The sequence below is a fragment of the Bactrocera neohumeralis genome, chromosome 5 (assembly GCF_024586455.1).
Source record: "Bactrocera neohumeralis isolate Rockhampton chromosome 5, APGP_CSIRO_Bneo_wtdbg2-racon-allhic-juicebox.fasta_v2, whole genome shotgun sequence".
NCBI classification, from domain to species: domain Eukaryota; kingdom Metazoa; phylum Arthropoda; class Insecta; order Diptera; family Tephritidae; genus Bactrocera; species Bactrocera neohumeralis.
In genome coordinates this window covers 57,144,738-57,198,263 of record NC_065922.1, presented here as the reverse complement: position 1 = coordinate 57,198,263, position 53,526 = coordinate 57,144,738, and the positions used below count along the sequence as shown (strand labels likewise).

Here is a 53,526-nt window from a genome sequence, read left to right as displayed (position 1 = left end):
GTGTTTAATGGTACTGGGTTTCAATATGATCCTTCAATTGAATATCGTAATCATCCATTGATTGTTATTGGCTCAATGAATAAAAAATGCTAGTACTGCGATGCTTTTAAATGGAAAGATGAAACTGCTGGAATGTGCTGTTCCGGTGGTAAAGTTTCACTTCCAATACTTGATGAACCAAAAGAGCCTTTGAAAACTTTATTATTAAATGTTACAGATGAGTCAAAGTAATTTCTAAGCAAAATAAGAAAGTATAACTCTTGCTTTCAAGTGACATCCTTTGTAGTTGAAAAAGTGATAAGAATGCCCGGGTTTTCACCAACTTGTACTGTACAAGGACATATATATCATCAAATTGGATCACTATTTCCAGAAGATGATGATCAGCAAAAATTTCTGCAGGTATACTTTATAGGTGATGAACAAAATGAAGGAAATCGTCGTTGCCAATATATTGAAGGAGTAGAAAGAGAAACGGTATTGAAAAATCAACGAATATTACAGTCACAATGTCTTGGTAAAAATCTTTAAAAGTGCGATAGACAACTGGCCTTCAGACAACTACAAAGTTATCATTCATGCTGATCGAACTCCACGTGGCGAACATGAAAGGCGTTATAATGCGCCGATGGTCAATGAAGTTGCTGTTTTGGTTACTGGTGACCCGAGACCCCGTCCACGAGACATAGAACTACGGGCACATGACAATACCGTAAAGCGTGTGGCCGATAATCATAGATTCTATGATGCTTTGCAGTACCCATTAATTTTCAGTAAAGGAGAATCTGGATATCATTTTAATATTCCAGTCATTAATCCAACAACGGGACAACCAATTCTAAATAAAAAGTTTCCTGCTTGGACTTTTATGCGTATTACTTGATGCTTTGAGAGCATGACTTCAACCTTCTTCTGCATACAAGTCAACTTTTTCATCAATTCTTGATAGATATGTATATTAAAGTAGAGAGCGAACGTCTTCGTTACATTTCTCTAAACCAGAAAAAATTACGAGCTGAAAATTACATAAATTTACAAGATGCGATTAGTGCAGACAATAATATCAGACCTAACGACATTGGCAAAATGGTTATTTTGCCGTCCACTTTTGTGAACAGTCCCCGTTATCTCCATGAGTACACGCAAGACGCATTTTCTTATGTACGAACTTACGGAAGGCCTGATCTCTTCGTAACTTTTAAATGTAATCCTTCGTGGCAGGATATAACTCAAGAGCTTATGTCTGGGCAAAATGCCACTGATCGACATGACATAGTTGCCCGCATGATTCGATTAAAGGTCTAAAAGTTAATGAACGTTGTAACAAAAGGAAAAATATTTGGAGACGTCCAGTGCCATATGTACTCTATTGAATGGCAGAAACGAGTACACCTCGTTCTACTTCCTAATCAAATTGACAACACAATTTGCGCTGAAATTCCAGATCCAGAAGAAGATAAAAATCTGTATGACACGGTTATTAAAAATATGATACACTGTCTCTGTGGAGCTCGCAATCCAGCATCACCTTGCATGCAAAATGGCAAGTGTACAAAAAAGTATCTTCTAGAAATGATTAAAGAAACAGTTCACAGTGATAAGGGTTACCCGTTATACAGTCGTAGGGCGCCTGCTGATGGTGGTAAATAAGTTAACATTCGTACTCGCAGTGGGGAAATAAAGAGCTTTGATAATAGCTGGGTAGTGCCCTATTCCCCGATTTTGTGTAAATTACTCAACGCCCACATTAATGTTGAAGCTTCTAATTCTGTGTGTGCAATTAAATATATTTGCAAGTATATCAGTAAAGGAAGCGATCAGGCGATCTTCAATCTGCGTAATGAAGGTGCTGTACAGGCCCTCAATGAAATACAAACTTATCAAGCAGGAAGATATGTCAGTAGCAATGAAGCAGCATGGCGGCTTCTTGGCTTTCCATTACATGAAAGATATCACACTGTTACACATCTTGCAGTACACTTCGAAAACGGACAGCGTGTATTTTTTGATGAAAATACCTTTCAAGACAGGATTTTATCTCCTCCTAAGACCACGCTGACTGCCTTTTTTCACCTTTGTCAGAATGATAATTTTGCAAAGATATTATTGTAGTCTGAGGTTCCCCGTTATTATACATGGAACAGTTCAAAAAAAGAATGGCGTCGTCGTATTCATGGTACACCTGTTCAAAACCAACCTGGGGTTAAAGCATCGGATGCTCTTGGTCGTGTCTATACCGTACATGTTACGAATTTTGAAAAGCATTCAACATTCTGCGCATGTTGTTGCATCAAGTTAGAGGTGCAATTAGCTTTACAGAACTTAAAATTGTCAATGGTCAGGAATGTCAAACATACCGAGAAGCATGTGAAGCTCGGCGAATGTTAGAAAATGACAATCATTTTGACGAAACTATGGAGGAAGCTGTACAATGCCGATCGCCAGATAAAATCAGGGAACTTTACGCTACGCAGTCTTCCTAACCCTCAAACTCTTTGGAATAAGGACAAAGAATACATGGCTGAAGATATTTTACATAAACTGCAGCAAGTACACACAGATATTACTTTCAATGAACAGGTCTACAATAAAACGCTAATTATAATCAAAAACAAGAAAACCCGTTAACTTCGGCTGCACGGAAGCTAATATACCCTTCACAGATTATATTGGTGCCTTAGAAAATAATTTATACCAAATTTCGTAAATATATCTTGTCAAATGCAAAAGTTTTCCATACAAGCATTTGATTCCGATCATTCAGTTTGTATGGCAGCTATATGCTATAGTTAACCGATCTGACCAATTTCTTCGGAGATTACATTGTTGCCTTAGAAAATAATCTATACCAAATTTGGTGAAGATACATTGGCAAATGTGAATGTTTTCCATACAAGAACTTGATTCCGATCGTTCAGTTTATATGGCAGCTATATGTTATAGTGGTCCGATATCGGCCGTTCCGACAAATGCGCAGCTTCTTGAAGAGAAAATGACGTTTGCAAAATTTCAAAAGGATATCTTAAAAACTGAGCGACTAGTTCGTATATATACAGGCAGACGGACGGACAGACGGACAGACAGACAGACGGACATGGCTAAATCGACTTAGCTCAACATACTGATCATTTATATATATACTTTATAGGGTCTCCGACGCTTCCTTCTGGGTGTTACAAACTTGTTGACAAACTTAATATACCCTGTTCAGGGTATAACAAGGTTTTTACGATGGTTGGAAAAAAATTAGATGATTTTGGAATGTCGAGCCCTCGACGAGACAATATGGATGATTTTTATAATGAAATTGCACGAGAGCTAGATTATGATTTCATAGCACTGCAACATCAAGTGACAGAATTAGTCCCTCAATTACTTGCAGAGCAAAATCATGTTTTCCATTAAATTTTACGTAAAATAGACTCCGGAAGTGGTGGACTCTTTTATCTCGACGCACCAGGAGGAACTGGAAAAAAATTTTTGCTTTACTTATTATTAATGTCCGTCAGAAAAGACCCAAAAATAGCAGTTGCTGTAGCTTCGTCAGGTATTGCCGCGATGCTATTAAACGGCGGTCGTACGGCACATTCCGTTTTAAAATTACCATTGAATTTGGCACAGGAAAATTCGCCCATTTGCAATTTTAGTAAAAATAGTTCACGAGGTAGGATGCTGCGAGAATGCAAGCTTTTAGTGTGGGATGAAAGTTCAATGTCTCACAAGAAGGCTATAGAAGCTTTAAACCGGACTCTCCAGGACTTGCTAGATAGTAAAGATATAATGGGAGGCATGGTAGTTTTCTTGGCTGGTGATTTCCGTCAAACCCTCCCAGTGATTCAGAGGGGGACACCAGCAAATGAAATTCAAGCGTGCCTTAAATCATCAAGCTTATTGTCGACAGTTGAAAAACTCCACCTGAAAACAAATATGAGAGTGCATCTTCATAATGACGTGGATTCAGGACTTTACGCAGAAATGTTGTTGAAAATTGGTGATGTTTGTTTAGATGTTGACGCTGTAGGCTACATATTACTGTCAAGAGAATTTTGTTATTTAGTAGGAAGTGATGTGGATCTCATTACTAATGTTTTTCCGGAATTGCAACAAAATTTGTGTAGTGATCCGTGGTTGTGTGCAAGAGCAATATTAGCACCAAGAAATGAAATTGTTAATGGGATCAACACTGACATTTTAAACGTGGTTCAAGAAGAAATGAAGGAATATTTGTTAATGGATACAAGTACTTCATATCCTGGGGAGTTTTTAAATTCACTTGAACTATCGGGTGTACCGTCACATAAATTTCAATTGAAACTAAATGTACCAGTAATGCTTATGCGGAATCTAGGTGCTCCTCGGGTATGTAATGGAACAAAGCTTCAAATAAAAAAACTGAAACAGAACATACTTGGTGCTGCTATTTTAACAGGTGTCGGTAAGGGAAATAGTGTTATAATACCTCGAATACCAATTATTCCCACTGACCTTCCATTCCAATTTAAAAGGGTTCAGTTTCCCGTCAAGCTTAGCTTTGCTGTTACTCTAAATAAGGCATAAGGACAAACATTACAGGTAGCAGAAGTGCATTTAGAAAACCCATGCTTCCCTCATGGTCAACTTTATGTAGCCTGTTCACGTGTATCTAATGCCCGGAATTTACACTTATTTGCACCCGACGGGAAAACTTATAACATTGTCTACAAAAATATCCTAGATTAATAATACCTTGTATTTTATTTTTTCAAATTGTTAGAATTCAGAATTATTTATTTTTGTTACAGTGAAATATATTTTAACATTTGTTGTTGCATTTCAATACGCATATTTTAAGGTGTTGAAACTTCATTGTCTGTAGTAATTTTAAATTGTTGATCTCAGCCAAGCAATAAACTTTAGTTACCATATTGACTCATTTATATTATTATACCCTTACCCTATGACACGATCTCCTATGCTAAATCATTATATGTATATTAGTTACTTATGCTTCGAATGTTTTTTGTATAAATGTTGCGAGTGATTATCTTATTCCTCTTATATATGTATGTATATGAGTATGTATTCTCTCCAGTTAATAAGCGATTAGCTTGTCAACTCAATTATGATTGCGCAGACAGATTCCATTTACATCCGCCACGAAGCCGTCGGGGCAAAGAGCATTATCGTGCTCAGAAATTTCATTCTCTGCGTCATCAACTGCACTCACAGCAGCCAAAGTTTCGGTCACAACTTCAGCAACAACAGTTTTCGCGGTTGTGGTCGGTAAATCTGGCGTTTTATCGTCTGCCGTAGAGGTGAGTAGAGGGTTTGTTGTTGATGACTGTTCATGACGCGTCGGCTTTAGACCACCGCTGCCGTTACCTACACCAATCAAACGATCAACAAAACTGCCCAGACCGCGTATGACTCCTTCGCCAAACCGTTTGGCGGTCTCTTCCAGTCGCTTGGCTTCCTTTTCCAATTCGACAACCCAAGGCTTAGCCTTCTCCAGTGTATCCTGTACAGTCTGCAAAAATTGTGTGACCTGACTTTGGCCGTGGTGACTGCCATTAGTGGAATCGTTGCTGGAATCAGTTAAGTTTAGCACAGCGGCGTCCACCTCCGTGCCATCACCTGCTTTACGCTGCAGTTCGTTGACATTTCCGCCTTGTGTATTGTTTAATGATGATTCATCGATACAAATTACAGCGGCAGTTGTCAGTGCGACAACGCAACCGAATAGTGTAAGAGCGCGCAATACGGAAGTTTCAAGAAATCTCATTTCTTCTGGAACACGAAAACCACCACGTTAATATTGCAAAAGATGGTTGTGTTGATAACTACTGTATATATATATATTAGTATGAAGGTAGATGCGTTTAAGCGTTACCGTAGCGCGATACCCGTAGCGTTTGAAGTACAAATCTTTACTAAAACTTGTTTTGAAGCCAATGCAATTGGTTGCCCAAGTTTTCTTAAGATACGCGATCAACGTGTGTGCCTAGTTGAATTATGTATATATGTATATAATTAGTGCATAGGTAATGCGCCACACGACTTGCTCAGTGGGTTGCACGCTTTCTGTTCGCCGCAGACACTGCCTCTACTCTTTTGACAGAGTGACTTTTGTCGGGTGACAATTTATTTTGTTTATTTTTTATTTACCTTTGGTAAAAGCTGCACTACTTCTTTCGGTTCTTTCGTTTCTTGCGTTTCTTTCGTTTTCTAGCGCATTTCTTACAAGTCGTCACCTCTTCGTTTACACGTACAACTATGTTTCACTGGGAAGGGCATCGCTAGAGCACACCTTTGGCATTTGGTCTTATAATTGCTTCGAATCTGGCCTTTGTATATAAGTAAAGCTAATAAGGAAACCTGTTCGTCAAATAAGCGGTCGTTTTTTTTCATTAAAGTGTGTCTTGTTTATATATATTTGCTTAAGCCCTAAGTTGTTATGTGAGTTTTTGTTTTGTCTTTCTTCTTCTTAAGACTTTTTGTGCTTTCATTTTAATGTTCTTGACACATATTCGTTGCAGTTCTATTTCAGCTCTTACAATTTATGAAAATGTTGGGACAGCTACCAACCAGCTAACAGCGTGGAATAAGTATTCAATATTTTTATAATCTCGAAAAATGATAAGAAATTTCACCGATTCTTACTTTAACTTTAGTCGCATATTTTGTGGAAAAGAATTTCGAAATAAATTTGAATGAATATATCAGCACCTAAAATGCAAAGCAGCGTATCATAAAAAAAAAATCGAAAATCGCGGACAGATATGTATAATAACCAATATATAACCATTTTGTAACGAAAACTCAATTGTTGATTCAATATGGGTGTTTGATAACCACTATATAACTATTTTGTAACTAAAACTCAAATTTCGGTTCAATATAACTGGTTTCCTTCGCCTGTAATCTTATGAAAAGTGATGTTACGTTGTTTTGCATTTTAGGTGACGATATGTAAGTATATACATTTCAACTAAATCCAATAGTTCAAAATTGATATAAGAAAAATGGTTTGATGATTTATGTCAAATTTCATACATACCCGTATAAGCACTGAAAACGATGAACCCAGTGGAACGCAAAAATGAAATTTATCAAGACAGGTGAAATTCCAATGATATGAAAAGAAAGTTATGGGACATATCGTCCAGGATATTTGGAAATGCAAAAGCTTTGAAGCAAGTGTTGCCCGACGCATTCTCACTGTCACATATCAAAAACGATAGCAAAATTGCATGTACTGGAATTAAAAATATATTAAATAATTTTATAATTTCCTTATTTTTTTATTTTTTTGATCTGGACACCAAGAACTTTGATATGTCAGCTTGTGATCTGTGGCATGCTCGAAGTATAACGCTTATGAAGATATAATCACTTAGGCTGAGTCCAATTCCTTATGAAATACCTCATACAAAGAATTATATGTGCATCATGTATTTTCTGTATTAAAAAAGTACAAAAGCTGATATCGAAATTTTGGATACGTAGTTTTATTTGCAGATAAAGTTTACGAAATAAAAACATGAAGTGGTAGGTAACAAATTTCAAATATATGAAATAAGGAACCTAAATGAAAAATAATCTTCTTACTAAATGTTTATAAGTGCATATTTGATATTTCTTTTTTTTATTATTATTAATGATTATGTATATAGGGTATCAATAGACAATATTGCTACCATAATTCAGTATTATGGAATTAAGTAGGGATGGCATGAAATCCACTAAGGACTTAAGGTGGGCTAGATCAATATTAGCCAATTCTTGGCCTTTTGCCTTTTTAAGCTTCCTTGCTGTCTCAAACTGTTTACCGTTCTTAAACACTTTGGCAGAGAGGATACCCCAGAGGTTCTTAATCAGATACAGGTCCGGACCTATGGCGGACCAGTCCAATACTGATATTTTTCGCACTATACAGAAGCATCTGGTGACCTGACCAGCATGTATTGATGCATTGTCCTGCTGAAAAGTTCACTCGTCGCCATACAAATTGCCATCAAACTCTATTAACTTACTTCCCAAGAGACCCACATACAAACAGTTGAGCATTCATTCATTTGGGTAGAGATATAGCATATAGGTTTCCCCTATAGCAAAACGCAGCTCATACCATCACATTGCTGCCGCCAACCCTCGCTTTAAAGACGATCGCCGATCCTAGCGCATATATCTCTAATATCTTTTGAACCACAGGACCACCTAGATTGAATTTCTTCTCTTTTTCTTCGCACCAAATACAGTACTTATTTGAAAACTCAATCCGAGCCTTCAGTGTCATTGCGAAAGCTTGGGTTTAGGCACCATGGAGGTATACTACAGTAACGGATTTTATCGATTATTTGCACTATTCGACTGTTGGTTATTTGGAGAGCTTTAATTTGTCCGCTACTTATTAAAACAACCACAGCAAGTCGTTGTATTTGCTGTTTGCATCGCAAATCGATGTTGGTATTTCGCCGACTTATATTTACCCGAATTTTTTAGGTAATCCGTTCCGGTTCCGGTGCCGGTTTACTCGTACCGCTATCATGCATTCCTTCTTCATGGTCTGTCAAACTTGTTCCATGAGGCATAGGCTATGTTCGTAAATGCATCATGACTTGCAGCATAAGCAACAGTAGCAACACTGCAATTTTGACGTTTGATACTCCTTATACAATTTTTGACAATTTGCAGATACATTTGCTTGCATTTTTGAACGCGTATAATACTAAAATGGAAATTTTGCTGAATCTAACACTAGACGAAATTTGTGAGCAAAGAAATGACAGATTTTCTTTAAATTTAAAAAAAAGAAGGGTATTGAAGCTAAAAAGAAAAATTTTTAGGTACAAATGTTTGCCTTTTAAAAGACAAAGTATTTATAGAACAAACTTTCGGGATTTTTAAGAAACAGTTTAAAATTTTAAATTATATTGAAGCTTCGAGCAGTAAAGCCATATCTAATGTAATACTCGCTTGCGCTATCTTACACAATTTTATCATAAATAAGGGAGGTTATTCTGAACATATTAACGATACAATAACACATGACGATATGGAAACCAACAATGAAATCGAAGGAATCCAAGATGCCCCCATTCGCCGTGTTGATTCAGATGATATCAATGGAATCGATAGAAGAAACTATTTTACCACTCTGTTTTCATCATAAAAAATTTACTTTACCTCACCTTCCTTTATTTGAATAATTTTTTTATTACTTTTTCTGATGAACTTCATTTTAATTTTTATTGTTTTCATTTACACTTTTAACTTCGGTCACAACTTTCTTCCACAATACATTTTTTTCATTCTACCCGATTTAAAGTCGTCCTCCATATTCAACCGTACTCTCAGCAATAACTGTGTCTCCGCATTACTGAGATTTTCACTAAAAATTTAAAAATAATAATTTATACAATTATTATTAACATAATTTAACTAAATTTCTATACAAAAATTAAATTAAAACAGTTTTGCACTTACTTTTCGTCAGACATCGTAGTTAAATGCAGTAAACAATTTTTTGATAGAAATTATGAGTGACAGCTGATAGAAGTGTTGTCTTTTTGAACGCTTGATTATTGCAGTGCTGCAATATTGGCATTTCTGAACGTTCTGTTTGTTATGCAATCGTCATGATGCGCGCCATGATGCATTTACGAACATAGCCATATTTTGAAAGCAACGATGCAATGAATGAAATTTTGGTCAAATCACAACAACAACATATCACCAAATAATTGCTCGATTTCAGAAGCGGTTTAAGTTTTTATATATGGCGAAGAAACAACAAAACTAATTATGCACATACAATTCTTTATATGAGGTAGTATCGAAAAGTTGGATACAACTTTGTAGCTCATCCGTTATTTGCGCTTAACACTTCATTGCTGGCAGAATAACTGAAACCTTACATGTGAAATATAGATGTACACATTTGAAGAACTGAAGGATAACAACTTTTGAGCTTGATAATTTTGTAAGAAACCCTGAATAGGGGATATTAAGTTACCATGATATTTGTAACATCCAAAATGTAAAGTCGGACACTCTATAAAGTATATATTGAAATGATCGGCGTGATTATATTAAAACTGAATGATCGGAAACAAGTAAAGAAAGCTTTTTCATTTGACGAGATATCTTCAACAAATTTGGAATGGACTAATAACTAAGGCAATGCTATAATCTCCGAAGAAATTATTTAGATCGGATTACAATAGTAGATTTCTGCAAGCATAAGTTAACGTTTTTTTGTTTTTTTTTTTTTTATTATTACTTACTTACCACATTTAGTTCTTTAAAATAATTTTGCCGTTTTAATGCTCTCTGATTTTTTTTTCTTTATTTGGTTTGAGTATGTTATACACGTTGTTTACGCTGATAACATTGCCTGTTCTCAGTATACCAAAATGAAATACATACTAAACATACAGATCTTACACTAGACATATGTATATACAAACATATATTTTTAAGCAATATTAACTTCACTAACAATAATCTAACATCTGATACTAAAAATCTCCAGCATTATAGGCAAATGTTGGCAAATATTTCTGTGACTCAGAATACTTATTAAACATATGTATTTGTTGCAGTTTTATGGAACTTCTTTAAACTACATATATTTTAAACTACAAACATGTATTTTGGTAATGCTCTAAATTTTATAATTCTTTGGGATTAATCATCACTGCCTTAGAGTCAATAATATGCTTATGTTCTCACTTCTCACTTTCTCAATTTACTGCAGTTGCCCAAAGCGTCCAAAATATGCCCATGGCCGCATTGTTGCTCAGCTTTGAGTATATCCGGATTAATCAGTTCCACATTAAGTAGCTTATGGGCTGTAAGTTCCTCCGAAGAATCCTTTGAGAATTTATCCTTAATATCGCCAAGTTTATCTTTTATATCTGAACCCAGATCCTTGGCCTTCTCGCCAAACTTTTTGGCGCCCTCCTTTAGCTCGGTACCAATTTTCTTTGCCTGCTCAGAAACCTTTTCGGCGCCCTTTTTAATTTGGCAACCGACATTTTTGAAGAAATCGCGCACCTGATGCTCAGAGCTTTCCTCAGCGCTGCTCACTTTCGGTCCAATAATCGGTAAATCCGATAGCGAGGGTATGATTTTCTCATTGCAATCGAGTAAATCGCCCTGTACCGAGGTAGCGCAGAGGCATAACAATGCTGCTGCAAACACGTAAATTAGATTTCTCATTTCAGTTTTGTTTAATGTTTTGTTCTTTCAATTTTCAATTATGCACACTTTCACTATCTTTCGATTCTTTCGTGTTTTGCCCAACAATAGAAGGCGTTGCGCTCGCTTTTACGATCCACCAGCGGGTACGCAATAACTGTGACTGATTCTGCCTTCAGGCGACTACTACGGTTTTTATTTAATTGACAATTTTCGAAAGAATTTATTTAATCAAACAATTACGCGAAAACAGCGCTGCGTCATGAGTAGATCGTATGAATGTAGCTGCTTACACACACACATCTACTTACATATTTACGAACGCTTAAGTAGACACCCGTTTTTGCGGTAATTTTATATCTCTCGTCTCAGTTTATGTGCTCTTATGCTGATTATTGTTTGATTTATGTGTGTATTTCGCATGAACGCTATCAAGAAAAACAAGTAATGAGGGTATCCACAAACGGTAGAAGACGAAGGCGCGTATGTGTGTATAGATATGTATGTATGCCCTTATTTGAGATATTTATACTCCTTGTTTAGAACACAGAGCTTGACATTTGCGGAATGCGATTTGTTGCTGCTAATCAATTGGGCGCAAGTTCAGCCGTAATAGTTAATGAATGCTGTAACTTGTTTTATATTAAGTAATGGAGCTTAAACCTAGCCATTTGCACATATTTATATATGTATGTATGTATGTGGGTATGTAATTTCGTATTAAGGCTTTCATCAATTAAATTGGAGTGAGTAATGTTATTATGCGGAACATCTTATTAATAAACGTTCTGATAGTTTTGTAGATATATATGTACATATGTATGTATGTACATACAAGCATACATATATATGATAATCGTATGTATATGACATATGTACATATATGTGTACAAGTAAATATATGAGGATGGGTTGTTGATATAATGGTACTTTCGTTAGGTCTGCCTTGAATTGGAATAGCTGAAGATGTTGATGTTATAGTATACTAATAAGGGCATTATAATTTTCTTTGACTCTACAGCAAACGTGTAAAACTTCCATTCAGCGAATTTTGTCTTCAAAATACACCAACTCGACGAAACATATGTACATAAATGCACGCTCTATAATAGCATCTACGAGGATCTATTGAAAGCCCCTTTATTAATGAAACAACTAACTTGGGAAATGTTAGTTTGAGTGCACATTCCATACATACTAACACAGGCAATTAAAATAACAATAATATTTATGTATGTTTTTTTTATACTCTCGCAATGTGTCGAATAGAGCGTAGTAATGACTTATGTTAACGGTTGTTTCGTACACTTTAAAATAGCAAGCATATCAAATGAATTCGAATGAATTTGGAAGAACTTGGCGAATATTTCCCCTTGGCCATAAAAATACACTTTATGTACTTAAGAATAAATATGAAAATCAACACTTTTCCGGTTGAATATCTATTGCATATAAGTTTCCTCAAGAAAATGGAGTAATTCTTAATATATTATAGCATTCGACGAATAATGGATGAACTTGGTATAAAGCTTCTACTAAATACCACCGGAGACACACATACATATGTATGTATATGGACCGATTAATCATTTTAATAGAAATGATTAATCTTAAAAAAAATCGATGAGAATTTTTTGAATTAGATTGTTTGAACATTTTGGCTTAACAATAAAACTGACTGATAAAAGTCAATATACTTTCTTAGAGCCCGTACTCGCTATACATTGTGACAAAAAAGTACCCGGAAATTATAAATAAGAGGCAAAATATTTAATTATTCATCACTATTCAATATGCCGCCTTCAAAGTAATCCCCACCTGATGTAATTCAATGCGTTTTTACGACGGATATTCTCATGCAAACGCCTCAATACGACCAATAATTTCTTAAAGACCGTCTGTCTGAATATCAAACAAAATCAATTTGAGAGGTTTTTGCGTGGTTTTTTGGTTTCGGCTGGTTTTTTCCTTTCATTGCGGTGATTGTTGATTTGCATTTCAAACTCATTAACCCATGTTCCCTACGAAGTTACAATGCTCTCCATGAATGTGGGATCGGAATTCGCACGCTCAAGTATGTCCAAAGATACCTGTTAACGGTACTATTCGAAAAAAAATTAGCTTTATCGGGAAGAGTTGAACAAGAACCCGTTTAATATCCAAAATATTCACCAAAATCATTCGAACGAACTCGTGAGAGATGTCGAGCTCTCTTGTCACCATTCTAACACTTGCCTGACGATTTTCAAGCACCACATACTTCACTTGTTTAATATTTTCATCAGTTGAAGAGATCGAAGCAGTGGCGCAGCTACAACTTCGGGCGCCAGGGGCCAAGGATGTTCTGCCGCCCCCCTTTATCTACCTACCTACAAGCTTCATGAGGTGGTTCGAACAAAAGTGAATTTTTACAAAATATCTTCGCTATTCAGTATATAAAATTTGGGAACTAGAATTTTTTTTTGGAATTCTCACAATACGGTTTTTGAGGAAATTGATAGTAAATTTACAAGACATTTTATTAAAAACCATAGAAAAATCGCATTTTCGCCCTATATCTTGTACACTTTTGAAACAATTTGCAGAAATTTTTGCCTATTTTGCCTACTATTTTTAAGAAAGATATAAGTCAAATTCAGAGACTGAAGAGTATTCGATTACATTGTGAGTGTACAACTCTTTATCTTTAAAATTTGTTGAAGTATTTTTCTGGGGCGACGGCCCCCTTCGCACCTCCTAGCTACGCCACTGTTTCGAAGGTCGTCCAGAATGAATCAAATCTTCAACGATCTCTCGACCATCCTTGAAAGCTTTTTACCTCTTGTAGGCTTATGTTTTTGATAAAACTGAATCACCGTAAGCTTTTTCCAGTATTCACAACGCTTCCGCACACGAAATTTGGTTAGAAATACAAAATCGCAACTCTCTACTGAGGTGTACCGACTTAAGCAGCGGCTGTAAAAAAACTGGTAGACAGATCGCGCTCAGACTTGACATAGTAATTAAGAACATCCTGCCAACTTAGCAAAATAAATTTTTTTGAAATATCATTTACCCGGGAAATTTAATTACAATTTCTGGGTGCTTTTCAGTTACAATGTGTAACATATCAATTTTAATACCAAATATATCAGTCGTAACTGATTTCTGTTAATATGAATGTCGGTCAGTAAGTAAATATTTTAACAAAATTTGATATGGTAAATTTTCTTCTTTTTCAAAATAGGTTTTCGTTTTGACAAATTAGTCTTCAGTCTCCTTGTCGAAGTCTATAGTAACATATGCACGTATGTACATCTGTATATTGGACACCTTAGTTTACCTTACATACTCTTGAACACACAGAAGTAATTATTTGCTTACTATATATGTATATAGGAATTTTTAATACCAACAAAGGTTGAGCGAACAATATACATATATAATGAGGCAAGACTCCCATTGCAAGTGAGAGATGGAAACGGAGACGGATATAGTATGCAGTTGCAAGAACTCGGTGAATAGTACAATTCGTTTTTGTGTTGGATGAGTAAATTGCTGAGGTAATAAACGAATTATTAGTGATTGACATCGAGTTGGTTAAAGGGTTACATGGATCCACGGGTTTCAAAAAATCGAGTTTTTTATTGCCTTATTAAATTCTACAACACCCCTAGAATTTGTCCTACATTTCCTATCCTGGTAATAGTTTCGGAGATGAAGCCTTAAGAACTTGTACGCTCGAGGCTAAGTGTGCTGTCTTTCAATGCGTTTTTCTCGAAACTGTGTTTTTGAAGTCGGTTGGCAAGATTATTTTTCTCCAAAAATTTCACAATTTCTTTGTTAATAGTGTATGTTTGTAACAATAAAAAAAAAAAAATATTTCGAAATCGAAAATCGAATAAAATATTTAATTTTTTTAATGAGAAAAAAATTGTTGATACATGCTGTTTTTTGCCTGAGGAAACCCGGGTTACAATTGTACAATCAAAGAAAAATCTTTACTTTTATGTAACAGTCCGGCGTTCAAAGAAGAAATATTTGGTATTACATGATTTAATTTATTGAGAAAATTGAGAAAAATATAAAAGAGCATATAAACCTTTCATATACATTTTGTTTTCATTTTAGTCAGCATAGAATATATGGAGAAATAATTTATACCTTTCCTACAGGGATGCTTCGGCACAGTGCAGGCTAAAATTAGGCAACCATTCGCATTATTCTACAACAGTAAATGAAACATAGTCTACTTTTAGGATGAATTTTTGCAAATTTTATCTGTACATCAATGCTGATTTTAACTAAAATATACGAGTATAATGCAATCAAAGAAAACGAATGGTAATAAATTTTCATTTGTAAATCGATGGAGCTTTCGAATATTCGAGCCTAGGTAACTATTTTTGCTAAGAAAGCGATGATGCCACCATCAAAACAATTCACTATCGTGTATTATTAAAACATTATATAAAGTTAATGTTATATAAATAGTTTACGTAAGGGCAAGAAATTAACTTTATTATAAAAATGAGTCAGGGTCGTAAGTCAGCAATCGCGCAGCGAATATAATCTTCCAGGCGTTAACCGTTTCGGGCTTTGTTTGTTAACGTACTTATTTAACCAAAAGTGAACTCCATTGCTGAACCAATTTTTCTTTTGAAAATCTGTATATTGGACGTTTTGCTAGCATTGTTCCGGAATGAGCCAGTTCATTATATTATAAAATGGAGAACCGAACTGAATTATAAATCAAGTAACATCTGTCAAAAAGACCATTTCTTTTGAATGTTTGCGCTAAGTTAATGGTAATCAAAAATACATAACAACAACTTGTTATAATTCTGTAAACAATATGCTGAACAACTATTTCTGACATTTAAGGATTAATGGAGGAAAGCAGTATATGACTATAAAATTTTGAAAGCACCATAATTTTTGAGTTTTAGATAAGAAAAATCCATATATTATTACGACTATCTCTAACACATCATTTTTGAACTACTAGATGTTCATACATTTCTTAACCGTTGCCCTACTGATTTCGGTTTTTGTTTAGCAAAATGAATATACTCCTAGGAGCAAAAATAGTAAGACTTTTTTAATAATTGCAAAATTCTGAATTTATTCTTCAAAATCTATGTCGTCCCCTCAAAGAAAACCTCTTGGTCGCAATACATTTATGCCGACCTTTTTTCTAATTCTCGAAACAGTCGCTAAAGTCAATTTCCGGAATGGCCTTCAATGCGCCAATCGTATTTTCACTATTCTTAGTCCCAAATGATCTTTCAAAATCGTTTTTACTGATCCTTCCGATATTCCAATGATGACAGTAAGATCTCTGACCGTTAATCGTCGATTCTCAAGCACCAATTCCTCTGTATTATTGACGTGTTGATCATCAGTTGATGTTGATGGCGGTCCTGGACGTGATTCGTCGTCAATGAGATCTCGACCCTCTTTAAATAATTTGTACCAATCAAAAGCACTTGCTCGTGACCAACAATTATCACCGAAGACATTTTCCAACATTCTGAACGTTTCGGCACCAGCAATTTGATTCTGCATTCAAACATTAATGGAACTTCTTTTTTGATTAATTGCCAATAAACTTTAAATACTTTAGAAAGACAAAGGTATATTAAAGAGCAATGATTATTTTGATGTGACATTTGGCACAGATATTGCCACTGATACTGAAAATTTATTTGACGAATCGATTTTCGCGCGAAATTTAAATTAATAAGTTTTTCTATTTTTTGTCAACAATAGTAAATGAATCAGTAATACCTTTTAAAATAATAGGTAACTTAGATTAAGAGTGGGTCATAATATAAATTGGTGCAAATAGTTGGAGAATTGGTCCACAAATTGCCGCAGCTAGCAAATGTTTAAATAGAACAAATAAAGTACATAAACGTAAGGCTCTCGAGCTTCGCAATTTAACTTTTTCAATTCGAGTCGGATATCGTAAATTTCTATCGTATAAGTCAAAATGTATGAATGATTTTTGCTAAAACACCTCTATATGTATAAGAAATCGTAGAAGTGAACATATGTATGTATGTATCCCACGTAAATTTATGTTATATAAATACAAATTTATTGTTTTAGATATAGAGATAAATCAATTCCAATTTGTGGAAAAGCATCAAAATATCAATTTTAACTGAAAAGCAAATTCAAATAAATTATGTTTCGAATAATTGTTTTTATGAGTTAACTCAAAAACAAAGCAGAAACTATAATATGTACAAATAAACATTTATTTGTATTAAATGCCGCCCACCACAAAAATTCGCCGCTCGCAGAAACATGCGCCAGCAAAAAGGCGTTGTGACTTTCTGAAATCTGAATGAGTGAAAGCGGTTTTGCAGAAATCGAGAACTTGTTTTCGAAATTTGAGCGTGACGGTGCGTTAAGTTTTGCGTCCGAGTGTGTATTTACTAATTTAATATTTTGTGTTTGACTTTGTTTTTGCAAATGGAAAATTGGCAGGAAAATCGCTCACGTTAGCCGTATTCGCAGACGCTCGTGGCAGTGTGAAATTCTCCGCTGGGCACAGCTGTTCGGTAAATTTGAGTTGAAAATTGCGGAAATTCGATTATTGAAAAACGTCACATAGACCATCACGACAGCGACGGGACGTTCAATTGAATTTTGTGTTTGCTATTGTGATTGTTGGCAGACGTCAGCCTGTTGCTGTGCTTATAAAAAATATACATATTTTTTAAGTATGTGGTATATGTTAATTTGTAGAGATGTACATAATATAAAATGTAGTATACTATATATGCTTTTTGTTGACATGCATACATATATATATACTGATTGCATACGTTCTTGTATATCAAGCAGCGTCAAATTTTTTTTATTAATTTATAGCTGGTGGAGTGTATGGTAAATAGCCTGCAAATAATGTATGCGTATATTATTAAAATACTACTTTAATCACATAAAATTTGTATTTATAATGTTATACATATACATATATGGCTATATAAAAGTTCTGAAGAATCTGACTAAGCAGTAAAGTGTATATTTAAGTAAATAAAAACAAATAAATTTCAGCCGCAAAATAATATTTTAAAATGTGATCTAAATACTAAAATATTTAAATGTTTTATGAAGAGAACAAACCTGCGAACTAATTGTGCGAAAAGGCACAAACAAAAATCTATTTAAATACCTGTTCTTAGAATCACTGAAAACAAAGTGGTTCTATGCCTACAAAGTCAATTGAAACAATATAAATGCAATTAATATAATGACAATAACCACAACAAGTGATTCTGACCCACTTATGAGACGTTGTTATATACATAGTATATACGTTCATACATACATATGCTCAGAATATGCACATCAATAGTGCAATCGTGCGGGCAACATTTCAATTGATTGTCGTTGATATGTTAGTATTTGTCGATGCTGATATCGCACAGTGGGCGCTAAAAGAAATACACGAATACTAAGAAACAAACGTCAACGTCGGCTGCTCCGAAGCTATAATACTCTAGCTTAAAAGGGTATACAAATTTTTTACCTTGATTTCAGTTTATGTGACAGCTAAATATATTATAAAGCGCTTCAATCTAACAATATATTATAAGATTGGACAATAATATGTGCCAAACTTCGTTAAGATATCTTGTCAAATGAGAAAGTTGTCCATACAATTCCATAGAGGGACTTGAATTTGATCAAGCACTTTGTATGGTTGCTATATTTTATAGTGTTCGATATCGAGATTCCATCAAATGCGCAATTATTGGTGAGGAAAGGCCGGGTATAGTATATAATTCCAGATCGATATTTTAAAAACTAATGAACTAGTTCGCTTATATACATTACATATATTTGATAAATGATATAGTTGATCATTTATATATGTACATATGTATATATACTGATCAAATTGAAAGGTGAATTTTGTCCATTACGTCTCCTTCAAAGTAATCCCCTCCCGCTGCGACACACTTATGCTAAAGAATTTTCCAGTCTTAATACCACTTGGAAAAATCCTACATCGTGATGGCCATCAGGGCCTTCTTCGATTCAGCTTTTATATCTTCAATTGAGTCAAAATGGTGTCCTGGGAGTGGTCATGTGAATTTGCTGAATAGCCAGAAGTTAGCCGAAGGTAAATCAGGTGAATGCGGTGGTTGCGGAACGATGATGCATTATCGCACTTATTTGTTCAATAAATTCAGACATAGTAAAAATCGAAGAATTCACTTTAAGAGCCTCACAAAACGAAGCGAATTTCAAATACCAATTAATATTTGACGTGAAATATAGCATACATGTCACTAATAGTACTAAAACTTACAGAAAAACAAGAAGAAACGATAACCTCGGCTGCACCGAAGCTAATATACCCTTCACAGGTGCATTTCTTTTAGTAACAATGTGTTCAGTTTGTATGGAAGCTATATGCTTTAGGAATCCGATGTGAACAATTTCTTCGGAAATTATATTATTACCTTAAGTTTAGCGGGAGAGTTTAGCGGGGAATTAGGTTTAGTTTTAGTGTGAATGGTATGTGTATGTGATGCGTGTATGGAATCCAACCCCTGGTCACTAGTCCAGAGCATTATGGATGCTCAACTCGAAGTAGCTCCGACTATTAAGTCTGACCGGGGACTTAAAGAAAAGAACACTTTGTCAGTTGAAGGTGGAGTTGTATTGCAACCGAATGCTGACCCCAAAGTATTGCAGAGGTTTTAGATGAGCCTCGAACCCTACCAAGGCGGTTAGAGTGTCCATTTCATACTGTCAATTGGTACTGAATTGAATGCCAGACATTAGCATTTTCAGGGCGCTGATCAATATGTTGATTTCATCCGCTGTGTTTTTGAGCGCCGTGTGGTAAGGCTGTCGTCAGCAGGTTCCTACGTTAAACTCACCGGAAGTTGTATGTTTGTTTGAATTAAATAGACTCCGAAACTACTAAACGGATTTGAGAAATTATTTTATGTACATAAACCAAAAGCGTCCTCGTTAATACGACCCGTTGTATCTAATTACAGTTTTATATCTTAAATTGCGATTCAGTTTTCAATTAAAAGCGATTTGTGGGCATGGCAGTGATTGCATTACGTCCATCAAAAGTTCTCATAATTCCAAAAAAAAAGAAAACAGAAACAAAAAATTATAGCATTTAATAAAACTGTTTAATGCCAGGCACTGATTTCAACTCGACAACCTTGTCATCGTTTCATCAGGTTTTTTCGTTGAAATCGGTCTAGTAGTTCCTGAGGCCAAGCCCATTTTCAATTTTTAAAAAAAGCCTGGGTGCAACTTCCTTCTGCCATTTCTTCCGCAAAATTTAGTATTTCTGACGTTTTTTGTTAGTCGGTTAACGCACTTTTAGTGATTTTCAACATAACCTATGTAAATTATCCGATTTCTTCCATTTTTGAACTGTAATCGATGATTGGTTGACATAGCTATAGTAGTTTCCGAGATATGTAGAAAAAACTTAGTAGGGGGCGGGGCCACGCCCACTTTTCCAAAAAAATTACGTCAAAATATGCCCCTCCCTAATGCGATCCTTTGTGCCAAATTTCACCTTAATATCTTTATTTATGGCTTTATTATGAATAGTGTGGTGGGCGTGGCAGTATTTTGCCCACTTCGAACTTAACCTTCTTAGGAAAGTTTCATCATGTTCTTAAAGTTTTACAAGAGGAAAAGTGTAAAATTTTCAACTCTACTCGTCAATTCACTATATATAACCCTATATCTGACTCTTTTAGTTTTAGGACTTACAAACAACCGTTATGATATAATGCAACTTTGTTGCGAGAGTATAAAAATGATAGCATTTAATAAAACTGTTTAATGCCAGGCACTGATTTCAACTCGACAACCTTGTCGTCGTTTGTTTTTTACAAGGTCGTAACGCCTAAAGATAACAAGAGTGCGGGCTAAGTTCGGGTGTCACCGAACATTTTATACTCTCGCATGATAAAGTGATAATCGAGATTTCATTATACGCCATTTATATATTTTTCAAATACCGTATTTGTGTAAAGTTTTATTCCGCTTTCAAGTTCCTAATGTATACATTATTATACAGAGAAGGCATGAGATGGAATTCGAAATAAAAGAAGGCGTTTGTGAACCGATTTCAATATTTCGTACGTGTCATTGTAAGAAAATATTATATACCGAATTTCATTGTCGGTCTAGTAGTTCCTGAGATATGGTTTTTGGTCCACACGTGGGCGAGGCCACGCCCATTTTCAATTTAAAAAAAAAAGCCTGGGTGCAGCTTTCGATTTTTTCCGTAAAATTTAGTGTTTCTGACGTTTTTTGTTAGTCGGTTAACGCACTTTTAGTGATTTTCAACATATTCTTTGTATGGGAGGTGGGCGTGGTTATTATCCGATTTTCGAACTGTATATGGAAATGCCTGAAGAAAACGACTCTGTAGAGTTTGGTTGACATAGCTATAGTCGTTTCTGAGATATGTACAAAAAACTTAGTAGGGGGCGGGGCCACGCCCACTTTTCCAAAAAAACTGCGTCCAAATATTTAATTTTTCAAAAATCTTTATTTATGGCTTAGTTATGACATTTTATAAGTTTTCGGTTTCTGCCATCTTATGGAGCCAAGAAATACGTGTACCAAGTTTCATCATGATATCTCAATTTTTACTCAAGTTACAGCTTGCACGGACGGACGGACAGACGGACGGAACGGACAATATACATCCGGATTTCGACTCTACTCGTCACCCTGATCACTTTGGTATATATAACCCTATATCTGACTCTTTTAGTTTTAGGACTTACAAACAACCGTTGAACAAAACTATAAACGAGAGTATAAAAAAGAAATGGCGAATCGATGATGGCTAATATTTCTTACCGCACAGTCAACAAGAAAGTGTGGGGTGTGAATTCCACTAGGAAGGTTTTAAATTTTACAAGAGGAAAAGTGTAAAATTAGGCGAATTTAATCCTGATAAAGATTAATGTTTCAGATATGTAACCTGATAACTTGTGCGCTCGAGCCTAGCTAACTAAGTGCGCCGTCTTTAAGCGCGTTTTTATCGAAATTGTGTTTTTGAAGTCGGTTGACTTTCAATTTTTTCGATTGATTACCGGAAATGGTTTTCATATTTCAACGATTTTTTGAGCGACTAAATTTTTAATTTAATAACCACGTAACATGTCCCACAGTGTGCCACTGGCGTCGCAGTCGATTGAAAATAATTTCGAGAACGGCGCACGCATTCTATAAATATACACTAAGTAATGCGGGGCATTGTGCGGGTGAAGTCTACGTTTGGTGCGACAAGAGCCAAAGCTTTGCCGTTAAGATAAATAATATTTGAGAATAAAACGTGAGTGTAGCTGGCGGTCACAAGAAATACATACATATGTGTTTGCATTTATACTCATGCATAAATATTGAAGAGGTTAAGCGATTTTTTCTGATTATCACATTAGTTACGGTGAACATAATGAGCGATTACACTCTATATGCAAGACTTTATTACAAATCAATGCAAAATACTATTGATATTATACAACAACAACATTTCATTAAAGTACAACAAGCTGAATTATATACAACAACAGCAACCACAAGAGCAGCTGATCAAGTGCAAACGCACAAAATATTCAGTGCAAAAACAGAAATATTTCACAAATGAGGTGTATACTTTCGAAATTCCGTATATAAATACTTTGATACGAATATTTCTCATAAGCATATATGTTTGTATGTTGTGTTATATACAAATGCATGTACAAGTATTAAACAATTCGTTTGTTTGTACATTTTTTATTTGGCACTTAGCCAGCGGCTAAATGGTGATCTTCATCTTCATCGCCAGCTTTATCTGCAAAAATATATTTAAATAAATGAAAAATTTTCATGTTGGCGATATTATCGATGTTTTTTTGTATTTTATTTATTTTTTTTTTATATTTTTTGTGTGTTTTTATTTTTTCGCGGCAGTTGGTGTACATAGCATTGGATGCTTCAACGTTAAGGCTGCTGCTGTCACATAAGGAAGAAGCATTGCAAGTGGTGAATAGCGTTAAAGGTAACTAAGCGCATCAGAAAGAAGTATAAATTAAATAAGAAAGAAACATAAATAAATAGAACAGGTGTGTTGCTAGTGCGCCGAATGTCATAGTCTGACAAAGAAATGTATGAAGGCGGTGAGCGACGTGCGCACACGAACAAACGAATATATGAGCACACCTGTCAGCATATATAAATATCATTTGATGAGCGGTGTCGACGAACAGCTGAAAAATTGTGATTTGCTTTGCTCTCCCCACCCGCCAGACCAGAAAGCGCTCCCAGCTTAGGTCACTCATACGTCTCAGCACATGCGAACATAATGTCCGATTTGTTTGTAGATATGCACCAGCTGCGGACCGCTGCAGCATTGCAAAGTACAAATCAACGAAAAAATAGACAGTACAATGGCAATAACAGCCACGGCAACGCTTCATATGGCCGGAACAATGAATACACTCGAACACCTGAGTCACAACATTCGACAACGACCACCAATGCCAACACTAATGACGATTATGGTGATGCAGATGTTGACGAGGAGATCGCCAATGTTTTGAGCTTGAAACTGCGCAAACCGAAGCATTGGCGCTGGGAGCTGAGTACATCACGTTCATGTTCCAACATCGCACTGCCACGTATACTGCTCTACGATCATAAAGGTCAATTGTTGGTGGATGTGGACAGCCAAGAGGAGCAGTGCTATAGTCAGCCACAAACGACTACATCTCCGAAGCCGGCTAAAGGCGGAAATAATGCGCAGCCAGCACGCAAACGGGTCAGCAAGGCTGCATCTACCAACTTGGCACAATCGATAAAACAAGCTTTGGATCGACAATTCAGTGGCTTGCATATACAAGAGGCGACACCCTCGCCAGTACCTTCTAACAAGAACAGTGTCGAGACCACGCCATCCACCGAACATACCCCTACATTATCTTCAACTATTGACTATTTCACCAATGAGCTGCCTGATTACAAAATACAGCGACGCGCCAATTCCTTGAAAGGTGTACGTTTCAAAGTTAATGAAATCTCGGATGCAAACTCCGATGTAAATGGCAACGTTAAGAGCGCACAAAAGTCATTCAATCTAGCCGATTTGCCTACGCCGCCTTCTACAACAACCACCCCAACCACACCGAGTAATTCTTCATCGTCTGGTCCACGCGAGAAGCGTCGCTACAGACGTTCGCATAGTTCTGGCCGTTCACCGGCAACGTCTGAGTCGATACTGGAACGTTTTAGTTTCAATAAGGGACGCTTCTCTTCACCTGAATATGCCGAGGAACACGAAGTCTATCACGCACCGCGCTATTTTCTGCGCACAAGCAAGGCAGGCACTCTGGTAGTGCAAGAGGAGAGCTTCAGCCGCTATCGTCGGCGACGTAAGCTGCGCAACTCATCCACGGAAAATATACAGAGCGGTCAAGGAAGTGGCTCGAAGAGCTCACTCAAAATGTCGGACAGCGGCGCTCATGAGCATCTGAACGTAAACGCTGCAGCGCGTATATGCGGTAGCCTGTTGAATGTGACGGAGCTAGGGCCACAGGTGGCACAAAGAAAGGTATTCCCAGTACGTCGGTATCGTAGCGACGGTAATGTGTTGCTACAAAAGCAGCCAATCAGCTCGGATGAGCACGAAGAGCGTGAGCGAGCACATGCGAAAGCGAAAGACTCTGTGATACCGTGGCAGCAGCAACGCAAATATCGCACTGATCGAAGACCGATCAGAAAAGGTGAGCGTGTGTCTCTTTGCGTACACAGCATATTTTATTTTCTACTTGTAAATAATTTAATTTTATTACTGTTGTACATTTTGATTTTGTTTATGTTGTGAAAGAAAACTAATTAAATATTTTACATGCTTAAATACTTTACCATTCACAGAATTGATTATTATTGATCCGGAAAATGTTGTACAGCCTGGCGCTGTTACCACAGGTTCAAGGTGATGGCTGCTATTTGAACGGGGCCAGTTGAGATCGTCTACCTCAACACTCTATACATACATACAAATAGTACATACGAACTGTAGCTTTAAATTGTGAATGTTTATGAATGTATGAGATTTTTTATTTATTTAAGTAAGAGCAAGCTAAAAATGTAAACATCATTATCTGTTTGTATGTATAAAGAGTAAGCTTTTAAATTGTGATTGAATTAAATGTGAAGAAATCATAAACCAAGTTGTATAGCATTGTGCATAGGAAATATCTGTCTAGCCGTTCATCTCTTCATCTGAGTAAAATAGATACCTGAACACTACTTTAAATTTAATTTAAATAAAAGGTTCGGTTGCAACCGAACTTGGCCCTTCTTTACTTGTTATATTTAGTCTTCTTCTGTTGAAGTACTCATGTGGTTTCACCCCTAGGAAGAACTTTGTGTACCCTCTCATGGTCAATATAAATAAAAATAATATAATTATCATGTCTCCTCTACTTCCCCAAAGCTGTAGAGCAATTTGATATTATCCAAATACAAACTTTCCTTAACTGATTAACAGACTTTTTTCGATCTCCTCCGTTATTCAGTACTTTCCCCTTTTGTGATCATTTAAATATTTGATATTAAGTAGACTTTAGTATTCTTGAGTAATACCAAAAGTGAACGCAATCAGTTCAGACCTTCTCTAGCTCTAATATGCCGTGTATGGTAATTTCGGCTTTTTCACCTGACTTAACACCATTTCTGTTGGTATGAATGAGTGACGCTTCAATGAAATTAAGTAGGTTCCTAAATCACAATATGGCTTTGCACCTAATATGGAAGTAACTTATCAATTTTTAATTTAAACCGCAAATCCCTAATAAAATGGTTTCCGATATTACCACTTCCCAAGTTTGGTAATAAAAATTAACGGCATGAATCATGTTGATCGAATGTTTTTGTCTGATTTTATGTATGAACTCCTTCAATTGGTAATAATTATACTTAGTGTATCATATTTCCTAGAAATATTAAGGTTTCTGAGTTGACTAATGTATTTGAGGTTAAGCGGATTCATTCGTTACGAAGAGTATTTGTGACGTTATAAATAGTGTTCAAATAAGGAATAATAGTAGAAAGCAAGGAGACTCTGTAATTTTCTACATTATATCGAGTTTCTCATGAAATAAAGGTTAATTATATGTTTTTTTAAAAGATTTTTAATTCGTCATACTCTATCATTCATTGCAATTATGACGCATATTTTTGGGGTTTATCAACTTTGTAGTTTTTCTCATATCATATAATTTATTGTTAGATGTTAAATATGTATTGTACAACACTATGTTATTACATGGGCTTACAAAATGCGGTTTGAAATGTTAACTTACATGCAGATCTCGCAGTTACTAAATATAATAGGTTACAACACCTCTGGAATATTGTACTAAATTTACAAGTTGACCAGAGTAATAGTTTCGGAGATACAGTTTTGAGAACTTGTGCGCTCGAGGCTAGCTAGGCTAAGTGCGCCGTCTTTAAACCCGTTTTTCACGAAACTATGTTTTTGAAGTCGGTTGGCAAGATATCTCGAGAACTACTCCACGGATCGTCATGAAATGCCATACAGGTCTTTGAGATACAATTCTTAAAGACTAGGACGAAGGATACTTTTTTGGTTACAACTATTTGAAAAAAATGTCTCGAAATTTTCGCTACAAATTTTAATTTTTTTTGTTAAAATGTCTGCCAAAAATCCAGTTTTGAGTTTTTTTTCGCCCAAGTGCTAAGTGGAGAGTTTAAGGAGTTATCCTGCCAACGAGGGCGCGTATTTTTTCCAAGGGGTCACCGGAAATGGCGTCGCAATGGCCGAGTTAAAAAATTTGTTTGCCAAAAATTTTAGAATTTCTTTGTTATTAGTGTATGTTCGTAGCAATAAAAAATTTGAATAAAACATTTAATTTTTTTTATCAGAAAAAAATTGTTGAAAAAATGCTGTGTTTACCCTAGGAAATCCATGTAACCCCATAAGTGCGAACAACGGAAGAAAACTTTAGTTAAAGATTAGCTGCTATTTGGAAAGTTGTCTGAGAGTATCAAACTTGATTTAAGTTTTCTAATTGGATGAACTTAGCACAAAATGAAATTCTTCCAATAGTAATTTCCGCTGGTAATAATCCTGATATTGTTACAGCACGAGCAATGCTTGTCTTTGGCAAAAGAGGATTTATTGCAACAAGTGATAGCGGGTCCAATCGAACATTCAGAAAAAGGCGAAACACTGAATATTGTAGTACGGGAACAAGACCTAGTTAACATAAGGCTCGTCTGAAAACTGCTAACAGTTAGTCAACAGAAATTTTTAGTTATAGGATGTATTATAAAAAGCAGAGAAAATTTTTTGGAGCGTGACACGTGCTCCGTGGCATTCTGATTATGTTGACACTATAGTTGGACGAATTTGGTACTGAGGGACATTTCAACATACGTTTTGAAAATGCTTGATATAGGATAATAAAACATATTAACTGTGCGATAAAATATGATTCCGATCGTTCAGCTTTTATGGCTATATGCCATAGTGATGCCATCTGAACAAAGTTTTCGGAGACTGACTCAGTATCATAGACAACAAGCCATGCTAAAGTTCGGGAATATATCTTGTCAAATAAAAAGCTTTCTATATGCGCCCTTGATTCCGATCGTGGCAATATAATGTTGTAATTGGGCATCGCAGAGATTAAAGATATACATACATAGGTTAATGGAATAGTATGTTTAAAATTTCCCTTGATAAACATAGCCTTAATGGCAAATTTATTCATAAGATTTTTAAGTTACTTGAATTTTAATCTTTCATAAGTAAGGACGGGCTAAGTTCGGGTTGCGATTTGCAATAATAAAAGACAGGGAAATACGTTAAGGTATCAACAAGAGGATCGGAGTATAAGAAATTTTATATATACACATACTCCATATGACTCATACACTGACCGACATATTCGGAATAAGGTTCATTAGAAAAACGAATATCATCATATATAGTGTATGGGAGTTGGGGTATTATCGACAATTTTCATTCTCTTCTTTACTGGCGTAGAACAACGCGCCAGACGTTTATTTTTTTTGCAATGCGCCGCCAATTCGAGATTCTATGCAAAGCCAGGTCCTTCTCCGCCAGCTCTTTTCAACGAAATAAAGGTCTTTCCCTTCCTCTGCTTCCCCCGGTGCAGCGTCGAATACTCTCAGAGCTGGAGTGTTTTTATCTATTGGGACGACATGACCTAGCCAGCGTAACCTCTGCCTTTTAATTCGCTGAACTATGTCAATGTCGTCGAATATTCGTGCGGCTCATCGTTCCAACGAATGCGATAACGTCGACTCATCCACCATATAGCACGACGGGAATATTGAGTGACTTATAGAGTTTTGTTTTTGTTCGTCCAGAGATGACTTTACTTCTCAATTGGCTACTGAGTCCGAAGTAGTACTTGTTGGCAAGTTGGATTTCGCGGCTGACATTGTTACTAATGTTAATACTGGTTCCAAGATAGACGAAACTATCTACGACTTCGAAGTTATAACTGTCAACAGTTACGTGGTAGCCAAGTTGCGATTGCGACGACTGTTTATTTGATGACAGGAGATTTCGTCTTGACTTCGTTCACCACCAGACCCATTTGCTTTGCTTCCTTATCCATTCTGGAAAAAGCAGAACTAAAGAAACAAAGAAGAACAAAGCGGCGCGGTTGTTGAGACCAAGGATATCAATATTATCACCGTACATCAGCAGCTGTACACTTTTATAGAAGATAGTATCCTCACTATTTAGTTCGGTAGCTCGAATTATTTTCTCCAAGTGTAGAAAATATGCCTTAATTTCCATTGAGATAACTCAAATATTGGCCGATGTACATATACAGCATAAAGTCACGTGGAAAATCGGTCACAAGTCAACTATAGAGACTGGGGTTCACATTTTCGCGGATTGAACAGTTTTGTTCGATTTGGGCATTTTTTGTCATGAGGTGGCATACTTTAACATAATTATTAACGAAATATTGTATCCCGTTATATTAATTTCTTCTTGACTTGTTTACTGGAAAGTGAAAGGAATTTAAAAGTGTTAAAAATGTAGGAACGATTTCGCTATTTTTCGTACTGTGACCTAAGAATAAGCGAATAATGTCACGTACTGAACTTAGTCGATATCGGTCGGTTCATCAAAAAGTGAGCGGTGCTACTCCCATGGTCCAAGTTTGCCTTAGCATCTCGAGAATAAAATTTAAGTCGTTGCATATTTAGTTATTGATTTATCACGTTTTAACTAGTTTTTAACAGTGCAGTTTGGTTATTGTAGTTTTATTGGTTTAGGTGGTATGTAAAATAAACTTATTAGAGGCCGGGGCCACTCCTACTTTTTCACAAATTTTTGCCAACAGGTGCCCCTTGCTACTGCAATTCTTTGTGACAAATAAGACTAGTATATCTTAATTTAGTTTTTAGTTATGGCGCTTTATCAGTTTTCCTTTAATAGCGTTTTGCGGGCGTGGGAGGGCAGTGGTCTGATTACGACCATCTACAAACTCCGCCTTACTTTTTTGCCAGGGTACATGCGCACCAAGTTTCACTAAGATATCTCACTTCTTACTCAAGTTATAATTTGCGCGGACTGACGAACGGAAGACATTCATCCGGGATTTTTTCTTCATCCTGATCTCCGTTAGGTGAACAAAACTTTTATACACAGTAGCAACATGTTGCAACAGTATAATAAAGAATTATTAGGGTCACAGTACAAAGGTCAGTTTTACAAGAATCCTAGAAATCGGTACCTATCACCTTTACCGCCGATTGGACAGTCTACGCTTTCTTCGTGCAGCTTCATCGAGCGATGTGCTATATGTTGCCGAAGTCTTTACTCTTTTTAAACAGAAAAATTTTGCATACAAATATTGAATTTTAATCGTTCATTTCTTAAACGGCTACTTGCTATAGTGGTCCGATATTCCAAATGAACAGTGTCTTGGTGAGAAATGAACGTGTACAAAATTTCAGATTGATATCTTAAAAAACTGTTGGACTAGTTCGCGTTTATACAGACGGACAGGCGTTCATGATTAAATCGTCTGAGTTCATCATGTTGATCAATTACGTATATATTTTATGAAGTTCCGACGTTTCCTTCTTAGTGTTACAAACTTCGTTGCAAATTTTATAAACCTTGTTCAGGGCATAAAAAGGTATGACAAAGGTCGACAATATCACGTCCGAATCCCACACTTATTTTATATCAGAAAAAATGGAGCTTACAAGCCAAATGTTTTCATACAGATGCTGATTTATATATTCATATTCAAATCGTTTTATACTTACTTATAATAATTTCCTAATAGTAGAATTATATATTTATATATTATAAAAAATTTCAACAAAATACTTTGACTTTATCTTTTTTTATTAGAATTAAATAAATGTAGCAAGCATACAATCAAAATCTGCATTATATAAGTAATAATTTTTTAAATTTGACTAAAAACTATTAAGATATTTTATGCAACTTAGCCATTAATGGCATTCAGTTTTCTTTTCAATATATAAACAGGATCTAAGTTTGTCAAAACGATCGCTCGTTTCGAGCCTTCGATTGGAGATGATAATAGTTTCTGTACGAGATATTTTCCAGCCACAGGTGAACTCCGAACGAATACGCAGGATATCATGCAGATTATTAAGATGATTTCAAAAATTTTCATTTTGACGAAGGAAGAACAAATGTAATAACACGTCTTAGATATAGTACGATTCCAAGCAGCTGCTTGTTTGGTTGTTGATTGTTAACTAAAATGCAATTATCATGTGCAGTCTTATATACCAAATTATCCCTTAGCAATGATTCGCTAAGGGTGCCTCTACTCCATATTAAACCACAAGTTAAAATCTGTTGGAAATTTTAACAGAAAACTTTTTCGCAAATAAATTTCCCAACCATTGTGATTGGATTATGACGCAAATCTTCAACAATGTAAAAAAAAAACAAAACGATTGAAGTTTGAGTGGTTTACTGGTTAATTGTGAATGAAATATATAAACAAACAATATCTGTTATAGGGCGACAGTTTCTACTGATCCAAATTTGTATAATCAAGTCTTTTAGTGATCAATGAAAATACGTCAAGCAATTTCAGTTAAGCATTTAGCATATTAGAAAAGATATATCGAACATATGGTAGATATGATTTTGAAGAGTTTATCATTATTGTACAGATCACAGGTACAGATCGACCTCACGGTGTGTATATGAAGAATCTCACAATGTCGGCATAACAATACAACATACATTGATAACCGTTTTATCAGTTTCCAAATCCAAAGATGCAGAGCAATATAAAAATAGCACACTAACAACATGGGGAGGTGAACTTCTTAATCAAGAACAATTAATTTATAAGTATTGTTTGCAATAGGAATGTTCCTGCTATATTAGCTGATATATACATTTTTGAATAAAGTTAATTTTATTTAATAATGCGTATATTAGATGAACGACTTGCAAAATTTTATTCAAAATGTTTCGGTCATTATATTGACTTTGCTGTTCGAACTAAAATGTTTTTCAAACACTTCCAATTTCTGTGGCGTATTCGATTGGCCACGTTCTCTAACTCCAAGCACAAACTGAGGTCCAATTGATTCTAATCTGGACTTAAAGACGACTAATCATATGCCGATATGAAACCAGTAACATTGCTTTTATGTCACTACTGTTTTGTCTTGTGTGTATAGTATATGCAACTGAAATTGTGGAGGGCAGACTTCTCCAATCTGGTAATGCAGTGAAAGCATAGCACCAGGGAATGGTGAGCCCGAGTCCTCAGTTGATGACGTTCGAGCGGACGTTCCATTGTCCGATCATGAGGAAGTTCGAATAGCAATTACCCGTCTGTAGAACAACAACGCAGCGGGGGCCAATGAATTGCGAACTATTGAAATACGGCAGCGAAGAACTGATAAGGAACATGCATCAGCTTCTTCGTAGAATATGGTCCATCAATATGGTCACTGTTGACAGTCATAACTTCGAAGTCGTAGATATTTTTGTCAATCTTGTAACCTATATTAATTCTATTCGGCGCCGTTCGCAGCACCTCGAACTAACATATGGAAAACTTGACGCATTTTACTTCGAAATCTTTAATTGAAAGTGTATAAAATACAGTCCGTGTAAGAACTGAAACCGCTCGAGCTTCCCAACCGACATCGCTTCGCTCTAAGGACTCTTGAAAAGTTCCAAGATGATCCGATGTTTTCCAGCCAACTTTTGATCAACAATGAGACCTTATTCTGGCTCAATGGGTTGTAAAGAAGCAAAATTGTCACATTTGGGACGTAGAGCAACCTAAATAGATTCAAGACCTGCTATTTCATACAGAAAAAACAAATGTTTGTTTCCACAAGACGGCGCCACTTTCCGCACATCCCATCAATCAATGGATTTATTGAGAGAACACTTCGGTGAGTAGATAATTTTACGTTTTGGGCTGATAGATTGACCACCAAAATCATGTGATATCGCTCCATTACACTTTTCCCTGCAGATCCTTTTCCTGTGTAGATATGTAAATTCGAATGCGGACAATTCCGCATCGATCCAGCCTTGGAGCAACACATCACACGTGCCATTCGACAGATACCAGTCTCAAAAACTTGAGCGAGTCGTTTAAAATTGAACTCAACGGATGGGTCGTCTGAGACGTAGCCGCGGCCAACAAAAATATTCAGAAAATAAATTGAAAAAAAAGTGTTTTTTCGAATGATAATAAATATTCTCCATTAAGTTTGAAGTTTTGTTATGTGGTTTTTCTTTTTCAAATAAAAAGTTGAAATTCATCACCCTTTATTTCACAAATTGAATTATTCTTTTATATTAGATAATGTGTCATTACTTATGTTTTCATACACTTAGATTTCGTCTGCTTAAATATGCATACACGTACAAGCTTTCCGTGATTAACAGACTCTTTTCAATACCCTCTAGTTATTCAGTACTTTCCGCCTTTGTGATCATTTAAATATTTGATATTTAGCAGACTTTAGTTCAAAGATAAAGGTTGGTGTGCGAATTATCTTCACAAAATTGCTCGGAAACAATTTCTTGTGTATTCTTGAGTAATACCAAAAGTGAATGCAATCAATTCAGACCTTTTACCAGCCTCAATATGCCGTGTATGATAATTTCGGCTTTTTCACCTGACTTAACACCGTTTCTGTTGATACGAATGAGTGACGCTCCAATGAAATTAAGTAGGTTCCTAAACCACAATATGGCTTCGCACCTAATATGGAAGTAACTTATAAATTTTTAATTTAAACTGCATATTCCTATAAAAATGGTTTAAGGTATTACCACCTCCTAAGTTTGGTAATAAAAATTAACAGCATGAATCATGTTGATCGAAGCTTTTTTGTCTGATTTTATGTATGAACTCCTGCAATTGGTAATACTAATACTTAGTGTATCATATTTCTTAGAAACATTTGTGCCGCTATAAAGAGTGTTTAAATAAGGAATAACAGTAGAAAGCAAAAAAAACCCTGGTATTTTCTACGTTATTTCGAGTTTCTTATTAAATAAAGATTAATTATATGGTTTTTCAAAATTTTAATTCGTCAGACTCTATCATTCATTGCAATTATGACCCATATTTGTAGTTTTACGTCACAGTATATTTTCTAATATCATATAATTTATTGTTAATGTTAAACATTTATTGTACAATACTATGTTATTACATGGGCTTACAAAATGTGGTTTAAAATGTTAACTTACATGCAGATCTCGCAGTTACTAAATATAAAAGAATTTTAAATTTTAGTATATAATGGGTTAAAATACCTCTAGAATACTGTCCTAAATATTCAAGTTGATCACAGTATTAGTTTTGGAGATACAGTATTGAGAACTTGTGCGCTCGAGGCTAGATAGGCTAAGTGCGCCGTGTTTTTTAAGTCGGTTGGCAAGATGTCTCGAGAACTACTCAACCGATCTTCACGAAATGCCATACACAGGTCTTTGAGATACAATTCTTAAGGACTTGGACTAAGGATTTGTTTTGATTGCAACTATTTATAAATATGAATAAATGAAAAAAATGTCGCGAAATTTTAATTTTTTTGTAAAAATGTTTGCCAAAAATCCTATTTTCAGTTTTTTCCTTCATCCAAGTTCTTAGTTAAGGTTTTAACTAAAACACGTATTTTTCACTTTAGATGATCCTGTAAGGAGTTGTCCTGCCAACGCGAACACATCTTTTTTTCCGAGGGGTCACCGGAAGTGGCATCGCAATGGCCAAATTTAAAATATTCTTCCCAAAAATATCAGAATTTTTTTGTTAATAGTGTATGTTTGTAGCAATAAAAAATTCGAATAAAATATTTCATTTTTTTATCAGAAAATATTTTTTGAAAAAATACTGTTTTTACCCGAGGAAACCCATGTAACCCCATAAGTGCAAACAACGGAAGAAAACTTTAGTTAAAGATTATCTGCTATTTGGAAAGTTGTCTGAGAGTATCAAACTTAACCTTAGTTTTCAATTGGAGATAATTAACATTTCTACCAAATAAATTTTTTCCAAAAATGATATACGTAATTTCCGCTGGTAATAATCCTGATATTGTTTGAGCACGTGTTCGACATTTTGAAAAAGACAGATATATTGCAACAAGTGCTAACGGATCTCATGGAACATTCAGAAAGAGAAGAAGTACTGAACATTGGAAACAAGATTTTGTTAACATAATTAAGGCTCGTTTGAAGACTGCCAACACTTAGTCAACAGAAATATTTAGTTATAGTATGTATTATAGGAAGTATTAAGTATGTATGTATTCTGATAATAAGTATTATAAATAAACCTCGGCGGGTATAGCGTCAAATACTTCAGAGCAGCAATGTTTTCGTCCATTCGGACGTCAAGACCTTCCCAGCGTAGCCGCTGTCCTTTAATTCGCTGAACTATGTCGTATAACTCGTACACCGATCGTTCCATCGATTTTCCCCAGAACCTTTCTCTCGAAAACTCGTAAGATCGACTCATCAGATGTTGTTATCGTACATGCCACTGCACCATATAGCAGGCCGCGAAAAATGAGTGACATAAAGAGTTTGGTCTTTGTTCGTCGAAAGAGAACTTTACTTTTTAATTGCCTACTTTGTCTGAAGTAGCACTGTTGGCAAGAATAATTTCGATTTGAATTTTGAGACGACGCGAGTGCGACAACTTTTTGATGGCAGAAGATATTTCGCCTTACCCTACTTTACTCACAGACCCATTTGCTTCGCTTCCTTATTCTTTCCAGAGAATCCAGCACTAACGGCGCGGTTATTGAGGCCAAGGATATCAATATTATCGACGTACATCAGAAGCTGTAAACTCTTATAGAATATGGTATCGTTACTATTTAGTTCTGTAGCTCGAAATATTTTCTCCAAGAATACATATGTCTCAATTTTTGAAGATAACTCAAATACTGGTCGATATACACAGTATAAAGTCACCCGGAAGTTTGGTCAAAAGTCAACTATAGTTTCTGAGGTCCACACATTCGGTACCAAGGGGCTTGAACAGTCTTTAGTAGATTTGAGCAATTTTTGTTCATAAGGTCGCATACTTTTAAGTGAGCGGTGGCACGCTCAACGTCCAATTTTAACACCGGGGTCATTAAAGTACTCCCAACCATCTCAAGGGTAAAATTTAATGCCTCTGGCATATTTAGTTATTGATTTACCGTTATATAGAGGGTAAGCGTGATTTTCATTCGATTTCAACCACTTTTTTATACAAATGAACAGGCGGCCATGTTCAGTTGCGTATATATTTTATAGGGCCTCTGACGTTTCCTTCTGAGTGCTACAAACGTTATGGCAAATTTAATAAACCAGGACATAAAAAGGTATGACAAAGGTCGACAATATCACATCCGAATCCCACACTTATTTTATATCAGAAAGAATGGAGCTTACAAGCTAAATGTTTTCATACAGCTGCTTATTTATACATATCGTCACCTGAAATGCAAAATAACGTTTCATCAAAAAAATCGAAATTGAGTGACTTATTGATAACGCTTCACTACTTCAAATTACATACATAATATTACATATCTTCAACATTTTCAGGTTCTACGGTCAGATATAAACCAGTTTTAACCAATATGAAAATTTGTTTCACTCATGCTCCATTTTATTTCGTGTTTCATTCTTGCCACTATAAATTTCCGAAAATGTTGTTACGTTATTTTGCATTTCAGGTGACGATATACACCTGTAACAAAAGGTCTTGACAGCCGATGAGTCAGCAGGCCATATTCAAACCGTTTTATACTTACTAATAAGGATTTCATAATAGTAGAATTTATATATATATTATAATGCAATTTCAACAAAATGCTTTGACTTTTATCTTTTTTTATTAATATTATATAATATAAACAAACAAATCACAATTTTTAAATTTGACTAAAACCTATTAAGATATTTTATGCAACTTAGCCATTAATGGCATTCAGTTTTCTTTTCAACATATAAACAGGATCTAAGTTTGTCAAAACTATCGCTCGTTTCGAGCCTTCGATTGGAGATGATAATAGTTTCTGTACGAGATATTTTCCAGCCACAGGTGAACTCCGAACGAATGCGCAGGATATCATGCAGATTATTAAGATGATTTCAAAAATTTTCATTTTGACGAAGGAAGAACAAATGAAGTAACACGTCTTGGATATAGCACGATTTCAAGCAGCTGCTTGTTTGGTTGTTGATTGTTAACTAAAATGCAATTATCATGAGCAGTCTTATATACCAAATTATCCCTTAGCAATAATTCGCTAAGGGTGCCTCTACTCCATATTAAACCACAAGTTAAAATCTGTTGGAAATTTTAACAGAAAACTTTTTCGCAACTAAATTTCCCAACCATTGTGATTGGATTATGACGCAAATCTTCAACAATGTAAAAAAAAAAAACGATTGAAGTTTGAGTGGTTTACTGGTTAATTGTGAATGAAATATATAAACAAACAATATCTGTTATAGGGCGACAGTTTCTACTGATCCAAATTTGTATAATCAAGTCTTTTAGTGATCAATGAAAATACGTCAAGCAATTTCAGTTAAGCATTTGGCATATTAGAAAAGATATATCGAACATATGGTAGATATGATTTTGAAGAGTTTATCATTATTGTACAGATCACAGGTACAGATCGACCTCACGGTGTGTATATGAAGAATCTCACAATGTCGGCATAACAATACAACATACATTGATAACCGTTTTATCAGTTTCCAAATACAAAGATGCAGAGCATTATAAAAATAGCACACTAACAACATGGGGAGGTGAACTTCTTAATCAAGAACAATTAATTTATAAGTATTGTTCGCAATTGGAACATTCCTGCTATATTAGCTGATATATACATTTTTGAATAAAGTTAATTTTATTTAATAATGCGTATATTAGATGAACGACTTGCAAAATTTTATTCAAAATGATTCGGTCATTATATTGACTTTCCTGTTCGAACTAAAATGTTTTTCAAACACTTCAAATCTCTGTGGCGTATTGGATTGGCCACATTCTCCAACTCTAACAACAAACTGAAGTCCAATTGATTCTAATCTGGACTTAAAGGCGACCAATCATATGCCGCTATGAAACCAGGAACATTACTTTTATTTTTTGTTTTGTCTTGTGTGTATAGTATATGCAACTGAAATTGTGGAGGGAATACTTTTGCAATCTGCTGAATACAGTGAAATCATAATACCAGTAGATGGTGAACCCGATTACCCAATCGATGACGATAGAGCAGACGCCCCATTGCCCGACCAAAATTTCGAAAAGCAATTATCCGTCTGTAGAACAACAACGCGGCGGGGGCCTATGAATTGCCGCCGAACTATTGAAATACGGCAGCGAAGAACTGATAAGGAGCATGCATCAGCTTCTTTGTAGAATAGTGTTAGACGAAAGCATGCCCGACGATTGGAATTTAAGGGCAAAACGAAATATCTCCTGTCATCAAACAAATAGTCGTCGCACTCGCGACTAGGGTCTTACGTCAATTCAATATATTTTTGACAATCATAAATTCAAAGTCGTAGATAATTTCGTCTTTCTTGGAGTTAGTATTAACACCGACAAAAATCTCAGCTTCGAAATCCAACGCAGAATAACTCTTGCCAGCAGGTGCTACTTCGAACTGATTAGGTAATTGAGAAGCAAAGTCCTCTCTCCACGAACAAAAACCAAACTCTATAAGTCACTCATAATTCCCGTCCTGCTATATAGTGCAGAGGCCTGGACGATGACAACATCTGATGAGTTGACGAGTTTTCTAGAGAAAAGTTCTGCGAAAGATTTATGGTTCTTTCCTCTCTTAAGCATTGTAAACTTTGTAACAGGCCTGACCTTATGGCCAGACTATGTTTATTCTAAAATGTTCGTGATTGTTTACAAGTCGTTTCAAAAGAGCATTTGTGCATTTTGCTAAAAGTTAGCAACCTTCAGTTTTGTTCGGTTTTATTAAAATTGATTAAAAAATTGTGATTTATTGCTTAACATAGTCTAATTTCTTTTCAATGGACCAACCAACTTCATTAGTACAACTAGGCCGTGGAGATGTAATAGATAATTAATAGGAAAATTGTGGCCTTGCACTATGACCTATGGTCTATTGTACCCTCCCCTATTTCATAAATGATCACAAAGGTCCAGCATCTTGAACAATTCCAGGAGCCTGCTTGGCGGGACTGAAGTGATGTGATCCCTGTCGAAAGTAGATGAAACCTAGGGCCTCGAGCCTGGTTCTGCAAATTGCTGGGCAATCCAGGGGTTCTTGAGTTTCCTGCTCCATGTCGGCGAACCGACAGTTTGCGCATAAAACTAGTGCTTTCTGAGCTTGCAGTGTTGTGTATAGAGCGTGACAAGGAGACGGAATTCGTCACAGGGGAGGTTTATCATTTCACTAAACTTTGGAAGGTTGTACCCTCTCTGCTGCCTACTGCCAATGCTGTTCTCTCCCCACTCTCTCCTCCGTGCAGAGCAGCTCCTTTATAGTGTTGGACCCCACTGCAATCACATGGTTCTGGCTTATTGCCATCATCTTGGACGCACACTTCTCCACTGCCTTCAGAGCGAGCATTTTGTTCGTCGGCCACGTTGGTTGCGATATTGCCGCACACTGACTTATAGCCTTCTTTATGCTCTCCGGTATGAAACCGGTGCAGATTAGGGGACATGTTAAATAGGTCTTTCTGACCCGGTTGCACACTGAATTTGTGACTGTTTTGCTCTTCTCCACAAAAGGTTATTATGTTATCCTCTATGATAACTAACTATTTTGGGGCTACTTGGACGTGCCTCATCATAATCAAAAAATCGACGTGTGAGCATTTTGAAGTTCGTCAGACCAATTCTTGACGGTCACTATCGAAGTAAGAGTATATACTTATATTTATACTGTAGAGCTACGTGATTTGCCTCCCTTAAACAATAACCGAGCCACCCATTTACAATATATTGTCTTTCTCCGAAACTGAGCAATTCGTCAGTAATTTTTTTGGCGGTGTGGCACAATCTGTGTGAGGCTAAGTTTTTCCGACCATAATATTAGTGATCTTTATACACAACACTTTAGCAGATGATATGTAAGACTATTAATAGATATTGGAAATTCCAATTGTTTTTAGTTATTTCTTGTTAAGTATATTATAACGGCTTTGCTGTATAATTAGTCTTCCGGAAGTGAGTGGTACCATGTGAGTCAAACCGCATTACGAAAACATTCGTCTAATATCATCGCAACTGCGCTTTACATAGCTTGCAGAAAATTGGTTCTGACGTAAAACAATGTTGTTGGGGCAATAAAAAAATTGGCGGATAAATATTTACCTAAAGGGTTACAATCTCCTGTGATCTTATATGCAAAAGAGTAGAATTTCCATTAAGGTTTCTTTCGAAACGCACACAGAATCGACTGCATTTTATATACAGTCAAGCTCCCAAAATGCATACTGTCCATTACAAGCTCTTTAAGAGAAAAAGTATGGAGATTTAAAAATGACTAAGGCACGGTTTTCGCAAATCGTCGTCATCAGCTGAGAAGTGGCCAGTGTTTACGATTTACGTCATGCCATGCAAAAGCTATATTTTATTGTACTAAAGTAATACATAATTCTATTATAATTTTGCGGAACCGCAAAGGCATAATAACTTAACTCATGCTATAAATACGGGCACATTTATGCCAACATTTTAATAACGAACGAAAAACGATTAAACGAACAACCTTAAAATTAAATACGAATTTATTCAAATCAAAAATGAAGTTTTTAAACAAATCGAATATCAAGCTTCTGACGATAATCCTTCTCATAACAGTAGCTCAAGTCCAGAGCTTCACTGCGGCAAGAAAACACCTAATGAAACGAGTAGTGGCAGATCCCCTTGAAGGGTCCTTAAGAGCAGCAGTCACGGGATTGAGACCAAACCAGCAAAAATTACTTGATATAATAAAGGAGAGAATTAAAGACGCTGTATTTTCATGAAAAATTGAAACGAATCTAAACGAAAATAAACGAAAATATTGTGTATTTGTTATGTGAATGTGATAAATAAAATATTTGTAAAAAAATCAGAATTCGTTTTAAATTATGTTAACGTTCTTGATTGAAAGATTTTTTTAGTGATCTTGGTGAGTTTATTTCGGTACAAGCCTGACATTGAGGCGCCAAATATTGGTGATTGCGTCAAAACAGGTATGTAACATCTTCAACAATGCCGTGGACCAACAAAGAATGCATTGTCATAAAATTTTGCTAAGTTCCTCAAAGATTTGCCTTCTCATGACTAAAAAATGTCAAAATCTGACTATAAATGTTTAAACCCTCATACACCGAATATGTCGGCGCAGTGTGTGCGGCTAACTTTTTATCGAAAATATCGGTAAATATATGAAATATATAACTGAAACTCGAAAATAATATTTTTTGATAACTAGTCTGCCTGTTTCTCCAAATTGAGTACTACAAGGTCAATAATCCGAAGAACATTTCCGTTTTCCGATTTTTCGGCATTTTGGTCGACTCGCTTTAATGTATATATAAACTTAATAGTCAAACGGGAAAAATTTAATATTGTAATGCAGAAAAAGAAGCATTTTTTCCAGAGAAATTAAAAAATCAAAGAACAGAATCATGGAAAGGCTCTCGCAAAAAGTACAAAGAAGAAGGCTAAGGTTCGGCCAAAAATGGTCGATGCCGATTTCTATTTTCTTAATTCGTCGAACTCTAGCATCAACATCAGAAATATTTTCTCGTCTCTGATCCTTGCGAGAGTTCGGTCACACCCAAACTAAGCCCTTCCTGGCTTGGTGCATTACAGTTTGGGCAAAATTTGACTACAGCCGTTCGTCTTGGGCATCATTCAGATTTTTGCTTAGCACAATTAATGCTTCTGAAGTGTGTCACGTCTTATCTTAAAGTTGTGAAAATCCACTAATATCTTTCCAAACACTCAGATATCGAATATGAATCTTTGAAAATGGATGATTTCGGTTTCGACGGCAATCAGGGAAGATAGGTAAGATGCTACGAGCCTCAGTATATTAATAAGATGCAAAAACTTATTATTGAGTTGACAACCTTCTAAATTGAGAGATTATAAACTGTTTTGCGGCACCGAGTTTAGAATTTCCTTACGAGATTTATAATTTTCTCTCACCAAAAGACGCCTATCTTTGTACCAGCTTTTGATAGGTTTTATCATTATATACATTTTTATTTATTTGTATTTGTATTATTAAATTTTATGATAAAAATCGCAAATTGCAAACAATCAAATATTTTTACAAAAGTCACTTAATTACAGCAAATGACACCGGATATTTCCAGCTCTCAAACCCAGATATTATTTCTGAACCTAATTAGGTCTTTCAGTGCTCGAACGGCAGTTACATTCGGTCTTCTATACATGTCTGATTTAAAGGAGTCTCTCAGTGATGCCTCTTAGAACGAAAATCCCATTTCAACATTGAAGCATTAAAGGAACACCAGCAACGCTATCACAACAAGCTGTATTTCGGAAATTTTTAAGTATTTCATTTTAATGTGCTTCGAGACCACAATATAATCGGGATAGAAATACGCAAGAGTAGTGAGCTCAGTTGCTTTTCGATGTTGACTGAACATTTGCCGTTTTAAACCGCGTTTAAATACCCATGGGTTTCTTATCTCGACCGGCAAAAAATTGTTCTCTTGTTTGGATGGCGGGCATATAAGTTTATTTTCGCAAATATGGAGAGCATTCTAAAATTCTTGTTCTCAATGTTTTTTTTTTTTGTGTTTTCAGCGATATGACTTGAACTATTATATGTCAGATATAATTAGTGTCATTACCATATTATAAATTATTGTCATTACACCAACTTCTACATTGTAAGTATATCCTGTCCAAAGTTGAAAATCCTAACATTTTCGTGCAGTGGGTTGATTCTGACGGATTTTTTTATATTGAGGTATTATTAAATAGGCAATTGCGTTTTTTGAATGCACTTATTGAACTTTATATTAATAACATCCATTTAAAACATTGTTCCTATAAGAACTTCTTTAAGTCTCCCAGTAACGATTCTAAATTGAATAAGCCCAGCCCGCAGCTAAATATAAAGGCATGCATAAGATTCTGGTAAAAATTGCAATTTTAAGAATACGCAACTGAGTCAGTAAGGAAAAATATGTATACGAGTGAGTAAACGTTTTTACTGCTAATTTGGTCCGTAGTTTGTATAATCGACAGAGAACCTTTATATACCCTTTATATTCCCATAAGACTTTGTAGTGCAAAACAGTTGGTCAAAATTGTAAAGTATTTCTTTTCAGAATATATCTGTTTTTTTGTAACCGATTGATAAAATAACGTTTCAATGAAAAAATAATAATTGGGTCTTTTCAATAGGGATGCTATAAAAGTAGACCGATAGGAACAGCAAAAGACACCATATTTTTCCCCGACCTTTAAATATTAGAGACATTTGAATCCACAGGCACAGTAACATATATTTCTATGGCAGTGAGACAAAAAGTGCCCGTAATGTCGAGAGCATTGCTGCTGCTAGCGCATCAATTGAGGAAGACACAAGTCAGTCTCTCACACGTCGGTCACCAGCGTTGGGCATCTCTGTGATGTCATTGTGGTGAATTTTGCGAAAAGATTATGTCTTGCAAACTTACAAGATCGAATTGGCGTAAGAACTGATCTGATCTGGATTTTCATCGAAAATCATCTTAAGCGATGAGGCTCATTTCTGGCTGAATGGCTTCGTCAATAAGCAAAATATGCGTTATTGAGCAGGCAGCAATCCACACGTGCTTCCTAAGTCACCATTGCATCCTGGAAAAAAATTTCGGTTTGGTACGGTTTATGGGCCGGCGGCGTCGTTGGACCGTACTTCTTCCGTGATGATCAGGACCGGCACGTGAATGGGAATCGCTTCCGCTCAATGGTAATCGAATTTTTTTGAACCGAATTGGATGATATGGACTTGGACAAAATGTGATTCCAGCAGGACGGCGCCACAAGCCACACAGCGAATGTCACAATCTATTTATCGAAAACATGAAATGTTATCTCACGAGGCCTATTGGCCGCCTCGGTCGTGCCATTTGACACCGTTAGACTATTTCTATTTATAGTCTATGCCAGCCACGATAGATGTAATTCGTACGAATATCGAACGTGAGATTGCAGCAGTATCGGCCGATTTATGCTTGAAAACCTTCAAAAATTGAGTTCAATGTCTAGACTTCTGCAAGCGTGCCCGTGGTGGCCATGCTCCACGAGTTCTATACATAATGGCATGAAATGTACTTTCACAGGAATAAAGAATTTTATTGATATCTGTAACAAATGACACAAGAACCTACTCGTCTCCGTTCTTGTCCCGTCCATCGCATTTCTTGGACGGCGGACATCAATCAGCTGGGTTTCGGCACCTTCCCAATTTAGAGACAGACATTCCAGGTACATGTCTTTATAACGTTGCTGCGGTGGTCATCAAATGTGCAGTATTTCATTCGTAGCTGCTGATTCTTTTTCAATTGGGAACCCGTAAACCGAATATATCACAGTGGCTTCGCTGAAGCTTTCTCTCATTTAGCCGTGATCGCAGGCTCCACACGGCTACCGCATTCTACACAATGGTTGCTTACGTTTCCTGTGTGTGCGGCGAGAACGCAAGAGTATGAATTGCGTATAACTCTACGACTGTAACTGCTTACTTACTTGCTTTCGATTATTGCAGACAATCGCCAATATACTTGAAATATCAATGACAGAATTTTTCTTCGTTCGTAATTTATTGGACAATTACTGTATATGCAACATGATTTATTAATATAAGTATCTCAATTTCGTTTTCACTGGCAGATATACATTCGTAATTTAACTCCTCTTATAATTTTAATCAATACGATATGTATTATACAAGCTACATATATTTTGTACGCTTTTAATTTAAGATCTCGACTAGCGCCAAGTCGTTTCATACGTCAATCCGAGTTGCTGCGAACGGCGCCGAGTCGTCTTTCCATGTTGAAATGTCAAACAATACTGATCAAAAATAGCGTGACAGCTTGACACTACTCACGCATGATATGTCTAAACAGTCTAGTTCATCTACTTGGATCACCCGTTATAACCACATATACAAATATACTTCGGAGAGTAGCGCACAAGTATAGTGAGCAGAGAAATGGAATCCGAATGTGATAGCCATGCTCTCTTATCCACATGCGCAATTGCGCAGCACTTGACCGTTTTTAGCTTGTTAAAAGGGCCCATCCACGACATACATACATACATGTGCGTTCGGTCTGTGTGAATTCGTTTCGCCCATACACGACACACAAATCCATTTTGCGTTCGTTCTTCACACCAGAGATAAAGAGATCACCAACTCTCCTGTCACTGGAAATGTGAGAGCCGCTCACCTACCGAACTTTGACAGTTGATTGGATTGGGTAGGTTTTGACGTTTTGCAATTGGAATGACTGGAACGCCCAGATTGAAATTATACCAAAAATATATGTGAATGGAGGAATTTGTTGCCGCCGTTCAAGATCGCCAATAAAAATTTAAAGCAATGAAAATCAAAGAAAATGCGAAATTTAAATATATTTCATGAAACGTTTTGAAATTTGATGCATAATAGAATTAATTTTCAGTTACAAATGATTAAAAACATTTATTAATTGAGAACTAACAGGCTTAATTCACCTTATTAAGTATTGAAAGATCAAAAGTTAGTTCAATATATAATAATTTGCAATCGTAATAAATGTTGGGTTTTCTAATTTAAAATGCCCCAAAATTCTTATTTTGTTCGATCTGGCCATAATGGAAAATGTTATAAAAGACGCTTATTTTGAGGCGCTCTCACGCTGGAATAAGTTGGGCATCCCATTATTCCTGCTTCACACAGTTAACATTCGCGACAGGCAAGCGGAACATTTCTTAGAAGTTATTTCTAAAGCAATATTATCTATTTCTTTGTATTTCGTTAATAAATTATTCCAACTATTATTTTTCTCAATTTTATTTTTATATTTATCACCTTTCGATTGACAAATGGCCAATTCATTTTTTATAAGATCAATAAATTCTGGTACGAAATTTTTAGAAGCTTTAAACAACCGATTTTTTTGTTTGCTTAAATGTCTTTAAAAATTTTCTAAGAATATATCCCCAAAGTTATAGATGGGAATTCGAAAAATTATCGAAGCTAGAAGGGAAATACTGACCGAATGTCTAGCAGATATATGAGCGCTTGGGCGAAAAGCGAAAACTTTGAAACGCGATTTCTCGGTTTTTCATTTTTACGATTAATTGGCGGGTAGGATGGAAAAAAACGTCGTATGGAATCGGGGCAAAGTTTATTAACTTTCACTCACTCTATACATAGATACAAATAGTACATAGTACATATGAACTGTAGCTTTAAATTGTGAATGTTTATGAATGTATGAGATTTTTTATTTATTTAAGTAAGAGCAAGCTAAAAATGTAAACATCATTATCTGTTTGTATGTATAAAGAGTAAGCTTTTAAATTGTGATTGAATTTAATGTGCAGAAATCATAAACCAAGTTGTATAGCATTGTGCATAGGAGATCTAGCCGTTCATCTCTTCATCTGAGTAAAATAGATACCTGAACGCTACTTTTTATATGTCGGAGACTGGAATTGGACAATTGGAATTGGACATGAACAAAATAGTATCGAAAATCAGTCCATACGTTCTCCGTACAACCAATTTAATTATTTATGTTTTTCTGATTGACTGGTAAGTTATTATCTGTTATTTGTTCCGCTTCACCTCATATATCCAATATGTTAAATTTTGTCGCTCGAGCTTGCACTCTTATCACATACAACGGTTTAAGCGATATCTCAACAAAAATTTAACTAAAGTGCACCGAATAGCATTGTAGGATTCTGTAGTAAAAATTGTGGATATCTGGATTTATCATTCTATTTGGTATCGCTAGCCTGATGTACAGGTATCGGAGGCGGCCGGTTTCCCACTTGATTACAACTCAATATACCTGAGCAAAATAAGATGTTTCTAAGGTAATAATAATAAATATATATAAATATGTACCGATTATAACTTAAGCCTGTTTATTCTTAGACAGACTGTAGACGAGCAACACGAGAACCTGAATTACAATGAGTGCTGAAGATTAGAGAGGCTGTAATTCATAGTTTTATAATGGAGAAACTACTGTTCAAACTTTTTTCGGACGGGAAACAAAGGAATTTCCAGGAATCTCATTTTTTCTCGAAGTTCTCTTATAAATAAAAGGTTCGGTTGCACCCGAACTTGGCCCTTCCTTACTTGTTATATTTAGTCTTCTTCTGTTGAAGTACTCATGTGGTTTCACCCCTAGGAAGAACTTTGTGTACCCTCTCATGGTCAATATAAATAAAAATAATATAATTATCATGTCTCCTCTACTTCCCCAAAAGCTGTAGAGCAATTTGATATTATCCAAATACAAACTTTCCTTAACTGATTAACAGACTTTTTTCGATCTGCTCCGTTATTCAGTACTTTCCCCTTTTGTGATCATTTAAATATTTGATATTAAGTAGACTTTAGTATTCTTGAGTAATACCAAAAGTGAACGCAATCAGTTCAGACCTTCTCTAGCTCTAATATGCCGTGTATGGTAATTTCGGCTTTTTCACCTGACTTAACACCATTTCTGATGGTATGAATGAGTGACGCTTCAATGAAATTAAGTAGGTTCCTAAATCACAATATGGCTTAGCACCTAATATGGAAGTAACTTATCAATTTTTAATTTAAACCGCAAATCCCTAATAAAATGGTTTCCGATATTACCACTTCCCAAGTTTGGTAATAAAAATTAACGGCATGAATCATGTTGATCGAATGTTTTTGTCTGATTTTATGTATGAACTCCTTCAATTGGTAATAATTATACTAAGTGTATCATATTTCCTGGAAATATTAAGGTTTCTGAGTTGACTAATGTATTTGAGGTAAAGCGGATTCATTCGTTACGAAGAGTATTTGTGACGTTATAAATAGTGTTCAAATAAGGAATAATAGTAGAAAGCAAGGAGACTCTGTTATTTTCTACATTATATCGAGTTTCTCATGAAATAAAGGTTAATTATATGTTTTTTTAAAAGATTTTTAATTCGTCATACTCTATCATTCATTTCATATTTTTTTGGTTACATCTATTTGTAAAAAATGTCTCGAAATTTTCGCTACAAATTTTAATTTTTTTTGTTAAAATGTCTGCCAAAAATCCAGTTTTGAGTTTTTTTTTCGCCCAAGTTCTAAGTGGAGGGTTTAAGGAGTCCTGCCAACGAGGGCGCGTATTTTTTCCAAGGGGTCACCGGAAATGGCGTCGCAATGGCCGAGTTTAAAAAATTGTTTGCCAAAAACTTTAGAATTTCTTTGTTATTAGTGTATGTTCATAGCAATAAAAAATTCGAATAAAATATTTATTTTTTTTTTATCAGAAAAAAATTGATGAAAAAATGCTGTGTTTATCCTAGGAAATCCATGTGACCCCATAAGTGCGAACAACGGAAGAAAACTTTAGTTAAAGATTAGCTGCTATTTGGAAAGTTGTCTGAGAGTATCAAACTTGATTTAAGTTTTCTAATTGGATGAACTTAGCACAAAATGAAATTCTTCCAATAGTAATTTCCGCTGGTAATAATCCTGATATTGTTACAGCACGAGCAATGCTTGTCTTTGGCAAAGGAGGATTTATTGCAACAAGTGATAGCGGGTCCAATCGAACATTCAGAAAAAGGCGAAACACTGAATATTGGAGTACGGGAACAAGACCTAGTTAACATAAGGCTTGTCTGAAAACTGCTAACAGTTAGTCAACAGAAATTTTTAGTTATAGGATGTATTATAAGAAGCAGAGAAAATTTTTTGGAGCGTGATACGTGCTCCGTGGCATTATGATTATGTTGACACTATAGTTGGACGAATTTGGTACTGAGGGACATTTCAACATACGTTTTGAAAATGCTTGATATAGGATAATAAAACATATTAACTGTGCGATAAAATATGATTCCGATCGTTCAGTTTTTATGGCTATATGCCATAGTGATGCCATCTGAACAAAGTTTGTCAAATTAAAAAGCTTTCTATATGCGCCCTAGATTCCGATCGTGGCAATATAATGTTGTAATTGGGCATCGCAGAGATTAAAGATATACATACATAGGTTATTGGAATAGTATGTTTAAAATTTCCCTTGATAAACATAGCCTCAATGGCAAATTTATTCATAAGTTTTTTAAGTTACTTGAATTTTAATCCTTCATAAGTAAGAAAGGGCTAAGTTCGGGTTGCGATTTGCAATAATAAAAGACAGGGAAATACGTTAAGGTGTCAACTAGAGGATCGGAGTACAAGCAATTTTATATATACACATACTCCATATGACTCATACACTGACCGACATATTCGGAATAAGGTTCGTTAGAAAAACGAATATCATCATATATAGTGTATGGGAGTTGGGGTATTATCGACACGATTTTATCTATTAACTATTATCATGGCACATACTAAAAGAATGTCTCTTGGGCTTCATTAAGGTACCTCACATACAATCATTAATCATATGCACAAAAGTCAGCCGGATGTTTGAAAATCATGATATTCGTTATATGGGGGCTAGGTCAAGCATTAGCCCAATGTTATTGATTTTAGGCACGTTATGAGCAAGAAATGCTCTGCAATTTTCATTCTCTTCTTTACTGGCGTAGAACAACGCGCTAGACGCTTATTCTTTTTGCAATGCGCCGCCAATCCGAGATTATATGCAAAGCCAGGTCCTTCGCTACCAGTTTTTTTCAACGAAATAGAGGTCTTTCCCTTCCTGTGCTTCCCCCGGTGCAGCGTCGAATACTCTCAGAGCTGGAGTGTTTTTATCTATTGGGATGACATGACCTAGCCAGCGTAGCCGCTGTTTTTTAATTCGCTGAACTATGTCGATGTCGTCGTATATCTCGTACAGCTCATCGTTCCAACGAATGCGATAACGTCGACTCAAAGTGTAAACACAATGGCTACGACAGACTGCAAACTACATCTGTCAAATATTAAAATACACACGTTCTTATGGGCAGTGTTATTTTGACAGCTGCACGACTACACGACTGCAGGCCGACAGTTGTCGTTCTCGCTAACTTCAATTTGCTCCTATTTTTGCCAACGACAGTAGAGTTGACAGTAGAATGGAAGATAGAAAGAGGAGGTAGAGTGGTGATGCCACTAATATGTAAAATGTAAAATTATTCACAGCTCTAACAAACTTGATGCTATTTTACAAATAAAAGCATAAAATAGCTATATTATAGCTCTATTATATCATTTGTAATAACAAGTGATAATTTAAAGCAAAAATATTTACCTATTTACTTATTTTTTGCATAAAAAATTTCACTTTGAACAAAATATTAAAATTTCATTGGAGTGAAAGGTATTAGTATGGCCACAACGAAATTGTGTACATGCAAAATGGACAACTGCGTTGTTTTGTGTACATGCCGGCCATTGTGTTGTTGTTGCTTCTCAAAATGTACATGTAGTAAGATGAACAACGACGTTTTCAGTTCACTGTCGTGCCGCTGCAGTCTGTCGTAGCCATTGTGTTTACACTTTCATCCACCATATAGCACGACGGGAATATTGAGTGACTTATAGAGTTTTGTTTTTGTTCGTCCAGAGATGACTTTACTTCTCAATTGGCTACTGAGTCCGAAGTAGTACTTGTTGGCAAGTTGGATTTCGCGGCTGACATTGTTACTAATGTTAATACTGGTTCCAAGATAGACGAAACTATCTACGACTTCGAAGTTATAACTGTCAACAGTTACGTGGTCGCCAAGTTGCGATTGCGGCGACTGTTTATTTGATGACAGGAGATATTTCGTCTTGACTTCGTTCACCACCAGACCCATTTGCTTTGCTTCCTTATCCATTCTGGAGAAAGCAGAACTGACAAAGCGGCGCGGTTGTTGAGACCAAGGATATCAATATTATCACCGTACATCAGCAGCTGTATACTTTTATAGAAGATAGTATCCCCACTATTTAGTTCGGTAGCTCGAATTATTTTCTCCAAGTGTAGAAAATATGCCTTAATTTCCATTGAGATAACTCAAATATTGGCCGATGTACATATACGGCATGAAGTCACGTGGAAAATCGGTCACAAGTCAACTATAGAGACTAGGGTTCACAAATTCGGGGATTGAAGAATTTTGTTCGATTTGGGCATTTTTGTCATGAGGTGGCATACTTTAACATAATTATTAGCGAAAAATTGTATCCCGTTATATTAATTTAACATTTTAATTAAAAATGTAGGAACGATTTCGTTATTTTTCGTACTATGACCTAAGAATAAGCGAATAATGTCACCTACTGAACTTAGTCGATATCGGTCGGTTCATCAAAAAGTGAGCGGTGCTACTCCCATGGTCCAAGTTTGCCTTAGCATCTCGAGAATAAAATTTAAGTCGTTGCATATTTAGTTATTGATTTATCACGTTTTAACTAGTTTTTAACAGTACTATTTGGTTATTATAGTTTTATTGGTTTAGGGGGTATGTAAAATAAAATTATTAGATTATACTTTTTCACAACTTTTTGCCGACAGGTGCCCCTTGCTACTGCATTTCTTTGTAGCAAATAAGACTAGTATATCTTAATTTAGTGTTTAGTTATGGCGCTTTATCAATTTTCCTTTAATAGCGTTTTGTGGGCGTGGGAGGGCAGTGGTCTGATTACGACCATCTACAAACTCCGCCTTACTTTTTTGCCAGGGTATATGCGCACCAAGTTTCACTAAGATATCTCACTTCTTACTCAAGTTATAATTTGCGCGGACTGACGAACGGAAGACATTCATCCGGGATTTCTTCCTCATCCTGATCTCCGTTAGGTGAACAAAACTTTTATACACAGTAGCAACATGTTGCAACAGTATAATAACGAATTATTAGGGTCACAGTACAAAGGTCAGTTTTAGAAGAACCCTAGAAATCGGTACCTATCACCTTTACCGCCGATTGGACAGTCTACGCTTTCTTCGTGCAGCTTCATCGAGCGATGTGCTATATGTTGCCGAAGTCTTTACTCTTTTTAAATAGACAAATTTTGCATACAAATATTGAATTTTAATCGTTCATTTCTTAAACGGCTACTTGCTATAGCGGTCCGATCAATTACGTACATATTTTATGAGGTTCCGACGTTTCCTTCTTAGTGTTACAAACTTCATTGCAAATTTTATAAACCTTGTTCAGGGCATAAAAAGGTATGACAAAAGTCGACAATATCACGTCCGAATCCCACACTTATTTTATATCAGAAAAAATGGAGCTTACAAGCCAAATGTTTTCATACAGATGCTGATTTATATACACCTATAACATAAGGTCTTGGAAGCACCAGGTCATATTCACACCGTTTTATACTTACTTATAATGATTTCCTAATAGTAGAATTATATATTTATATATTATAATAAAATTTCAGCAAAATACTTTGACTTTATCTTTTTTTATTAGAATTAAATAAATGTAGCAAGCATACAATCACAATCTGCATTATATAAGTAATCAGTTTTTTTAAATTTGACTAAAAACTATTAAGATATTTTATGCAACTTAGCCATTAATGGAATTCAGTTTTCTTTTCAATATATAAACAGGATCTAAGTTTGTCAAAACTATCGCCCGTTTCGAGCCTTCGATTCTTCTTAATTGGCGTAGACACCGCTTGCGCGATTATAGCCGAGTTAACAACAGCGCGCCAGTCGTTTCTTCTTTTCGCTACGTGGCGCCAATTGGATATTCCAAGCGTAGCCAGGTCCTTCTCCACCTCGTCCTTCCAACGGAGTGGAGGTCTCCCTCTTCCTCTGCTTCCCCCGGCGGGTACAGCGTCGAATACTTTCAGAGCTGGAGTGTTTCCGTTCATGCGGACAACATGACCTAGCCAGCGTAGCCGCTGTCTTTTATTTCGCTGATATATGTCAATGTCGTCATATATCTCGTACAGCTCATCGTTCCATCGAATGCGATATTCGCCGTGGCCAACGCGCAAAGGACCATACATCTTTCGCAGAACTTTTCTCTCGAAAACTCGCAACGTCGAGTCATCAGTTGTTGACATCGTCCAAGCCTCTGCACCATATAGCAGGACGGGAATTATGAGTGACTTATAGAGTTTGGTTTTTGTTTGTCGAGAGAGGACTTTGCTTCTCAATTGCCTACTCAGTCTGAAGTAGCACCTGTTGGAAAGAGTTAACCCTCGTTGGATTTCTAGGCTGACGTTGTTGGTGGTGTTTACGCTGGTTCCAAGATAGACGAAATTATCTACGACTTCAAAGTTGTGACTGTCAACAGTGACGTGAGTTCCAAGTCGCGACGACTGTTTGTTTGATGACAGGAGATATTTCGTTTTGCCCTCGTTGACTGCCAGACCCATTTGTTTTGCTTCCTTGTCCAGTCTGGAGAAAGCAGAACTAACGGCGCGGATGTTAAGGCCGATGATATCAATATCATCGGCATACGCCAGCAGCTGTACATTCTTATAAAAGATGGTACCTTCTCTATTAAATTCTGCAGCTCGAACTATTTTCTCCAGAAGCAGGTTGAAAAAGTCACACGATAGGGAATCGCCTTGTCTGAAACCTCGTTTGGTATCGAACTGCTCGGAGAGGTCCTTCCCGATTCTGACGGAGCT

General features: G+C 35.9%; 3 protein-coding genes and 1 long non-coding RNA gene across 4 annotated transcripts; 2 read left to right on the top strand and 2 right to left on the bottom strand.

Moving 5' to 3' along the window:
* Positions 1–4,785: 4,785 nt before the first annotated feature.
* Positions 4,786–6,063, bottom strand: LOC126758799 (uncharacterized). The gene has a single exon (XM_050473182.1). The coding sequence runs from the start codon at positions 5,759–5,761 to the stop codon at positions 5,096–5,098; it is 666 nt and encodes a 221-aa protein (XP_050329139.1). The 5' UTR covers positions 5,762–6,063; the 3' UTR covers positions 4,786–5,095.
* A 3,956-nt stretch (positions 6,064–10,019) lies between these two features.
* Positions 10,020–11,362, bottom strand: LOC126758804 (uncharacterized). The gene has a single exon (XM_050473189.1). The coding sequence runs from the start codon at positions 11,200–11,202 to the stop codon at positions 10,717–10,719; it is 486 nt and encodes a 161-aa protein (XP_050329146.1). The 5' UTR covers positions 11,203–11,362; the 3' UTR covers positions 10,020–10,716.
* A 6,352-nt stretch (positions 11,363–17,714) lies between these two features.
* On the top strand, positions 17,715–25,590 carry LOC126758790 (uncharacterized). Its single transcript, XM_050473170.1, has 4 exons — positions 17,715–17,894; positions 23,137–23,224; positions 23,284–24,944; positions 25,096–25,590. The coding sequence occupies exons 3-4, from the start codon at positions 23,528–23,530 to the stop codon at positions 25,158–25,160; spliced, it is 1,482 nt and encodes a 493-aa protein (XP_050329127.1). The 5' UTR covers positions 17,715–17,894; positions 23,137–23,224; positions 23,284–23,527; the 3' UTR covers positions 25,161–25,590.
* A 20,816-nt stretch (positions 25,591–46,406) lies between these two features.
* On the top strand, positions 46,407–47,851 carry LOC126758809 (uncharacterized). Its single transcript, XR_007666894.1, has 3 exons — positions 46,407–46,545; positions 46,615–46,832; positions 46,894–47,851. It is a non-coding gene; the product is annotated as an uncharacterized LOC126758809 (long non-coding RNA).
* The last annotated feature ends 5,675 nt before the right edge of the window (positions 47,852–53,526 follow it).

Bases quoted from the DNA above. Each gene is read 5' to 3' on its own strand.
- LOC126758804 (XM_050473189.1), bottom strand. From the start codon at position 11,202: ATGAGAAATCTAATTTACGTGTTTGCAGCAGCATTGTTATGCCTCTGC.
- LOC126758799 (XM_050473182.1), bottom strand. From the start codon at position 5,761: ATGAGATTTCTTGAAACTTCCGTATTGCGCGCTCTTACACTATTCGGT.
- LOC126758790 (XM_050473170.1), top strand. From the start codon at position 23,528: ATGTCCGATTTGTTTGTAGATATGCACCAGCTGCGGACCGCTGCAGCA. The intron at 24,945-25,095 runs GTGAGCGTGTGT...TACCATTCACAG, and splicing joins TCGAAGACCGATCAGAAAAG to AATTGATTATTATTGATCCG.